Below are 61335 nucleotides of genomic sequence, written 5' to 3'. Positions count from 1 at the left end.
AACTTAGAGAGCTTATATGCTTAGTTTCCTATAGGTTAGCTCCAAAATAACTTATGTTAGCACAAAATGATCAAGTTTACATAATAAGCTTATAGTCTTCTTTTTATTCTTCTTCTTTTCCAAAATGGCATAGGTTAGCTTCCTTTTACCTAAGGTGGCTCTAATATGCTAACTTAGAGCTTATATGCTTAGTTCCCTATAGGTTAGCTCCAAAATTACTTATGTTAGCACAAAATGATCAAGTTTACATAATAAGCTTATAGTCTTCTTCTTATTTTTCTTATTTTTCTTCTTATTCTTCTTCTAGTATTCTTCTAGTGTTCTTCTTCTTCTGGTATTCTTCTAGTCTTCTTCTTCTTCTTCTCTTCTTCTTCTTCTTCTTCTTCTTCTTCTAACTTCTTGTTTATCATTTTGCAGATTTGATTTAATTCACGGAAGCTTGCATGGATAGAGTGCTTCTTTTTCATTTGTGTTTTTATTTTGTATCAGTGTGAAACTTTTGTGAATTGATGGATAACGGTGTTGGATGAACAATGTGAAACTTTTGTAATATGTAACGATGAAACTATGTGTTGGCTATGTATGTATATATGATGAAACTTGTGTGTTGGATATGATTGTTATATGGATGCTTGGTGTATATATATGTGTTGGATATCTCATATGTGAAATAGTGACCTGAGATTAAGAAAAAACGAAAAAAAAATTAAAAAATTGTTACTAATGGCGCACTTCCATGTGGTGCGCCTGGCGCACCTGTGGGATACTAATGGCGCACCTGTGGTGCGCCATTAGTATACTAGATACTAATGACACACCTGTGGTGCGCCATTACTAAAATATACTAGTGGCGTGGTACTAATGGCGCACCTGTAGTGCGCCATTAGTAGCCAAAACAGGTGCGCCATTAGTAGGCCTTTTCCTAGTAGTGCCATGTATTGTCTTGTGAAATGATGTTGCGTAATGTCATATCTAGGAATTTTACTTAGCTTGATTGCAGCATAATAGAGCTAGAAATGAATACATCAAATTAATTAATAATCAAAGGATCTACTCATTCAAAAAATTAATCTTCCCATGAACTTAATAACATCATATTCCACATGTGATATTTTGAAGTGCTTGTGTCTGTAGCCAAAGGTCATCATGCCTTCCACCTAGTTGCCTAGTTTTCTGCCGCCAAGAATCACTTGTTTATAAAAAAAGTGCTTAGAGTGTTTTGTCAAATGACAAGTGCCTAGAGTTGTTCCATGATCAGTCTCCCGAGAGGCAGCCAAAGGAGGAGGGAATGGTGGTTGGAACGCGCGGTGACGGCTAGGATTGGCTACTTGATAGAGGCGTAGAAATGAAAGAGATGGAAATAAATAAATAAGTATTTAATTCTTCCGAAAAATCTACCACCATTAAAGATCCAAGGTAAGTCTTTATCAACTCAACATCAGGTCATACAACCATCTCAAATAAGAAGCCACCGAGTGTTGTGTCACTATGGGCTGAGCTCGCATAGGTTCAGCCAAGATCCCCTACGAATGCCGGAGTGGATGAAGGATGACGCCAATGGAGCCATGCCACCCCATTGATCTCGACGCAGCAACCATGGAATGGAGATTTGGCACTGACAGGCGTGCAACACCGTTTCCTCCCTTATGACTGCCTAAGATAAGGCCCAACACCTAGGGTGACATCAATGGAGCCGCGCCACCGCTCGCATCTCCCCATGGATCTCTCCAAAAAAAAACACGGGATGGCGATGCAGCACTGTCAGGCATCCAGCATTGTCTCCTCCTTGTGGCCGCCAAAGAGAAGGTCCATTACCTGGGGCTACGGTGATGGAGCTGTCCACCGCTCACCCCTCCCATGGATCTCGCAACAGCAAAACTACGGAATGGTGATGCGACGCCAGAGGTGGAGGCGGAGGGGAAGAGCAGCCTGCGGGACATGGCGGCAGTGGAGGAGGTGGTGTCCGCTTGATGCGGGGATAGATGAGAAGCCATGGTGGTGATGGCACGAGTGCCGTTCTTGTTGGTATCGCCGGGTGTAAATTGTTGCTGGGATTGGATAAAAGCTGGAGGGGCATTTGGGAACGAAATCATCTCTCTCTCCGTCAGGAGCAAGTCAAAGAGGACCGAAGGCACGCGAAGAAAAGAGGTCACGCCCTCCATCGCTCCGACCAATCGGTTCCCATCTGGTGACGTGGCAACGGAATCTGCATCCTGATTCGTGCGGGCAATCAGACGGCTGTCGTCGCGTCGCTTCGGAACCATTCCCAGCAACCGTCGGATGCATAACATTTTCGTTAATTAATTTGATACATGTTCCACACAAATGTAGGCAAGTTTTGGTGGGAATTTTTTGACTGACTGAATCTACGAAGTTACTACTGCAGATAAGTTTTGCCTAAAGTCTGTAAAAAAACTAAAATACAATTAGCATGTGCAATTTGGCAGGTTGCCGTACCTAATGCGGCAAGTGTTTCCGTGTGTCCGATCAGGACTTTGTATCCTCGTCCGTTCAAGTTAGTTGGTGTCCGTCTAGGACATGACCCAGCCATGTATATATACACATATAATACATAGGCCTGTAACAAACAAACGAGAGGTTTTTTAGATTAGATCAACAACGACGGGAGCGACGGACGTGGCCAGGTTTGCACATCGATCCCAACTATCAAACTTTCTATCCATCTCGTGACTGAGTAGACAGATTTCCGACGGACTCGTAGGTCCATCATGTCATCGTTCGCCGGTGTATCTATCTTGGAGGACAGCAAGTTGTGCCCTTCCACCACGACCTTCGTCGAGACCCGCTCCCGCTGCGGGTACCACCTGCTTGTGGTCCAAGGTTACTCGCGTACCAAAAAGGAGACACCCACTGGGCAGAGCATCGAGTCTCGTGGTTTCGGGGTGGGAGGCCATCGTTGGTCCATCAAGTATTATCCCAATGGTGAGAACTCGAGTTGCTCGGACTTCGTTTCTCTCTATGTATCCCGCCTTGACGGTGGTGACAGGAAGCATGTGGAAGCCAGGTTCGTTTTTAGTTTTGTCGACCAGGTTGAGAAGCAGAACCCAGTATACATTCGCGAAAGCGAAAGCGAAACACGCAGATCCCTCTTCAATGGTTCTTATTGGGGCTGCGGCACATTTATGAGAAGAGACGCCCTTGAACGATCAATATATCTAGGGGAGGATGATTGTTTCACCATTCGGTGTGACATCATGGTCTGCAACCCCCAGGATGCCAGCGGCCATGGAGCTGAGGTGCTCCTACCTGACATGCACCACCATTTCAACAATCTCCTTGACAACAAGGTGGGCACTGATGTGAAGTTTGAGGTCGACGGCGAGACATTTGATGCACATCGATGTGTGCTTGCAGCCCGATCTAAAGTCTTCATGGCACAACTCTTTGGCCCAATGCAGGAGGGCACGGTTACCCCTGCTGTCATACAGATTGAAGACTTGGAAGCAAAAGTTTTCAAGGCCTTGCTTAGCTTTATCTACACAGACTCATTCCCTATGATGGAGTATGACGACATGGATGAGGATGAAATGTCACAACTTATGGAAGAAGGACAAGAAACGGAAGCAATAGAAGATGGAATGCTGCTGCAATGGCTCCGAGACTTGTTTGTAGCGGCTGACAAATATGACGTCCAACGCCTCAAATGCATTTGTGTGAGGCAGCTGTCCAAACACATGGGTGTGCTCTCGGTGATGTCCACTCTTGCTCTAGCCGAGCAACATCACTGCCAGGAATTGAAGGAGGCGTGCTTGAAGTTTATCCAAGTCCAGTCTTCGATGTGCTTGCAAGCAATAATGACAACTAATGGTTGGGATCATGTATACACGACCTACCCCTTCATTGTGAAGGAGCTCATTGCCAAGCTTGCTTCGAACCAGCGGAAATAACACTCCTATGCTACCCATGTTCCTCAATTAGTTGAGCAATTTCAAAGTGACACTCGTGTGCATGTATGTGACCCCCTTTTCGAAAAAATGTATGTGACCCTCTAGAGAGGTCATAATCCACGTGTCTTGCTTTTGTCACATCAATTATATAATTTTTCTTGTTTGCCAAACCAGAAAAACCCAATAGATGGGCAAATTGTCTCTCCATGGAATATTGTAGTGGTGTGCAAGTTCCCAAGCTAATCAGTTTGTCCTCATGTGGCCACTACAATCTCGACCGGTGTAGTCATGTGGGGTTCTGTTCTATAGCTTTCCCCACTTAGATTTTCTTGTTTTCCCACGGTTTGATTGATTTCCTTATATACACTGGTGGTCCATCACCGACCTCATCTATAGTCTATAGACTCACAGGCCTACAAAATTACATACATCGTGTAGTTGCAAGTATTGGAGTCCATACGTTTTTGGAAACATGTTTTTTCTTTTGTTGAGTAGCATCAACTTGCCGTCCATGTTTTTGGAAGCATGCATGGAAGCTGAGAGTCCCGTTGCGTTTGCGTGCGCCGGTGGTTAGGCCCTGGTCTTCAGATCTGGGAGACCATGGCCGGCCTTTTCATTCGTTGCCTTGTTGGCTAATTATTGCATGCTCTTCCCTTAAGTTTTTGAGATGTCAACTATGGTTTTAGATCAAGCTTTTTCATAGCCTAGTGTGCCATTTATGCATGCACATATTGCGGATTTTAGATCGAGTGTATCATAAGAACGTGCATTCGTTTTGTCAGCCGTGCCTTTGGTTGTATGCTGTGTTTTCCACGTCTACTATATAGCCTCCACATGTTGGATCATCTTCAAACGGGCTCGCGTCAGACATGCCGAATTCTGCACTGCCGCAACCCAGCCTAGTTTCCCGATTCCGCTGGTCCATCATTGCAGATTGTTGCACATCCTTAACTACTTGCCACCTCATGCACTTCCCACCCAACCATGAACTCTCAATCTTTTTCAAGGCCATGGACCAGCTGCTCTGATACACCCGAAAGTTCGGGTCCGACAGCGCCATGCTGAGCTTGGCATCCAGATCCGTCATTCCCCGTATCCCCTATCCTCCCCAAACCCCGCCAGGTGGACAAGGTCGACGGAGCCAGGTCATGCTCGGCGTCCACGTCAGTCGCTCTTGACATCTTCTCCTCCAACGCTCATCCGTCTCACGGGCAATTGGTGAGAATTCATACACAGATCAGCGCATGTTCATTTTTTTCCAGAAGAAATCCCCTCTATTTTTCCTCTCCTTCTCTTCTCAAATATATCTTGCAATATGGACATGTAAGTTTGTGCAAGTTGGGATTTTGTGGCTCCCCCGATTTGGGCCTGCTCCTAACCACCATTTCATATGGTTTGCCTTCCTGTCCGATGGATTTGTCAATGCCGGTGAGGGATAGACATGGTCCGTTGTCCTCAAGCTGCTGCCTCCAGGCCATGAGAGGAGGACGGCAAAGCCCATGCAGGAGTAGATGGGAGACAACTGTGGCAAGGAACAGAACTTAGGTCTGATTGTCTTTTCTTCCTAGCTTAGCGTTCTTCTGCCTAGGCTTAGAGCTCCTCTAAATATAAGCTTGTGCACTGAATCTTCAGTTAATCCACAAGCTTCGAGCTCATCTTAGTATATGCTTGTACATTGGATATAAGTAAAACCCTACACCTTGATCGGATCCCATTTTCTCCTTTTTTCCCAAAAAACAATTATTGCTGTTGAAGATTGCTGTACCTTGACACGTGCAATTGCCTTTAGTGATTTTTGCGCTGTTGTTTATCTCTTGCCCACGTGTTGTTCTTTTTTTCCCTAAGCTATTAGTTGGGGATATAGAGGGATGCATGGCTCGGGGGAGATTGAGGCGGCGGGAAGGTCGATGCTGCGGGTAGCCTTTGGCGGCGAGATGTCATCTATTGGCGACGACCTAAGGTAGAGGGTATGATTGTGCAGTGGTGGCGGTGGCTTTTCCGACCAGGATGACGATCTTTGTTGGCGAGGCAATGGTGGCCGTGATCCCTTCTACACGTAAACTGGCGGCAGCACCGGTCTCCTGCATCCCAACAAGAACGTGTCGATGGTTCACCGTGGCCCTACGCTGCTAGGTGACTATCGCAATAGATCAGAGGGTTTTGGATCTTCAGATTCAGCGGCATTGACGAGCATGTTTTGCCAACCAATTTTGTTGCCACAAGCAAGGTCAATGGATATGTGTACGCTATGGAACTCCTAGAGTGTCTCGAAGTGGGACTACTGTGGTGCTAGTGACCCTCCTCCCTTGCCAATCTTTGTCACATGTGCAACAACGACCTTCGTCTTTTCGACCTTTTGGTGGTGACAGACAGTTGTTGTGGCTTGACTGTCTGCTTGTGCATGTATGATCGTCACTTGTGTGACATCTCACTACAAGATCGTGATGTGCATATAATTATTGGGATCATGGAAACTGATGGCGACAACACATGATGACTTTGATTTTGTGGTGCTTCTCGAGTACCCGGTCTAAATCTCCATGGTGAAACCTCTAGGTCTGACCCTAGTTAGTTATACCTATCAATGGTGGTGTTTTGTGATGTTTTCTTATTGAAGGCATTGCTTGAATTTGCTCAGATTAATATTCAAGGTGAAAATCAAATATCTGACCATCGACGGTTGGATTCGGCTATGGTGACGCTTGAGCGTTATTTCCTTCCTGGAGGCGTTCCTATTGGAGAATCTTTCTCGTTATCCTTGCGATGTCAAGACATGGTTGGTGTAAATGGTTGTTCTTGTAGTTTGTCGATTGCTATTTTGATCGCTTTGGCGTTTTCCTTTTTTTTTCCTTTGCTTACGCATAGCTTTGATTATGTATGATTTTGCTCTTTGCCACCATATATAATTTTTTTTTGTGTGTGCACTAGTTTTGCATATCTTGTTTTTCCTCTACTATGCATAGCGTCATTGGCATTTTGCTAATTTGTTTGTAGCACCTTGATGCTTGGTTGTAAAATGGGAAATGCTTCCTATCAACCGGCGGATTATTTGCGCGCATTGACGGTCTCCGCAACCGTTCGATCAGCACTTGATCGTGCAGTGCACAACACCTCCCACACTGCACTAGTATTTTGCAACATTAATCATGTTGCAAAACTGCCAAATGCAACACAGGGAATGTTGCGGAACTGCTAGCACATCTACTTTCTCGTTGCTTCGTCCCGTCCACAACCGCCGCCGAGCCAAATAGATGTGCCTCGTGCCACCGTGCCCCACGACGGCTGGCGAGATTGCCCCACCGTGCGCCTCCTCACCTCCATGCCAGATCTCTGCTGTGGAATGCCTCCCGACCGACCAGATCGAGCGTCACCAACCTCGCCGTCGACGTGGATGACTGTTGGCGAGATCACCCACCGTGCGCCTCCTCGCCTCCATGCTTGATCTCCACCATCGAACGCCTCCCTGTTGACCAGACCGACGGGTCCGACAAGGAGTATCGTCAACCTCGTCATTAGCGCGGACGACCACCGGTGAGATCGCGCCATCGTGCACATATTCTCTTCCATGACGGATCTCTGCCATTGGGTACCTCCCAGCCGACTGGATCGGCGGATCCGGGGAGGAGCGTTGTCAACCTCGTCATCGTCCTCTCAGCAGTATCTGCAACAATGCCAACAACGGCGTTGTTGCTTAATGGTGGTGGTGAACACGATGGTGCTAGTGCACGAGGGGGCGGCGATGTTTCTGCAACATGATATTTGTTGCAAAAAAATTTATAACAAGGGCCTTGTTGTAGGATACAGAAAAGAGACCAAAGATGTTGTTGTAGATTTGCAACAAAGGTTTTGTTGCAGGAATGTTGCATCAAGAGTCTTCTTGCAGAAATACATTTTTTTGCAACAAGAGCCATGTTGCAGAAAAAAAGAAGAACGGACAGCTCGCATCATCGAATAGGATGGCTCGCAAGGTGGCAGGGCCAACACGTAGCATGCCACTTGTCAAATCCACAATTTATGAAAAAAATGCGAACTTTTTTTTGTACGATGGAATCCTAAAGGTTTCCTCGTGTGGGCATATTTAGGACTACTTGTATTATACTACTCGTAAAACCCCACGTACACCTCCCTGCGAGTTAAAACCCTAGCTAGATAGATAACGTTCGATGCTAAAAAAAAAAGATAGATAACGTTCGTTGCCTCTCTTGTCGACGCTCGCTCGATCGATAGCTAGCTAGCGATCCATGGCCGCAGTAATGAGGCCGCAGCTGGAAGCGTGGGCGCGGGAGCTCGGGGTCGACCTCACCGCCGTCGACCTTGACTCCATCACTCTCCCCGCCGGGCGCCGGCGACTTCCCCTGCAGGTATAGCAAATTCTTTCCTTCCTGATCGACCCATATGCATGCATCATCCAACCCACGGCCCCCTTCTATATCTTGCCCAAGTAGGTACATGCAAGCAATTTACCCCATATATAGCTTTGGATTTTGCTAACTCTCTATATATGTGACTACTGGTGGACTACATATAATATGTGCAGCGACGATGATGATGACGAGGTACTGCTACTTGAGAGTGAGGTTGGTCCTCCTCCGGAGCTCGAGACGGGTTTCGCGAACGTGATCATCGTCGACAATCTGCCAATTGTCCCCGTGGAGAAATTCGAGAGGCTGAAGAGTGTCATGCGCGCAATCTATAGCCAAATTGGTGTCATCAAGGAAGGTGGTATCTGGATTCCTATACTCTACACCACCTACGGCTACTGCTTCATGGAGTTCGCTACTCCTCATGTGGGTATTTTCGTTCCTCATTCATCTTTCCTGTGGAAGCTATTAATGATGCTTGCATGTTCTATATATTCACCCAACGTTTACTATGATTTTAGTTTAGAATTCCATTGCTTTGAGTACTAAGGAATTAGCCATACACTTGTTGGACAACTGAAAGAGAATGTTTGATGTACCAGGAAGCCGAGCTTGCGAGGCGAAAAAACAACCTGTACGCTTTGGACAGGTCCCACAGATTTCAAGTAAATATGTTTGACGACTTCGACAAGTACATGGAAGTCCCTGAGGAATGGACGCCTCCTGAAATTAAGCCATACACACCTGGGGTAACATTTTTTTGACATAGCCAGATCAGATATATTTCTGATGCCTTGCCGGCTAAGTAATGTCTCAACAATGAGTTTAATGTATTGCAGCCTAATTTGCAAATGTGGCTAATGGATGAGAAGGCAAGAGACCAGTTTGTCATCCGTGCCGGTACGTCTACTGAGGTGTACTGGAACGATGTTGTGCCTGAACTTGCCTACCAAAAGCAGGTGCTTGGTTTTCTTTTCGGACTTCTTGCATTTTTTCATACAGTTCGATTGATAAAAAGTTAAGCCCGTGGCATGCCACACTTCCATAAGTAGAAATAGTATCATGCACATATTTACCTTGCCCATTATTTTGCTTGCCAGCGCGGGACCGATAGTTTTGTTCAGTGGTCTCCTCTTGGTATATACTTGGCGACGGTGCATAGGCAAGGTGCACAGGTGTGGGGCGGCGATGGCGAGTTCAAACGCCTAATGCGCTTTCCTCATCCACAGGTACTGGTTAACTAAGTTGTGCCACACTACTGTAATTGTTCTATGCAAAAACTCAGTGTTGTGTTCCAGCTGACAGTGGCTTAATTTCTACAGGTTCAACTAATCGATTTCTCCCCAGGTGAGAGATATTTGGTCACATACAGCAACCATGAGCTCAGCAACCTTAGAGACGCACATGCAAACAATTAAGGCTGTCTTAGGTGTATTATTCCCACTGTTCATAAGTTTTCCCATCTGACCAGCATTCATTCTCATATGTGTAGAGGTGGGTTGTCCTAAATTTCTTTGATGTGAGGACTGGGAAAGTGATGCGGAACTTCAATGAAAGATGTTCTCATAAATGTTTCATCGAGTTCACCACCGATGGAAGGACTGGTCTTTCATGGCCAATCTTGAGGTGAAACACACACCGATAACACACTTTTTAACGAGCACACAACTTTTCATTATCTTGTCACATATAGTCAGATGCTTAATGTATATTGTCTTATGTGCATGAAGGTGGAGTGGTGGAGGAGATGATCGATACTTTGCCATGCTTGGAAAGGGTACCATATCTCTTTATGAAACCGAAACGTTCTCCCTTGTTGGCAACACGTCCTTGGAGCTAGAAAATGTGGTAGACTTCAGTTGGTCGCCGACTGATTCCATCTTATGCATTTTTGTTCAAGATCCGGGTAATAGAAATCAGCTTGCAAGGGTAAGTAGAAAGAAATCTCTGCGGTTCACATTATTTAAGATTTTCATAAGGTAGATAGATGGTCAAGTGTAAGCTAAATATATATGTGCTATCTGTTGAAAGGTGAGTCTGGTGCAAATTACCAGCAAAGAGGAGTTGCGGCGCAAGTACCTTTCGAGCGTTAGTGGTTGCAAAATGTATTGGCAAAACAATGGAGAGTATCTTGCCATCCAGGTAGATCGGCACGCAGAAGCGGAGAGGACAACTTGTTGCACTAGTTTCGAGCTGTTCAGGATGAAGGAGAGGGGCATCCTGAGCGAGGTCTTTGAATTGGACAACAAGAATGACAACATAGTCGTCTTTGCGTGGGAGCCAAGAGGCAGCCGGTTTGCTATTATCCACAGCGATGGGTTTAAGCATGACATAAGCTTCTACTCGATGCACTCAGCCGACGATGTTAACCGTGTGTCGAAGCTCACAACAATCAAGGGCAGGCAAGCTGATGCACTGTTCTGGTCTCCTGCAGGGAAGTTTATCGTTCTTGCTGGGCTGAAGGGTTTCAATGGCCAGTTGGAGTTCTACAATGTGGATGATCTTGAGACCATGGCCACAACAGAGCATCCTATGGCGACTGATGTCATGTGGGATCCCATTGGAAGGTGAGTGAGCTAATCACATAATCAAGAGTTTCCTGTTAACATCTTTTTGAAAGAAAAAAACGTTTCTTGAAACTCGTTGTATATGGAATAGCTCAAGTGTATGAATTACTAAAACCTAAACAGTTGAAATATTCAGCCTGAAGTGGAAGCCTAAGCACACACTCTCTCAAATTGTACGAATGGAAATCTTACATTCGGTGCTTAATTAATAGATGCAAGTAAACTGATGGCTTTACGTAAGTATGTTTAGGCTGGTTAAACATGTAATATAATTTAGTGTCGAACAATACACAACTGATTTTTATTTTTTCTTCAGATTCGTTGCAACTGTATCGGTCGGCCATGAGATGGAAAGCGATATTCGAATTTGGTCTTTCACTGGCAAGCAGATTTACAAGCTGTCAAAGAAACAGTTTTCCCAGGTAGGTGGAAGAGCCTCCATCGATGCTTGGTTCATGTTGCTCTGTCATTGCAATGCTCCACCCTTTTATTTGTTGAGTGAATGAATAATGACTGTTGCAGTTCCAATGGCGCCCAAGGCCACCTTCATTTCTTACTCCTGCGAAGAAGGAAATCTCCAACTCAACCTACAGGGAAGGATGAGTTGCTGGTAAGTGGAAGCAACTGATTCAGGACCATACAGGATGTGCGGTGCCGAGAGGGGGAACAAGCTAGTCTATGCATGATGAATCCAAATATGTTGAGCTGGAATGGAGGTCAATGGGGAAACTATTTGCCTTGAACATGAACTGGATCAGGAGCAAAACCCTCTAGTTTATAATTTGTATTTTATTACATGTCTTCATCTTGTACATTCTTCTTATTCGCATTCATAGACAGATAATCCAACCAATGATCTCACCAGTGCCCCATAAAGACACCGCAGTTGACAACTGAATCCTGAATTTCCAGACTAATCAATTCCGTCATGAGTTCGATTCAAAAGGAAATCCATCATGAGAGCTTCTACTTCCACATACGACTTTCTCCATAAAAGATAAAACACATTATCCATGTTTTGCTACTTAACACCCCTGGTATCATTTTTATCAATGACGGTTTACATACATATTAATAATTTTTTGTTTCCCCCCTAAAAATCACACAGAAGAAAAGAAAAAGGAAATGAAAATAGGTGGGCAAATGTCTACTAGTAATTTTCATCGGTCATTCTGACTGAGTGCAGATTGTTTATGAACTAACAAAAAATGATTGTTGTGCTTGAATTGTTTTGCTTAACAAGCAAGCAAGCAAATATCTTTATACACAAATGCTTTATCCATCACTCCTCCACTACTCTTACGTAGCCACCAAGGAAAGGATCCAGTAATAGAAAAGGCAGCTATGTACGGCGAGCAGGCGGCTTTAATCTGCTTCCCTTCCTTCCTTCCTTCCCACTACTAAATGTACTAACTCCCATTCCCCACTCACGGCCGATCGATCGACCGTATATAACTAATGTGACGACATGTCTTTGCCGCATCCTACTCTTTGCCTAGAACGGGTCTCGGCTTAGACCGTCTTTGCCAAGACCCTGCGCTTTGGCTACGCCGAAAGAACTTGCGTAAACAGTTTTTCCAGTAGTGATGCATGCTCCACCCTACAAACGACTCATTTTTTCTCCCATCTTTTTTCCAGCTCCCATCCCATGCATATGCTTTATCCATCCCTCCACTACTCTTACGTAGCCACCAAGGAACGATTCAGCAATAGAAAAGGCAGCAACATACGTCTTTATTCCTTTGTGAAAGCGGCTTTGATCTGATATGCTGCATTTCCTTCACACACTACTACTGCGCCACTCCACTGCTAACTCTCTGATTACTATATATACTAACTCACATTCCCCACTCACAACCACTCGATCATACTTATTTCCTTGGTACTTCCTCCTAGGGCGTGAGGAACAGCAGGAGCTAGCTCCTTCCCGGCGGGATGGCATCCTCCTCCTCAATCATCCAGGTCGTCAGTGAGTCCATCTTGGACAGCGACGTCATCCCCTCCTCGCTCATCGAGATTGCGCCCTTCCTCCGTGTCGCCAACGAGGTTGAGGCGATCAACCCACGCGTCGCATACCTATGTAAGTAGTGTGCTTCATCTTCTTCTCCCCACACATTCATCCACTACTTGTTAGTTACAGATTCCTTCTCACAACTCTAATCCATTGCTACTCCATTCACCTGTGTATGTATTCTATTACCCAGTCTCCCACCACTACTCTACTTTCTTGGGTCTATTGTATTACTTGGTATTCTATTACCCAGTCTCCCACCATTGCTTGTTAGTTTAGATCACTATTAGTGATCTAAATGCTCTTATATTAGTTTACAGAGGGAGTACATGTCTACTGTTTTATATTCTTCCTCAAGTACGAAAAGTAGTAGTGCTGGTGTGGTGGTGGTGGCGATAATAGCAGCAGTAGCAGCAGCAGGAGTAGTAGTGTCACTGTCCATGGATTACTGTTAATTAATTCCGAGTGGCCATAATCCCCTCTCTAGCCGCACTACAGAGTGCTACAATACCTGTTTTGTCGTCTCACCAACACAATTTACTGAGTATGCTGCTTGCGTGCATGCTAGGTCGATTCCATGGCGGATTCGAGAAGGCGCATCGCCTCGACCCGCTCTCCAACGGCCGTGGTGTCCGGCAGTTCAAGATCGCGCTCCTGCAGAGGCTCGAAAGGGTACGTGCAGCATAATTGATTATATTCCATTCCCGCTCCTTTCCGCGCTGCGATCTACTACTTATTATAGCTTCAAAATCATAGGCGTATGCAATAGTATGTTTCTAATGCAGCAGTGAAACTAGTTGCACGACATCCAACATATATAAACCGTATTAAGAGCTTCACTTTCCTTGCAATGCATGTGTTTCCTTCCTCGGGAAAACGATACCACCTTGAAGGGGAGGGTTGAGCAGAGCGATGCTGTCGAAATAAAGAATTTCTACCAGCAATACTACAAGATGTACATCCAGGCGCTCCAGAATGCTGCAGATAAAGCTGAACGGTGAGAGAAAGTGACCCATCTCTCTTTTCTAGTGCTAGCTTGTGAGTGCTGTGCTGACTCATTTGTATATGGCTTTTCCATTTGCTCAGTGATCAGCTCACAAAGGCTTACTAGACTACAGCTGTGTTGTTTGAGGTCCTCAAGGCAGTTGATCAGACGGTAAGCTGCCTTTTGTTTCTTTTCTCACACTACTCCTGCATGTTTCCTCAAAAAATAAACCACTGCTATTACTGATCTGATGTTATCTAAAGAAGTGTTGGTTTCACCTCCCTGCTGGCAACTGTTGCACATTTTCAAAACACACAACCACGTCGATCCTGATAGTTCTATCATGAGATGTCCCAAGGTTCACATCCATCCCGAGTTCACCATGAGCTTATCATACATGCTTTGGCGAGATGATGATTAAAGTATGGCTTATATTGCTTTTTCATTGTTACATGCAGATCCATGCCACTTATCACACCCTTCGTGACACCAGGGGTCTACCATGGCCTAAGGACCATGGAAAGAAAGAAGATGCAGATCTTCTTGATTGGCCTCATGCAATGTTTGGGTTTCAGGTTATCACAATTCACAACACGGCGATTCTTTACCCTTTTCTTTCATATCAATCATATTCATGTCTAACATTTGCTTGTGAGCTCTGATACATGCTCTCTTACTTCAACAATAACTCTACAGAAAAATAATGTGTCCAATCAAAGAGAACATCTCATACTCTTGATTGGCAGCATACATATAAGGCAGATCTCCAAACATGAACAACACCCAAAGGTAGTATACCACCTTTTCTAAGATACACATGTGTCATGTGTGTGCACATGGACCCTTGTGTAATGATATCATTTACTCATTTCCTTTTTGGCAATATTTTCAGTTAGATGACCATGTGTTGGATACAACAATGAACAAGCTATTCAAGAACTACAAGAGATGGTGCAAGCACCTTGGCCGCAAAACTAGCTTATGGTATCATGTTCAACCTCGAGTGGTCCACTAATTAATCCCTTGCTCCACTAATTAGTTGATCATTATGTTTCTAGGTTGCCGGCAATTCAACAAGAAGTACAACAGCGGAAGCTTCTCTATATGGGCCTTTATCTGCTCATATGGGGCGAGGCGGCTAACTTGTGGTTTATGCCGGAGTGTCTTTGCTACCTCTATCATCATGTATGGCCAATTCCTTTCTTTGTAAAATTAACACATGATCTATTTACTAAAATGGCGAACTAGGTTTTAAACTCGTAAAGGACTTCAATGTCCTATTTTATTTCCTGATTATAATGAAAATGATGCAAAGGCTACTATGCTATTTGGGTATGTCTGGATAGTTGACAAAATGTACCCTAACTATTTTTTTGATCATCACCAAAAAAATTGGTCTTTGTTTGGATAGCTGTCAATTGTTTGTCATGCCAATCTAACTACAGATATAAGTTCTTCCCAAGGAGATCCTGTAAACACTAATAAAAAAAGTTCTATCGCGGTCCCTATCATTGCTTTGATTCATTTTCTTCTAGTGATGCTCACATAGTAGTTTAGTCCATTGTAAATGAGCGGAAGGTTGAGGTTATTAGTAGAATATATTATGTGCCGAATTTTTTTACGTACCATTTTTTATTGCCCTTTCATACTTTTTCCCATTTTGCAATTGTGGACATGCTAGTTAATAAATGCTTGATTGTCAAGGCTGTTTCTGTTGGTTGGTTGACTGCCATAGTTGGTAAGTCTAGATAGTTGCCAAAATGTACGTACCCTACCATTTTTTGTTGTCATGACAAAAATATGGACTTTGTTTGGAAGACCGCGAATTGTTTGGCATGCCAATAACCTTTTGCACACTCTAGTTCACTTTTCTTGCCAACATTAGTCAACTCATGGGCAAGCAAAATTGTCTATTAAAACAGCAGTTTCTCACGAATCAATCTGTAGCTTACCTACAAAGTACATGAGTATGACATTAGGTAAAGAGTGGCTTCTATAAGTGCATGACTCGCACTGGTTCTTGCAATAGCAATACTGCTGAGGTGAACCTATTTGATAATTTGGTAAAAAAAAGAAGGAAGTTTTCAATAATTTAGCTGCAATTTGCGAGATAAAAAAAGTTCTAACAGGATCCCTATCTTTGCCTGATCCCTTTTCTTCTATTGATGCTCACTTAGCATTTTAGACCACTCTAAATGGGCTGAAAGGTTGAGGTTATTACATTACATTTCTGTGCCCGCAGAGTTTACATATGATTTATGTTGTATTGCCCTTTCATACGTGTTCCCCTTTAGCAAATGTGTAGTTGTGTTCATGGACATGCTAGTTTTTAAATGCTTGGTTGTTAAGGGTTTTTGTTGCCTGATTAACTGCCAGTCTGCCATATCTTTTGTGACGAGATGATTATTGGCAGGTGATGATCGTGTTTTTTTAATCCGTTCCAGATGGCTTTTGAATTGTACGGTGTGTTGGCTGGAAATGTGAGACCATCAACTGGTGAAAATGTTAGACCCTCCTATGGTGGCGAAGAAGAAGCCTTCCTGAAGAAAGTTGTGACTCCAATTTCCAAAATCGGACAGATGGTACATTTCATTATTTCAATGCCCATATTTTAATTTTAAGAACATTCAACTTATATCCTCTATTTTTTATGTAGGATGAAGCTGAAAGGAATGGGGAAACAAAATCAAAACACATGCGTAGGAGAAACTATGATGATCTCAATGCGTACTTTTGGTAAATACTACATAGTAATTTGTTACTTGCAAATTTGTGCCCATACAATTAATTTTACATTGCTATCAGGTCAAGAGGTTGTTTTCGATTAGGATGGCCAATGAGAGTTGATGCTGATTTTTTCAAGAAGAGGAGCAATATGTGTGAGTTGTGCTCTTCTTCCACACCACAAGTGTGTGTGCGTGTGTGCTTCATCTTGGCCACGGTCAGGTCTTGGGCCCAACGATCGCGGAGACGGTGGTGGTGGAGTGGAGGAGGCTCGCCGGAGTTTTTGTGGTTGTCGACATTTAGTGATGGATCAGTGAGTCAACTACGATAGTGCTTGATTGGCAACACGTATTAATCATCATTTGTGTAATAGAGCTTATATAGTCCACGTCTGCAGCACACTTATTGGATGTTTAACTTTTTAATGAATGCATTTTGTGAACTAAGGTTGGACTAACCTTAGTTCAAAATAGCAGCATACCACTCCCTGCGATCCATAATAAGTGTCATAGTTTTGAACTAAGGTTGAACTAACCTTAGTTCAAAATAGCGGCACTTATTTTGGATCAGAGGGAGTAGCATTTTAGGTCAGTCAAGTTTCCCCTTGAAAGAAATATTGGTCAAGTTGCGAGAATATTATAATTCGTTAGTTTGTCCTCCTCATTCTCTAATCCACATTCTCGATCCTTCAACAAATCACTAAAAAGCACAATCGGTTAGGGGGGAAATGCACATTGATGGCCGCTAGATGGAGCCTCATGTCGCCCACCTCCTGCTCTATGAAGACTCAAGAAGAGACTCTCCTTCAAAGAAAGTTTCACATATAGCTGCCTAGTGGGTTACACCATCTTGAAGCGGTTGTGTTTGTGGTTGAGGCGCCTCTAGATCTCCACATGCTCTTCGACGTCACTGCCGCAACTAGAGTCATTGTCGCCCAGTAAATAGAAGATCAAAATGCCAGCTCGCTAGCACAAAGTATGCCATTATTCCTTGGGTGGAAAAACCACCAATAAACCTAGGAACGAAACCCCATAACTTTAAACTAGTTGGCGGGATGCTGCGATGGTTGAGGAGGAAATGATGAATGCATGGCAAACCAAAAAATCAAAGAGGAATGGAATAATTTCTACTCAAAACATGAGTGGTTTTAAGAAACCAAGAAAACTAACATGTTTGATGAACCAGCGGTGGCTGAATTTCAAGTCAGATGGGCTACGGGGTTGGCTGAATGTCTCTTCTGCCCTACTTATGTTCTGTTCCTAATCATGTACTGTCTTTTTAGTTTGTGTACTCGTACCACTACTATACTTTATGATGAAGTTCTACTGAGTCTGTGCTCATTAAAAAATTATACCAAACTTTTACACCTTGATTTAGTTTATTAAAATGTAATATGAAACATTATTTTGTATACTGGTTAGTTTAATTAGTATATGTAATTAAAGAAAATTGTGTTGTATTGTTCTCTTATATACTGTTGAAATATCCATTGTTCAAAAATAGTATAATAATTTTCGACGTGCTTCAAACATTATACAAAAATATGATGTGTATCTCTCTTTTGTATTTGTGCATAACTTAATATTCTTAAATACTTCAACAGGGATCTATGAAACATGCAATAACATAGGGTGATTCTTCGTGGTAATTAATCTTTTCAATGATGTGAGGGCGAGAGTGGAAGTATTGATGGACCTGAGGGTCAACTACCCAGAAGAACACCATGCCGACAGCTATCAGGAAGACCACATAATTTGATTAGGGCCGAGGCTCAAGACGTAGAAATACACATCATTTATATTAAACTTGTGTACTTATTTAAATAGTTGTATAATAGTATAGTTTTAATTGACAGAAAATTCTATTACTTACCTAGCATAGTTATAAATTAACAATGTTGCTAAATATCGCATATAACTTTCTTTGTTTATCAAGCAGTTTTAATGTGTATCACTTAAATTTTGCTTCTCCTACATTTAACTATACGATATAACAAAATTTCTCTTCACATTAATTTTAAATGTTTTATTAACTATATAGTGTAATATGTACTTGCATGTATGTGCGTGTTTTCATATATATTAATGTCATTAAATATCAACCGTGCAAAAATATCCTTAAATATCATGATGCAGATTTGTAAAGCATATAATTAACAAAAATATTAATAGTGTTCTCTAGTGTATTATTAGGCAAGTTCATATAAATTGTATGGTATGCCAAATGTGTCCTCCAAGTTGGGTTCATTAATAAAAATCAAAACATGTGCATGATTTGTATTTTTTTTACTTCAAATAGCACATGTAAGGCCGTCTTGGATGTATTATTCCTGGTGTTCGTAAGTTTTCCTATTTGACCATCATTCATTCTCATATGTGTAGAGGTGGGTTGTCCTAAATGTCTTTGATGTGAGGACTGGTAAAGTGATGTGGAAATTCAACGGAAGATGTTTCAACGAGTTCATCACCAGTGGAAGAACTGATCTTTCGTGGCCAATCTTCAGGTGAAACACACACCGACAATCCGCTTTTTAACGAGCGTCCACCTTCTCATTAAGCTATCATATATTGTAAGATGCTTAATGTATATAGTTTTATGTGTTTGAAGGTGGATCGGTGGAGGAGATGATCATTATTTTGGAGAATTCAGTTTGTCGCCGATTGATTCCATCTTATGCCTTTTTGTTCAGGATTCGGGTAATAGAATCCAGCTTGCTAGTGTAAGTAGAAATCTCTATGGTTCACACTATTTAAGATTTTCATTTGGTAGATGGACTAAGCTAAATATGTGCTATCTGTTGAAAGCTGAGTCTGGTGCAAACTTCAGAAAGTCAAGTTGCGGCGGAAATACCTTTTCATCGATAGCAGTTGCAAAATGTACTGGCAAAACAATGGAGAGTACCTTTGCCATCCAGGTAGATCGGTATGCAGAATTAGAGAACAGAACTTGGACTAGTTTTGAGTTGTTCATGATCAAGGAGAGGGCCATCCCAATCTTTGAATTGGACACCAAGAATGACAATATAATCAGCTTTGTGTGGGAGCGCAGAGGCCACCGGTTTGCTGTTATTCATGGTGACGGGCCTAATCACGATATAAGCATCTATTTGTTGTGCACAGCCCACAATGTTAGCCATGCGTCGAGGCTCACAGCACTCAGGAACAGACATGCAAGTGCAGTGTTCTAGTCTCCTGCGAAAAACTTCATTGTTCTTGTTGGGCTCAAGGGTACCAATGGCTAGTTGGAGTTCTACAATGTTGATGATCTTGAGACCATGGCCATAGAAGAGCAGTTGGAGTTCTACAAATTCGATGATCTTGAGAACATGGCCACAGAAGAGCATTATATGGTGACTGATGTCATGAGGGATCCCACTGGAAGGTGAGTGAGCTAATAACCAATAACTTTTTGTGCCCTCTCTATTTTGGAAAGTTCTAGAAAATCATCAGCTGTTAGCCATGTATTACATAATAGCTTAGCTATATGGGTTATTATTTAAACCTGAAGTGTTGAAATATATATTCATTAGGTGAAACTCTAGACACTTGCGTTCTCAAACTGTATGATGGAATTCTTACACTCAATGCTTATTGGATCCAATCTAAACAGTTGGTTATATATAAGTAGGCTTAGATTGGTTCCCATCTATAATAATTTAGTGGAACTATCCAGAAATGACTTTGGACCGAGCTATTTTGTTCAGATATGTGGCAACTGCATCGGCTGTCCATGGGAGGGAAATCAATCGAATATGGTCTTTCACTGGCAAGCAGATTTACAAGGTGACAAAGAAACAATTTTCCCAGGTAGGTAGAAGAGCCTCCATCAATCCTTGGTTCTTGTTGTTGTGCCATCGCGCTTTATTTGTTGACTCAATGAATGATTGTTGCAGTTCGAATGGCGCCCAAGGCCACCTTCACTGTTTACTCTTGCGAAGGAGGAGGAAATTTCAATGAATGATTGTTGCAGTTCCAATGAATGATTGTTACAGACTTCCAATGTAACCATTAACATTCCAGTTGTTTTCCCTCAGCTGCAAATAAGGCATTTGCAATAACAAACACATTTTCAGATAGGAATTGGAGCCATGTAGTAGGGAACATTTTTTTACGGATTTGGGAAACATAATTAAGCTTTCTTGCTTATTTGATCATTAGTGAATGAATGGTGCATTTCCAACTAATGTGGTATACATAAGAAACTGTCATCCGATCATCTTTTTTAGGGGTAAAGCACCCATTACAATATCCTGCAGTTGGCGAGGCACGTCCCCCAACCTGATCTGATCCGTGCCATGTGTTGCAAGCCATGAACGAGCCTGTTATAGTCCCTACTAATAGTAAGAGCATCTACAACCGGACCTTGCAAATCCGGCCTCTTAAACGCCCACGGACGGTCCTCAAATTAGCCACTTTGCATCCTCCTCTCTCTCATATTTCATCCCCTAAATCCATACGAAGCATGCAAAAGTAATCATACGTACTACCCTAGCTACTCTTTGTCGTCGGAGATGTCCACGACGACGATGTCAGGTGCCTGCTGGACGGGCGTGTAGGAGGTCTCCGGCTCATCCTCCTCCTGCTCAACCTCATCCATGTAGGCGAACATCTCCGCCTCCTCCACGGTTTCTTGTCTCCACAGTCGACTCCGACCGGAGGGAATTGAGGATAGCTGCTGCTCTGCTTGCAAATCCCTGTCGCCAGCATCCCCCACATCCTCCTTCTCCGGCTCATCCTCCTCCTCCTCGTCATCCAACTCCTCCTTCGGATCCACTGCATCCGGAGGTAGCCCCATGGTGATCCGGGCTTCGCGCCTAGCCCGGATCTGCTCAAGGAGCTCGAGTCGACGCTCCGGCGTTAGAAAGGGCTTGCTCCTCACCCGGCAGCGTGGGGGCATGGCTACTAGGCGGACGGGTGGAGTGGAAAGTGGTGGCAGTGACGGACAGGAGGAGGAAAATGTGGCTAGATGATAAGGTTTCGGTGCCGCCGGTCGACTTAAATAGCCAGGCAATGCACTATGCGGCCCGCCGGAGCTGCGCCACGCGGCGCCACCGGTCCGACGAAGGAGACGAGCTTCGGGCCACCGGATTTGAGGGTGTTTCCGGCTGAGAACCCTTTGTCAGTCCGACATGGCAGGTGTGCCCGGACGCCCCCATATCCGCCCTATATATGGGCTGGATATGGGGGGTGCCGGTCAGTCCGGGTGTTTGAGGGCTGTTTGTGGGGCCCGTCTAGGTCAAAAAATCGTGACCGGACAGCAACCGGGCGGCCTGCCCGAGCGTTTGAGACGGGTTTGAGAGGTCCGGTTGTAGTAGATGCTCTAATGGCATGCTAGGAGATAAAGTTCTTTCTTTACTCTGTCCTTTATGTCAGATATAATAGGGTAACCAGAGACTGGGACAAGAGCATGCCTTTTGGAGAATATTTGTACAAGAGCTAGCAAGGCACACACTGACAGATATTAAAGGCAAATTAAGTTACTCGTAATCGGACCAATATAATGTTGTCTGCTAAGGTTTCTTTAGCGACTGACTGGTAAGAGGCACAAGTGTGTGCTGCTCTGAACCTTAAAATGACCTGCACTTTCAGCTGCATATACATGAATGTTTTGGTTTGTTGCCAACTAACGGCAATTCAGGCACGACCAGCGATGTTAATGCGACATGGTTATAATCAGAAGAGAACCAGCAAGTCCGAACATGTAGAGTTATCTTCTGCCCTCGCGCTTGCTTCATCTAGAGTAACAATTCTCTTCTCCGTAATGTTGAACATTGTAGTATGTTGGCGCTTTCATTACTGGAAATCGACGAGATAACAGTTGTCTTCTCGGAATGTCTACTAGTAGTTGTGATTGATCATTTTGACTGACTGCATGCAGCTTGCTTATTTATGAACTAACTAAAAATGTTGTTCCCTAAAAAACCTGAAAATGTGTGTTTGAATTGTTTAACTTAACAAGCAAGCAATGTGCTAAGCAAGGATGAGCACCCAAACAAAGAAAGAAACAACAAATTGATCTTTTTTGCCAGCTCCCATCCCATGCATATCATGTGCTTTATGAATCACTCCTCCACAGATGTGACGATTAGCCATCAAGGAACGATTCAGCAATGGAAAAGGCAGCAACATACGTCTTTATTCCTTTGTGAAAGCGGCTTTGATCTGATATGCTGCATTTCCTTCACACACTACTACTGCGCCACTCCACTGCTAGCTCTCTGATTACTATATATACTAACTCCCATTCCCCACTCACGGCCGATCGATCTACCATATTTATTTTCTTTCTATTACTTCTGGCCTCCTGCGGCTCGATCATATCGCTCCTTCCCAGCGGGATGCATGGCGCCCTCCTCAGCCTCCACCGTCGAGATCACCAGTGAGTCAGTCTTCGATAGTGAGGTCGTCCCCTCCTCAATCGTCGAGATCGCACCCTACCTCCGCGTCGCCAACGAGGTCGAGGCAAGCAACCCACGCGTCGCCTACCTATGTATGTCACCTCTACGCATTTCTCTTCCTTGGCACGTCAATTCATTAATTCGCTGCTTGTTAATTACAGTTACCGATGCAGTAATATGTATAGCAGATTCGTTCTGCACTCTATTACCGGCCACTCACTAGTGAGCATGTACATTCTTTCTATTGCTCACACCTGTATTATATATTCTTCCTCAAGTACAACTAGTGCCATCTTACTGCCAGTGACACTCCATGGCCTGTCTTAATTCTTACTCCCTCTACAAAGAAATATAAGAGCGTTTAGATCACTAAAGTAGTGATCTAAATATAAGAGCGTTTTAGTGATTTAAACGCTCTTATATTTCTTTACAGAGGGAGTAATTCGAAACAACCGGTAGTAATTCCCTAGCTGCGCTTGAGAGTAGAGTAGTGCTTGTTTTGTTTTCTCACCCACACAATTTAATATGTCTCTTGGGTGCTAGGTTGATTCTTCGCCTTCAGGATGGCCAACAACCTCGACCCCACCGCCAGCGGCCGTGATGTCCATGAGTTCAAGACCGCGCTCCTGCAGAAGCTTGAAATGGTACGTGTGTATATAAGCATGATTTTCCAGCCCAACACGACCTCAAGGGCATGCAGCATATCTTGCGGTGCTGCGTTCTACTCCCTCCGTAAGAGAAGCAATTAGTGATCTAAACGATCTTATATTTCTTAGGGGGGAGAACTTATTATAGCTCCAAAATCATAGGTGTATGCAATACAGTAGTATGTTTCTTTCTTTCTTTTTTGCGGGTGGCAACGGTATGTTTCTAATCCAGCAGTGAAACTAATTGCTTTGCTTTCATTGCGATGCACGCGCTTCCTTCCTTAGGAGACCTTGAAGCAGAGTGATACACGCGAAATGTGGAGTTTCTACCAGCACTACTACAAGACGTACATCATGGCACTAGTAAACGCCGGCGATACAGGTGACCGGTGAGAGAGCAACCCATCTTCTTCTCTTTCTAATGCTATTTACTGAGTGCTATGCTGACTCATTTATGTCTTTTTTCCATTTGCTCAGTGCTCAGCTCACAAAGGCGTATCAGACTTCAGCTGTGTTGTTTGGGGTCCTAAAGGACGCCGATAATGTTTCACAGAAGATCCAAGTTGATCACGCGGTAAGCTGCTCTCACACTGCTAGCTCCTTTGTTTCTTTTGTCACACTGCTAGCTCCTGCTTTATATGTTTCCTCACAAACAAAAACACTGTTATTGATTGATGTTGCAGATTCTGGAAACAAGCAACCAAGTCGAGGAAAAGAAAAAGGTGTATCTTCCTGACAGTGCTAATCAGACTATTATGAGATATCCCAAGGTTCCCATCCATCCTGATTTCCTTCCGAGTACTTTGGCAAGTTGTTGAGATGATTACAGTATGGCTTACGCCGCTTTTCATTATTACATGTAGATCCAAGCAGCTTTGCATGCCCTTAGTGACACTAGGGGTCTGCCATGGCCCAAGGACCATGAAAAGAAGGCTGATGCAGATCTTCTTGAATGGCTTCAGGCCATGTTTGGGTTTCAGGTTATCACAACATGGCGACTCGATTCTCAAAAAAAAATTAAAAGATTCGGAAAAAAAAACATGGCGACTCTTTACCATTTGCATTCATATCTCATGCCCACAATTTGGTTGTGAATGCTGATACATTAATGCTCTCTAACTTCAACTATCACTCTGCAGAAAGATAATGTGTCCAATCAGAGAGAACATCTCATACTATTGCTTGCCAACATGCATATAAGGCAGATTTCCAAACCTGAACAACAACCAGAGGTACCGCCTTTTCCAACATACTGACACATAAGGCACATTGACCCGACCCTTATGTAATGATATCAATTTACCCGTTCCCTTTCTGAATTTATTTTCAGTTAGATGACCATGTGTTGGATACAACAATGAAGAAGCTATTCAAGAACTACAAGAGATGGTGCAAGTACCTTGGCCGCAAAACCAGCTTATGGTATGATGATTAACCTTCAGTGGTCCAACGATTGATCCCTTGCTCAACTAATTAGTTGATCATTATGTTTCTAGGCTGCCGACAATTCCACAAGAAGTACAACAGCGTAAGCTTCTCTATATGGGCCTTTATCTTCTCATATGGGGCGAGGCGGCTAACTTGCGGTTTATGCCAGAGTGTCTTTGCTACCTCTTTCATCATGTATGGTCAATTCCTAAACGCTGATCAGGAGAGATACGATCTAATTTGTGTGCTCACTTTTCTTCCAGTGATGCTACCTTAGTATTTTAGACCATTTTTAATGGGCGAAAGCTTGAGGATAGTACACTATATTTCAGATTATTTGCTACGTCTACCATTTTAAATGGGCGAGGCGGCTAACTTGCGGTTTATGCCAGAGTGTCTTTGCTACCTCTATAATCATGTATGGTCAATTCATTTCTTTGTCAAATTAATCACACGATCTATTTACTAAACTGGAGAACTGGGTTTTAAACCCTTAATTAAAGGGGTTCAAGGTCCTAATTATGTTTCCTGATTACGATGAAAATGATGCAAAGGCTACTATGCTAGTATTTGGGTATGTCTGGAGAGTTGACAAAATGTATCCTAACTATTTTTCTGGCCATCATAAAAAAAATGGTCTTTGTTTGGATGGCCGCCAATTGTTTGTCATGCCAACTTAACTCTAGGTATAAGTTCTGCCCGAGGAGATCCCGTAAACACTAACAAAACAAAAAGTTCTAACGCGGTCCCTATCTTTGCTTGATCCTTTTTCTTCCATTGATGCTCACATAGTAGTTTAGACCATTAATTGTAAATCGGCAAAAGATTGAGGTTCGTAGTACATTATATTTCCGTGCCGGAAAGTTTTACATGCCATTTATGTTTTTATTGCCATTTCATACTTGTTTCCATTTAGCAATTGTATAGTTTGTGTTCATGGACATGCTAGTTAATAAATGCTTGATTATCAAGGCTGTTTTTGTTGGTTGATTGACTGCCATAGCTCTTGTGATGAGATGATTATTGGTAAGTGACGGTCGTGCTTTTTTTTATTCCGTTGCAGATGGCTTTTGAATTATACAGTGTGTTGGCTGCAAACGTGAGCCCAGTAACTGGTGAAAATGTTAGGCCATACTATGGTGGCGAAGAGGAAGCCTTCTTGAAGAAAGTCGTGACCCCAATTTCCAGAATCGTAGAAACGGTACATTTCTGTATTTCCATGATGATTTTTTAATTTCAAGAACAATCAACTTATATCCTTTTGATTTTTTACATAGGACAAAACTGAAAGGAGCGGGACAATAAAATCAAAACACTCACATCAGAGAAATTATGATGATCTCAATGTGTTCTTTTGGTAAATACAACATAATTCGTTATATTCGTTACAATTTTGTTGCCCATGCAATTAATTTTACATTGCTTATCAGGTCAAGAGACTGTTTCCAATTAGGATGGCCAATGAGAGCCGATGCTGATTTTTTCAAGAAGAGGAGCAACCTGTGTGAGTTGTGCTCTTCTTCCACACCACAAGTGTGTGTGCGTGTGTGCTTCATCTTGGCCACGGTTAGGTCTTGGGTCCAACGGTCGCGGCGGCGGTGGTGTTGTAGTGGAGTAGGCTTGCCAGAGCTCACGGGTCATTGATAGTTAGTGACGGACTAGTGAGTGAATTGCAGTATTTGCTTGCTTGGCAATAAATGACCATCGCCTATTAATTATTGTTGTGTGTAAAATAGAGCTTGTATAGTCCATGCCCATGTTGTACTTACTGGATGCTTAACCTTTTAATGAATACCCTTTGTGTGAAAATTGTAGAAAAATACCAGCGACGGAGTACAACGTGTTTAAGGTTGGTCAAGTTTCCCCCACAAGAGAATGTGTTAGCCTGTCCGCCACATCCTCTAATCGACATTTTCGATCCTTCAACAACTCATGAAAAGCATTATATATCGGTCAATGCAAAATGCACATCGATGACCTCTAGATGGCGCCTCATGTCACCCACCTCCTGCTCCATCAAGATTCAAGAAAATCGTCTCAGGTTTTACACATATATCTGCCTAGTGGGGTACACCATCTCGAAGTTGTTGAGGTCGTGGTTAAGACTCCTCTCACCCTCTGCGTGCTCTCCGACATTCTGTAGCAGCTAGAGTCATCACTATCCCTTAAAAAAGCTCGAATGATAGCTCGCTGGCACAAAGGGAAAAAATGCCAATATTTCTTGTGCATCATCTGCATCTGCAACCCGGCAACTCGAGAGTATGCTCCTCTCAAGTAGCTTTGTGGCTTCAGGCCCGTGCAGATGTACCCTCACCCCACTACTGGTGGTGAGTACCGACTGCTGTTGTACCGTGAATGGGGAGAAGATCGGCGTACCATCTTCGTTTTCACAATAGGCTCCAGCCAACCGCCGAGGAAAATATGTTGCCCTGATCCTACCGCTCTTCGAGATTGCCTCCAACTGCTACTCCAAGGTAGCATATACTGGTACATAGGCAATGGGATATTGGTATTCGACACCACCGATGAGTCGTTCGGGAAGATCCACATCCCGTTTTCTTATGGCTACGCTCGACTGTTTGAGATGGGTGACATGCTTGCTATCTTGTCTCTTAGTGGTGAAGAGACAGCCTTTGATATCTGGGTTATGCAGGACTACCAAGCCGAGGTCTGGGATTTCAAGTGTCGGGTTGAATTGCCGGTTGCCGAGACCATGCAGCAGTGTCAATGCCTTTTCCATCAACTGATGGTTGTGCCTGGGGACAGTGAGCTGCTCGTGACGGAGGGAGTACTACTTTAAGTAATTTTCTCATGATATTTTCACATCCAATGTGTATTTCTTTTATTGAGGATAAAACCAGATATTGCATGTTCTAATATTACTCTCTCTGTAATATGGACTAGATTGTATGCAACACACAAACATTTCCGCTGGTAATAATATGGCAACCCACACTTGAGCGACAAGGCCACCGCTGTACGCCGCCTCGAGAAAAAATGACCGGCCGGAGTCTGCCACCGGCAAGCGGCAACGGCGGCCACGACTGACTCGCACCACCTCCTCCCAAGCCGGATTGCACCGACCCCCAATCGGTAAATAATAAGCTCTTACTCCCTCCATCCGAAAAAACTTGTCCCAAGCTTCTCTCTCAAATGGATGTATCTAGCACTGAGGGACAAGCTTCAAGCTTTTTCGGACCGAGGGAATATTTTTTTGGTCGGGCTTGAAGAAAAAGGTGTGCCCGATAACCTCGATCGGTGTACTCCAGGATCTGCCACAATCTATCAATCAATAGTTCAAAACAAAGGCAACGCCGCGCGCTGCTGAACCGGAGACAGACAGATTTTCCTTCTAGTCTGCAAATGTTTACTCCAGTTCGTACGCTGCTGATAAGCTTTATTTATTTTTGCCATGTGCAAAGGCAGCAGATATATAAAGCAACAACAGGTAAAGCATACATACGTACGTACGCTGCTGATATATTTATTTTTGCTACTACTATACGTAGGCTAGCTTTAGCTCCCAACTTGTTTATATTAGGAATCAATTGATGTTTGCCTCGACAAGAGGTAAAGGCGTTAACCACGCATGCAAGCAAAGCATCTGATTCATTCATTCATTAGGAATCCAGGCTGCTTTCTTACTTTAGGCAACATGAGGAATAAAGCAACATACATATGATGCCCAAGCCAATAGCAAAAGCCTAGCATACATATCAAGATCAACATCTCCTCTGCACGCACCGCACCTCGTAGGTTACTCTCTTTCGCTATTATCCCCCACAGCCCACAACCAATCCACAACTCACCAATTAATCATGGAGGCGACGGCGCTGAGCGTCGGCAAGTCGGTGCTAAATGGGGCGCTTAGCTACGCCAAATCGGCGGTGGCGGAGGAGTTGGCTCTGCAGCTGGGCGTTGGGCGCGATCAGGCCTTCATCACGGGGGAGCTGGAGATGATGCAGTCTTTTCTCATGTCGGCGCACGACGAGGGAGACGGCGACAACATGGTGGTGAAGACCTGGGTGAAGCAGGTCCGCGACGTGGCCTACATCGTCGAGGACTGCCTCCAGGATTTCGCCGTCCGTGTCAACAGGCAACCATGGTGGCGCACGCTGATCCACCGGCACGAGGTGGCAAATCAGATGAAAGAGCTCAGGGCCAAAGTGGACGATGTCAGCCAGAGGAACATACGCTACCAGCTCATCAAGGGCTCCTCAGATGCTGCTTCTTCTTCCTCCTCCAAGCAGCCAGCAGCTGACAGATCTGCAGCAGCGTCAATGGTTAGCATCCATGGCGCCTCCAAGCAGCACAACCAATCAAACGTGGATCTTACCCAGTTGCTCATGGTCAGCTGCAATAATGATGATCTTGGGCTTGGGGTGATCGCCGTGTGGGGAACAAGTGCTGATCTCGGGCAGACGTCCATCATCAGGGCGGTCTATGAGGATCCAGATGTCACAACAAAATTCACATGTCGAGCTTGGGTCAGGCTGACACATCCTTTTAATCCAAAGGACTTCATCCAGAGCTTAGTGGAGCAGTTTCATCATACTACAACAGCTGCTGTTATGTTGGAAATGGACCAGAAGACGCCGCAGCAGCTGGCTCGGGAGTTTGATGGGTATGTGAACAAGAAGAGGTATCTGATTGTGATCAATGACCTATCCACCATCGAGGAGTTGGATCGGGTCAAAATGTGCTTCCCAAACAACAACATGGGGTGTAGAATCATAGTGTCCACACCGCAAGCTGAAGTTGCGACCTTATGTGCAGGGCAAGAATACAATGCATCAAAGCTCAAGCAATTGTCAGCTCATCAGTATATCTATGCTTTCCACAACATGGTAATATTATTCAACTAAACCTCTCCTCCTATATATGTACATCCATCATTGCTGAATCAATATGTTATGCCTATAGCTAGCTAGTTCATCAGCCAGATAAAATATACTCAAAATATACTCCCTCCGTTCCCACATATTTGTCTTTCTAGGCATTTCAAATGGACACAACATACGGATGTATGTAGACATATTTTAGACTGTAGATTCACTCATTTTGCTCCGTATGTAGTCACTTGTTGAAATCTCTAGAAAGACAAATATTTGAGAATGGAGGGAGTACTTCTTAGTATTAATAGTAGTCGTATTAATTATCAAGTAATTAACAGGAAACTTAATGGATTTATGAAAAATATGTCCTATAAAAGTAGTAATTCATCTTTATACTCCTTTTATCAATAACCAGGAAAAAAATCAATAATACTAGTGGTTTTTGGAATGTGATGTGCATGTCATACATAAACCCCTGTTTTGCAAGTTAATTACTATTTTACAAGCTAATACATGTGTTTGCTTGTGCACAGCGCTCTGAGCATGAAACATTAGACATTATGAATAATACTGACAACTCAACAGTGCCAAATTCTGAGATAATTGAGGATACATCTACAGAAGCTGCTGATGGAAAGAGCCTCACATGGAACAGGAAGATGGAATCTCATATTGTTGGACGAGCTCAAGAAAAAAAAGATATTATTGAACTAATATCTCATCCAACTAGAGAAAGGTTTGAGGTGATATCCATTTGGGGAATGGGTGGTCTTGGGAAAACCACTATAGTGAAAGACATCTATCAAAGCCAAGAACTCATTGGCACGTTTGAGAAGCATGCTTGTGCCACAATTTTGCGTCCTTTCAGTCTTTTAGAGCTTCTCAGGAGCTTATTTATGCAACTTGACACGGAAACTTCTGAAAAGAAGGCTGATGTGGGTTTGCCTGCAAGCAAAACGGAGAGATTACCATCCTCGAAACAGGCTCTCGCCCCTGCAAGCAAAAAGGAGAGATTACCATCAGTGAAAGAGAGATTACTATCAATGACAGTTGATGACTTGATCAATGAGTTGGCAATATTGGTAGACAAAAAAAGATGCCTTATTGTTCTTGATGATGTATCATCTACTGCAGAATGGGATCAGCTAATACAACCAGTAATTTTCCAGGAGATGGGAAATACAAGCCGAATCATAGTCACTACAAGGGAGAAGAGTATTGCTCTACATTGTTCAGAGAAGAAACAAGAAAATATATACAAGCTTGAAGATCTAGCGTACGAGTATGCGCGTGAGCTCTTCACTAAAAAGGTAGTTGCTAAGTATTTTCATGTTCAATTGTTTGATTCAATATGTCTTATTTCCATTTGTGGGGAAGATTTCCTATTTTCCAACCATGGTCCATATTTCCCCGCAAAAATAAATACATTGTTCTTTTATGTTGTGTTTCATCGAGCTGTTGAGGTGACGTAGGGATTACGAAAATAATTCATCTAGGCATATTCTAGTATTATCTTTTTTCTCAAATTTTCTGCCAATCGGTTTCAGTCTGTCCAACAGACATGAATTATTTAAATACAATTTTACTATTTCAATGCAAAAGGAATACATGATGTTTTTCTACAGCAAGTAGAACTTCATTTAAAATACATGAATTCTTCATATATATAGTGGCACATATCTAGAAAATGTATTTCGAACATATAATGACAGAATGTTTCTGTGAACCATCTGAACAATATCTTGAGTTGCACGGCCGTGTTTCTAATATGGAGGAACGTTAAAGATGAATGTCGGAAGGTTTATTATATTTAATTGACATAAAGTATGTTTTGGGAACTATAGGTGGAATTCTTGCAAAGTACTCCCTCCGTCCCATAATATAAGAGCGTTTTTTACACTAGTGTAGTGTCAAAAACGCTCTTATATTATGAGACGGAGAGAGTAGATAATCATTCTAGTTTTATTAGTGTTAAGATAGTAGTTTTCAAGTATTTTTGACAAGCTTTTCTTGTTCCACTTGTATGTTATTTAGTTGTTAGAGTACTAATATACGCATTGTACAAATTTTCAGGTATTTAGGAAGACAATAGATTTGGATAAGCATTATCCAGAGCTAGTCAAACCAGCCGAATTGATCCTGAGGAAGTGTGGCCGACTACCCCTTGCAATAGTCACCGTAGGTGGCTTTTTAGCAAACCAACCAAAGACTTCTCTGGAATGGAGGAAATTTTATGATCATATCAGTGCCGAGATGGAGATGAATCCTGAGCTTACAACCATAAGAAGTGTTCTTATGAAAAGCTATGATGGTCTACCCTTCCACCTCAAGTCATGTTTCTTGTACACATCCATATTTTCTGAAGACCGTAAGCTTGAGCGGAGACGCTTGGTGCTTCGGTGGACTGCAGAGGGGTACTCAAGGGAGGTGCGTGATAAGTCGGCGGGGGAAATATCAGATAGCTACTTCGTAGAACTTATAAGCAGGAGCATGATACTGCCATCTCAAAAATCATTCCATAGTATAAAAGGAATAGATTCCTGCCAAGTCCATGATCTCATTCGTGAGATCAGCATCTCAAAGTCTATGGAAGAAAACCTTGTTTTGAGACTAGAGAAAGGTTGTAAGCTGAATAGGCAGCAGGGTAATGCACGCCATCTTGCTATAAACGGCAATTGGGAAGGAGAGCAGAGTGATTTTGAGATGATGGTGGACATGCCCCGTGTACGGTCAATAACTGTTTTTGGGAAGTGGAGGCCATTCTTCATGTCGGTGAAGATGAGGATGCTACGAGTTCTGGACTTGGAAGACACGACAGGTCTTGTCGATCATCATTTGAAGCATATTGGGAAGCTTCTTCACCTAATATACTTATCTCTGAGAGGATGTGAAGATATTTATCACCTGCCAGATTCAATTGGTAACCTGATGCAACTGCAAACACTTGATATCAGAGGTACCTCCATACTGATACTGACGAGAAGCATCGTCAAGCTTCGGAAGCTGCAATATCTTCGTTGCAGTAATAATAACAAGCTTAAATGGCGTGTTGGACCGATAGACTACTATGATTCACATCCATATTTGAAGACATGCATGGTTTTTTGTACTGGATGTTGCATACCTCGGGAAGTAATACAAACTGATGGCTTCAACCAGCGTGATGTATGCACCTTCACATGCTGCGCGGCAATCCCTTTTCTGATGAAGGGGTATGGCAATGGTGTTGGCGTGAGGGTGCCAAGAGGGATGAGGAGAATGAAGGCCCTGCATACATTACAGGGTGTGGACCTGGTCGCGTCCGGAGGCATTGCTTTTCTGCGGAACATCAAAGGAGGACTCATGGGGCTGCGTAAGCTAGGAGTGGTCCGCCTACAAGCGAGGAATGCTTCAGAGTTTTGTGCTGTCGTTTCCAGTCTCAACCTCCTAGAGTCATTGTCAGTGACTCCAGAGGGTGGACACGATTTGCGTCTGGACGGCATTTCCTCGCCTCCAAGTAACCTCCGGAACCTCAAGCTGAACATGGCAACTTTCCCCATTCAAAGCATGGCCAAATTGCCGGAATGGGTCAAGAAGCTTGAGAACCTTGTAAAGTTGAGAATCGAATTCGTAACATCCAGCCAAGAGGAGCAGGATGGTGCTATAGGAGCCCTGGGGAATCTGCCGAACCTAGCCGTCTTGCGTCTCAATGTGGTTAGTTTCCATGGTGAAGAAGTACATTTCGTGGCGGAGGCATTCCGGAGCCTCGTCGTGCTGGAGCTTTCACGCATAAGGAACATAAGGTTGGTTGAGTTTGAGCAGGGAGCAATGCCCAAACTCCAGCAGCTTCTCCTCCAGTGTCCGGATACCGAGACTAGGTTTCTTGGAGTGGACTCTCTCGGAAGCATCAAGGAAGTAGGGATCACCGAGCATCTTATCACCGAGGAGTTGCGAGCCCAGGTCGCTTTGAATAGAAACAAGCCCATCCTGAATACACTCCCAGGTCGCTTTGAATAGAAACAAGCCAATCCTGAATAAATTATAAGCTCTCTCTCTTCATGGCAGGGCAGGCATCTGTTGTAAACGTATTTGTATTATTATTTTTTCTGTATCTTAATTTGGTCGATACAATATGCATGCGTACCTGTATATTGTCATGGGTATAGGGTAATACTTACTAATACATGCATCCTTCTTATTCTCTTGTTTGCAGTGTGTATTTAAATATACATCGAGGACATTGTTTTTACATGTAACATTTGTGAAACATGTACTCTACTACTTTTCTTCTGAATGTATGTGTCACATGACACGTACGATGTCGATCTTTCGAGCAGCATCAGCAAAAACAACAACGGCTCAACCTGATAACAACCAACAAGGCATCATCTATGCATGCTGATTTGTCTGAATTCTTTGGACAAAGGCAACCACGTGTTGAGACAAATTCCTCCCATTCACGCTCATGTCGCACTCGATCGCCCTCAGGTTTTGGATGCGGAAATGGGTTTTTCACCGCTTCCAGAACGAACATGCAGCAGACAGGATGATGAATTAAACTGACATGAATTCACAACAATGTGTTCATTACCTTGGAATTAAAGACACGACAATCCAACACTTGAAAAAGGGCCTGAAGTACATCCTTGCAATCATCCTTTGTCAGCTTGTTCTGTCTAAGAAGCAACTCTACTCTTGTCCTCATCTCAAAATTCCTGAAATGAGGGCCAAGGACACTGCGGTAAGGCTCCATCAACGACATCATCACAAGCGGCAATCTGGAGAGTAAGCAAATACACCATTGCGTAAAGCTGGAATTTCTGAAAGGAGCAGCTAGCTAGATCGGATCAATTAATTGCAGACCTATCACTTAACAACAATGTGCTCATTTTAAGGCCCATCGCTCACCGCATTGTTTGGGCACAAAAGCCTGATAAATCAAACTGAATTTTAAAATTTGTATATTCGCAGTCAAGACATCTGGTCTATATTCGAATTTGTAGTTAGGGAATGCTAAATACTGCTGGCATTTAACTGAGATTTTTCCGACAAAAATGAAGAAATTTTTTTCACAAAAAACACACCTCTGTATTAGATTTTTTTCCACTGCGCCTTCCAAACGCAATGGAACTATATATATCATGCAGCGAATTGCAATTTCATGACAATATTTGCAAGGCTACTGATGTCCGTAACTATGTACCCAAGTTCTCTGCCATACAATCAGAATCAGGTTGCATAATCAGAAAAAAAAAACAGAAGGAATAGAAATACGACATCACCTATCACATATTGTATTACATTAAAAATTGAAAGAGTGCAGGACATACCAGCTGGATGACATTGAATGAAATGGGTGATCATGTAGAAAAAATCTGCAATAACATCATGGTTCTTTAATACTGCCACAGTAACCAACAACAATTGTTGAACAAAATATTTGCTTTCAAGCCATTGAACTCACCACGCATGTTGCTTGCCCAATCATAGTATTGTTCTCCGACCTGCTATATGCCTAATGCAATATTAGTGAATAATTTTTCAAGAGTAAAAATTGATGATGTTTCCATAACATCTTCGACTCCAACTAACCATTCAATGATAAATCAGCGCTTGCTAAGGTATCTCAAAAGAAATGTCATTTGTCTGATATATGTTCATGTTCAGAGGTTGTTGCGCTATGATGGATGAATATGATACAATTCATTGTAATGTATGTCGATGCTCACGGTTTGATTTACATGGAATAGAAAAGAGTGCCAAAGTTTTGACGAAATGTTGATTCACTTCCATATCATCGAATTTCTTGCATTCTATACGTCCCGCTTTTAGCAAAGGTTATGCCAAAGATTCAGAAGCATATTCAGTCCAAAGGGTCGACAAATATGCCAGAAATGGTGGATACGCCGCCGGCGCTTGCTCCCAGAAAGATCAGAAGCCCCTCGGTCATTAATGTCATGCATGGCCATGATGGGTCACCACATTCGTTGGAGGAAAAAAAATTCCTTGTACTCTCCTAGCTAGAGTGAGTACTAGTGGCGACTTGTTGGAGGTTGCAAAACTAGAGTCTTACAGGAAATATCACGCACAACATCAAATTAAATGAGAACGTGCAGAAGGTTTCTTTGCTTATGGTGTTCCCAAAATAACACAATTTGATTCTGCCACAGAACATTATACAAGAGGGTAATGAGCCGCAGCCCCTTTCGGAATGCTTTGCTGGTTACCTCAAGTGCCCTGCATGCAATGCGTATCATAGTGGGAAAAGGCCATCCCCAAACAGAACACCGTCTCCGACCAGGGCATTGGACCGCCACCTAGATGATCTCCTCTAGGTCTTCGCAACCCCGTATCGGCTAAGGATGTGAAGGAAGAGCACATGCTTGAAGAATCACAAAATCCTAATTATGCTGCAGATGAGGAGACGCCGCCAGCCCATCCCGAGACGCAACCTTGCAAACAATCAACCTTGCACAAAGATGAGCTGCAAAATTCGCACTTTAGGAATAAAAACAAGAGAAAATCCCTGAAAATTTGAGAGATATATGTTTTCATCTCTCAAAAGATATGGGCTGCGCCCGGTCGGTCTTCCACCATCTGGCTATCAGTCTCAAGCACTATTAATTTTCTGTAACCCCCTCTCCATAGCTGCTTGAACACCATCGATATCTCTGCAGGCTAGGGCCTCGATGATGCACGGGTCTGAAATGACCTCGTACTGCTTCGCCTGCGCTGCAACAAAATTACCCAAGTGATCTCGAAGCACAACCCCAGTTCCTGCTGTATGTGTTGCCGCAGCGGCAGCACTGTCAGGGCAAGGATTGTAGAATGAATGGGATAGAGGCAGAGCTAGCCAGGCAGCAAGCCATGGATGAAAATTTAGGCTAGATAGAAGGCAAGGGCTGAGGAGAGAAGGGATGAATGCTCAACCAAAAATCCAAAGAGAAATGGAATAAGTTGTAGTCAAAACATGAGAGGTCGGCCCCTTTTAAGAAACCAAGAAAAGCTAACATGTTTGATGAACTCAGGGGTGGCTCAATGTCTTTTGTGTTCTGCTCGCTTATGATCAGCTGCACAACATGTAAATGCTTAATTATGTTGTGTTCATGATCATGCTGCTCAACATCTACTCAAGTACTTTGATCATGTCTCTTTATTTGTACTGCTGCTACTATACTTTATATGATGATGATGAAGTGCTGCTGAGTTGTGTGCAAATTTCGTTAAATCAGTGATGTGTATGTGTGCTGTCAGTTATGTGTATGTGCTTATTTTAATCCAGTGAAATATGGCACTCAACTGTAGCTAGCTAACTAAACGGTTTTGCATAAATCAGAAATTACGCACTCAACTGTAGCTAGCTAAACGGTTTTGCTTAAATTGGTGAAATTACGCACTCAACTGTAGCTAGCAATGTGAATATCTCAATGAATTCAGCTCTGTTTTCTGTGTGAAACTGTTGTTGTTAAACTTAAATCAAGCCACATTCCAGTCCAGTTTGAGCAATGCAAATTCATTCCATATGTAACCATTGCAGCTCAGCTCAGTTTGAACAATCCATCAAGAACAGAAACTTAAAATACTCCCTCCGTCCCATAATATAAGAGCATTTTTTACACTACACAAATGTAAAAAAAAACGCTCTTACATTATGTTGGGCAGCTGAAAGAACTGCACAGAACTAGCAAAAGTCAGTTCACTTGAACATTACATACCATTTCACTGAATATCACTCTACTGAAACTCACTGCATATATATTGTGGACCGTTTCACCCACAAAAGAGGCACATCACCATTTTAACTTTCGACTACGATTGTTTCGAGTTCTATCCAATAATCAATACCCATGTTGGGCAGCTGAAAGTTCATTACCTGTCAACTCACCTGCCACAGGAAGCCCAAGTTGCCTGTACGCGCTAGACATGTTCCACACATTGCAGAGTTAATATGTTCGATGACTTTGACAAGTACATATATGGAAGTCCCTGACGAATGGACGCATGCTGAAACCAAATCCATACGCCCCTCAAGTGTGTCATCCGCGCCGATACCTCTACCGTGGTGCGCCGGTACCTGAGCTTGTGTACCAGAAGCAGGTGCCCAAATTTTCTTGCTTGCAGTCTGATTGCTGAAAAGTACAGTTCATGGCCTGTCACACTTCTAATACTACAACTAAGTATCATAAACACACTTACCTTGCCCATTTTATTTTGCTTGCCAGCACTGAATGGATAGTTTTGTTCAGCGGTCTCCTTTCGGTACACGCAGGGCGGCGATGGCGAGTTTAAGCGCCTAATGCGCTTTTCTAATCCATGGGTACTGGTTAATTTGTGGTATAATACTCACTGTTCCACATAATCAGGAGTTCTTTGAACACAATATTTCTTGATGTTTACAGTATCAAATTTTAGACATGTATATGGAATAGCTTAAGTATATGAATTACTTCAACCTGAACTGTTGAAATAAACACCCCTGCCCTCAAGTGAAACTCTAAACAGTTGGATGAATGGACAACTAAACAGTTGGCTACATACATAGTTCGTTCCAAGCACATTTAGATTGATTCACATCCAGTTTATCGAGTGGAGCCGAAATGATTTCAGAACCTGGCTTTTTTTCAGACTCGTTGCAACTGCATCGGTCGGCCATGAGATGGGACAGCAATATTCGAATCAGGTGTTTCATTGGCACAAGATGATTTACAAGGTGTCAAAGGAGTACAGAATCTGGTGGAGCTTCAATCGATCCATGCTTCCTGTTGCTCTGTCATTGAAATGCTCGGCCGTTTATCTTGTTGATGACTGAATGAATGATTGTTGCAGTTCCAGTGGCGGCCAAGGTCACCTTCGCTGCTTACTCCTGAGAATGAGAAGGAAATCTCAACCTCCATACAAGGCTGAGTTGCTGGCAAGTGGAAGCAGCTGCAGACCATAAAGGAGAAGAGTATGTGTGATGAATCCAAAGATGTTGAGGTTGAGTGAAAGTCATCGGGAAACTGTTTCCTGGACTAAACACTCAAGTTTATAATTTGTTTTGTTCTTACATGCACTTCACCTTGTACATTCTTCTTATTCGCATTCATGTGCCTTCATCCAACCAAATAAAGACACAACTGAATCCTGAATTTCCAGACTCAATCCCATCAATGAAATGTCTAAGTTTCTACGTCTACATACGGCTTTTTTCTCCATAAAACTGGTGCTCGCTGCCTGGTGAATGGCATCTTTCCGGAGCAATACAATGAAATGAAATGAAATGGTGGCCTCTAAAGGAGAAACAACACAACTAGAGCGCTAACTGATTGCCAGAGAAGTCTCTCCTCCACAAACGGGTTCCTAGCCGATCACATATCGAATCTGACATCCCATTTTCCATCCATGTAACCATTAAGGGTCCAGTTGTTCTCCCTCAGCTGGAAATAAGGCATCTGCAATCACAAACACGTTTTCAGATTTATGAAAACTACAGCCAGATAGAAAACATAAATTTAACCTTTGCTTGGTAATGTTTCGGTCAACAGTGAACGAAAGGAAAACCCAATGTTTTGCACTAAATTGATCCAGGTAATTGTGGTATAAGGTGGGCAGAAGAAATACTCGTCAGATTATACAGTTATATATGAACTAGGACATCAGCAATAATATATGGCGAAAAGAGAAGGGGATGGAACCACATATTTCAACATGAGTTTGTGTCTGGAAAATACTTGTACAAGAACTAACAAGCAACGAGGGGGAGACACTGGCAGATATTAAAGGCACATCAAGTTACTCTCAACTTCTTTGCTTTACGAAAGAGAAACTGGCCAATGTACTGATATTATACAAGAACTAATCTGGCCAGTGGCAGGTACTGGTATGCGGTAATGTTTCTTGAGCGAATGTGACCGGTGAGGAACAAGTGTGTGCTGCTCTGGAGCTTTTCGCTTTCCGAGAGAGAAACTGGCAAGCACTTTCCCATTGAATATGTGACATACAATATTTAGTGCTGGGCTGATATATCTAAGGTTTCTTAAGCTACTGAGTGGTGAGAGTAACAGGTGTGTGCTGCTCTGAACCCTTTTTGCTTCCCGGAAGAGGAACTGGCATGCACTTTCGCACTGCACAGGCATACAATATTTAGTTTAGGTGCCAGGGTTTGTTGCTGCTAAGTGACAGAAATTCAGGCACAAGCGGTGGCGATCTTAACGGGAACAATCGAAAGAGAAGCAGCAGACCATGTCAGAATAATATACGTATTTGCATGAGAATTTAGCATCGTAATTCTGTAGTAGATAAATGCATTATACAGGTATGTGTATATTCGACTGCAATGGGGCATTCAGGCATTGCAGAAAGGGGACGGGTCGGGTTAACCAGCAGTACAAATGTGTGCGCCCTGTGGCGTCGTACCTTTCGGTAGAGCTCGTATCCGGCCTTGATCCTGACGTCCTGGCCCCTTCTGAAGTCGAGTATGGTCCAGGCGAGCTCGACGGCGCCGCTCTTCCTCCTCTGCAGGCAGGCAGGCAGGCAGGAACAGAACAGAGCAACAGTACAAGTTTCAGTCAGGCACAAAATGTAATATGGTCATCATGCTGCAAATTCTTGTGAAATGCAGGCGGGCGGGGGTACCGGCTTGAAGTTCTTGTCTGCGAGGAGGCGTCCCTTGATGTTGAGGCCGAGGAGGCCGTCGTCGGTGAATGAGACGGCCTTCTTGGCCCGGAGGGTGTACCTGAAGATGTTGCCCCTCTCCAGCTGCACCCCCGCCCCGACGTTGGCCGACAGCTGGTTGGGTCATGGAGGAGAGCAGAGGAGAGACGAATCAATCGCATCAATCAAATCAAATCAGTCGTTGGATTGGATTGGATTGGATTGGATTGGAAGAGAAGGAGAGGAAAGAAATACAGGGGAGAGCAGAGTAATAGAGACCTGTGGGAAGAAGTGCCTTGCGAGGATGGCGAGGAGGCTGGGCTTCCGGGTGGCGGTGTCGATCTCCGCGTGAGCCTGATTCATTTCCATTGATTCATTGTTGGTCCGGGGGTCAGGTCACCGGAGGAGGAGTAAAGAAAGAAAGAAAGAAAGAAAGAACCTGGAGGAGCGCGTTGTATGCGAGGGGCAGCTTCTGCTTGGCGTGGATGCGGAGGCCCAGCTGCTGCCCCTGCCCGGAGGTGCTGTCGGCGCCGCGCAGCCGCAGGGAGGTCTCCATCCGGCGGCCGCAGGTGAGGAGTGAGAGATGGATAGGGTTGGTTGGTTGTGGCTGCTGCTGCTGCTGCTGCGGAGAGGACGATGGCGACGACTTTCTTTCCTTGGGCCCAAATCTCTTCTCTCGTAGTAGTAGTATTTTGTTTGAGCCCATTCTAATTCGTCCCTCCGTCCAAAAATACTTGTCATCAAAATAAACAAAAAGGAATGTATCTAGACCTACTCCCTCCGTTCCTAAATATTTATCTTTCTAGACATTTCAAATGGACTATCACATACGGATGTATGTAGACATATTTTACAGTGTATACTCACTCATTTTGCTCCGTATGTAGTCACTTGTTAAAATATCTAGAAAGACAAATATTTAGAAACGGAGGGAGTACTTGACAAAACAGCCGACCAAATTTTTCTCACTATGATTTTCTATTTGCAAACATAAAATAAAATAAATTGAGGCTTTTTAAATATATTATTTTGGAAAACGTGATTCTTTTTTTCTAAAACTTTCATATTTTTAAAGTTTTTGCTACAAAAATTCGTTGTAAAACGAGTTTTTTTAATAAATTTTAAGTACCTATTAGAATTTATAAACGCTAATCATTTTGATTTTTCTTAATATATATGTAAATAAGAACATTTTCAAATCCAAACAATTTTTAAAAGGAAAATACGAAAAAAAACTGAAAAGACCAAAAAAGTACAATTCCCAAAACCAAAACACTATGAACGCGTTTCGCAGGCCGCATATACCTCAGTCAGGCCCACGCGGGAAGAAAATGGCCCATTTGGTTACCCGCATTCACTGCTGGGCCTGCATTCGCCGTGATCGCCTGAGCTCCTATTGCCCGTTCCTTGTTGGTTGTTGTTTTAAGTCTTGGGTTTCGTTTACGACTTATCGTACCATGTTGGTTTTTAAACTTGTAATGCGTGGTTAAGACTTGTGTTTGTCCTTAAATTTGTTCTGTTGCTCTAGTTTAGTTGTTGCTTCTTCATGTGTGTCTCTGGTAACCTCACCACATCGAGGAGGAGGAGGTTAATTGCCACACAACTATCCTGGATGCAACAAAACAACCAGGCTTGTGTTTCCCCTGAAACAAGTCCGCAACCAAACATCAGACCTTCCGTTTCAGCACATGAAGGCTAGAGGGGGTGCAGGCAACTAATCAACATGCAAATGTTGGTTTTTTTGCCTGCATATGCTCAACCAGGCCTAGTTAGGTCAAGTATGCAAAGTGCCTAAAAACGATGCAAGTAACCAAACACATCATATATACACATGTTATCGTTGAATGGGTAGGGCCATTATGATCATTCATTGGCTTCTCTTGGTGTGATTGGGCGGCAATTTGCCGTAACGAGTGACAAATATTGAATCACCACTTTACCCCTCTAAAATTCTCCTCGGTTCAACGTACAATCCAAAATTTTGATTTGGTTCAAAATACAACCCTGAAATCTCAAAATAGTCCACGGTACATGATTTAAACTGGTTTCAACTCCGTTTTTACGCTAAAGCCCGCGCCCAGGCTGCCCATAGACCTCATCTTCCTCTTGCCATCCCCAATAATGGCCCCCCTCTTTCTACCAGCCTACCATCAACGACAGACGCTTCATCATTGAAGCTACCGCTCCGGTCATATGCTCATCGGCAGCTACTGCTGCTTCTCTGCCCTAGCTCTCATTGCACTAGCCGATGGCATCTCCACGACATGTTGGAGATGGTTGCAGATAATTTTAGGGATTAATATATATGAGTGATTGATTGGCTGAAGCTGCCTCCAGGCACTAGTAGAAAAACACCTAATAGTCCCGGTTCGTAAGGGTCTTTAGTCCCGATTCATGAAATTTTCCTTATATAGCAAAGTCTTTAGTCCCGGTTGGTGGCACCAACCGGGACCAATGACCCCTTTAGTCCCGGTTGGTACCACCAACCGGGACCAACGGTCACTTTTCAGCAGCCCAAAGGGCGGGAAGCAGAGGGCTTTGGTCCCGGTTGGTGCCACCAACCGGGACTAAAGGGTGGGCATTGGTCTCGGTTGGAGCCACGAACCGGGACCAATGGTCGTGTGCTGGCACGGTGCGGCACGAAAGTTTAGTCCCACCTCGCTAGCTGAGAGGGGCGCGCAGTGGTTTATAAGCCCCACTGCCGCACCCCTCTCGAGCTCCTCTCCACTGCAGGCTTACGGGCCTACTTACTACCGCGTTGCCTGATGGGCCTACTAGGCCACCTGCGGGCCTGAATCCTGGCCCATGGTGGGTTTCTAGTCGTATTCAGGCCGTGGATGCCCAGTAGGAGGCACTTTTTTCCCTTTACTTATTGTTGCTATTTTTATTTTTCCCCAGATTTTTGTTTTGTTTTCTGCATTATTTATTTTCTTTTGTTTTTTTGCTTTATTTTTTAATTCTTTTTTCTTTTAGTTTTAGAACAATTTTAAACTTTCTGTTAATGCCATTAGTTCTCAAATTTGAAAACACTTTTTTTTTGTTCTTTTGTTTTGTTTCGTGCTTTATTTATTTATTTTGTTTCTACTTACAACAAAATACTTATTCTTGCTATTTTTACTTTTTCCCCAGATTTTTTGTTTTGTTTTCTGCATTATTTATTTTCTTTTGTTTTTTTGCTTTACTTCTTAATTCTTTTTGCTTTCAGTTTTACAAAAATTATAAACTTTCTGTTAGTGCCATTAGTTTTCAAATTTCAATACACTTTTTTGTTTTCTTTTTGCTTTATTTATTTTAAAAAAATCCAGTTTTTTTTGTTTTCTGCATTATTATTTTTTTGTTTTCTGCATTAAAGCATTTCAAATGAACTCTGAAAAAGTTGAAAGTTGAAAGTTGGCATGGTATCACGAGGGCCGAACCATAATGGGCTGCCTTTGGTCCCGGTTCGTCCCACCAACCGGGGCCAATGGTGGTTGGCCAGGACCAAGGCCCATTGGTCCCGGTTCGTCCCACCAACTGGGACCAAAAGGTCCAGACGAACCGGGACCAATGGCCCACGTGGCCCGGTCGGCCTCCGGGGCTCACGAACCAGGTCCAATGCCCCCATTGGTCCCGGTTCTGGATTGAACCGGGACTAATGGGCTGACCCGGTCGGCCTGGACCATTGCCCCCTTTTTAGTCCCACCTCGCCAAGCGAGAGGCACTCGCAGCTGTTTATAAGCCCTGAGTGCAGAGACGATGAAGAAGAGGCTCAATGCTCACATGCACGTTGGTTCGTTTCAAGCCTTGAGAATATGGTAGACTGCACAGAGCTATGTGCAGTGCAGTTTACACTATGTCGAAAGGCTTGAAGCGAATTAACTAGCATTGCGCCTCTTTTTTATTTTTAATGACTTATTACCACACAGAAATAAATAGAAAAAATAAATATAGCAGAAAAGAAAAAACTATATAAAAACTACTCAAAAATAATTAAAAGAAAAAATAGTTGTGATTAACTTTACTAAAATCTTTTTTATTTTTAATAACTTATTACAACTCATAAATAAATAGAAAAAAATAAATATAGCAGAAAAGAAAAAAAACTATATAAAAAACTACTCAGAAATGAGCATACATGCGCTTATAGAGAAAATTAGACCTAAATTCATAATAAATTTCTACTAACTTCAGAGAAATTCAATATGAGTTTAGGTCAAATTTCCTGTATAAGGGCATCTATTTTCACTTTGAGAGCAGCTCAACAAGGCAGAGAGGGAGGGCTTATAAACCGGTGTGAGCCCCCTTCGGTTGGCAAGGTGGGACTAAACTCTGGCCGCAACGAGGACCACCCCTTTAATCCCGGTTCGTGCCACCAACCGGGACTAATGGGCTGCCTTTGGTCCCGGTTCGTCCCACCAACCGGGGCCAATGGTGGTGGGCCAGGACCAAGGCCCATTGGTCCCGGTTCGTCCCACCAACCGGGACCAAAAGGTCCAGAAGAACCGGGACCAATGGTTCACGTGGCCCGGCCGGCCCCCAGGGCTCACGAACCGGGTCCAATGCGCCCATTGGTCCCGGTTCTGGATTGAACCGGGACTAATGGGCTGACCTGGCCTGGACCATTGCCCCCTTTTCTACTAGTGAGGTCCAGGTAGTTTATCGATGATACAATAGTTGTCTTGTGTGATGAGTCACTAGTAGAAAAAGGGACTATTGGCATGAAAATGTGGATGTGTGTGTGCGTGCGTGTGTTTAAAAGCAGCCAAATCGTGAATTTTTGTTCAGAAGGCTTTCGGAGCTTAGGGTTGTAATTTGAAGGAGAAAAATAAAAATTCTTCAAAGGATTTTATTTCCTACAAAATTTCCATAGGAATCCTATGAACAAGAGGAGGACTGAAGGTTGTAATCCAAACCTGGGGACAAAGTGTAGTTTAGGGGCAAAATTGGTCTTGTCTGGGTTAGTGGGTGATGTTTAATTGACAGTGCCATCTGTACTAGTGCATGTTATCTGTAAGCACCTAGGTGGAAAGAATGAGTGAGAAAACGGGTATGCATCCGCCGTTACTATGCATCATCATCATCCCTAATCAGGGAAAGAAAGAAGATTAGATTGAGGGATGGTATCGATGATGAGTAGATTGAGCACCCAAAGGAAAGTCTCAACTTTCTCCTCCTCTTTTCTTCTCAAAGTCTTTTTCGGTTGTGGCCAAGGCCAGCTCAGCAGCTCCATCTCATGGGGAGGGGTGTTTTGGCTCTGGGGTCCAAATGCACCCTAAATTCTGGGCGTTCAGCTTTACTTCATGATTTGTGCCATCATTTACTAACTATCATATATGCAAGTGCAGTGTTAGGAATATAGGGAGACAAAAAGTGCAGATACGTATCGTACTTGCGGATGGCGAGCGGTCGTCGCACGTGGGCACAGGTTTTGGAGCGACGGGTGTTAGCGCCTGGAAAGTTGTACCGATCGAACATGTGTCAAGCCTGAGTACTTGTGGAGAAGGGCTATATAGACCAAACTCTCAAATTGATATAATAGGAGAAAGAGATACGCTCTGAAACTGCAAATAAGAGCACAACTATGTCAGACTACAACAGATTTTTTTTAATCGCATCGATTTATAAGATGGAGAAAATGATTGTTGGTTGCCGTTAATTTGTTTCGGGCTCCGGCGTCTATCGTCATGGATCTTGTCAAATTGCTCTGCCTTCTCCGTAAGTTCTTGAGCAAAATTCCATTAGCTACTACTCCTAGTGTATCATCGTGGATCCGTCAAATTCTTTCTATTCAACAAAATCCTATCACAGGCATCTTCACAGCAAAATACAAAATCTTCTCCGGGGCGACGGAGACACCACCAGGAAACATCACCCAGGAAAGAAACAAACAAACAAAAGATGAAACATAGAGGAGATGACCCTGGGGTGAGGAAGAGCCTAGGTAGCAGCCACGCCCAGCACCAGCACTAGTCATGACGCCTCCATCCCCCCCGTATACTTTACCACAAGAGGATTCGACCCGACGGCGTATTCAGTCCCAAAATCCAAAGCAGAGCCGAGTACTACTGTGGTATGTAGTGGGGCATTCCGAAGATTCCCTCCCTCATGGCGGATGCGGAGGCGGAACCAGAATCGGTAGCCGGAGGGGGAGGGGGAGGGGCAAACTTCATCCGGCAAATAGTTTTGGGGCTTATTAAAAAATTATACCAAACTTTTACACTTTGATTTAGTTTATTAAAATGTAACATAAAACATTATTTTTGTATATTTGTTAATTTAATTAGTATATGTAATCAAAGGAAATTGTGTTGTGTCGTTCTCTTATCTACGGTTGAAATATTCATGGTTCAAACATGGTATAATAATTTTTGACGTGCTTCAAACATTATACAGGAAATGATGTATATCTCTATTTCGTGTTTGTGCATAATTTAATATCCTTAAATACTTCAACTGGGATATGTGAAACATGCGATGTAAAATAGATGCCAGTACAAGTTTGCAATGTGTGATCTAGATACAAGCAAACCGAAAATTCTAGAGTTCATGATATGTTTATGAGGATCTTTTCATCAACAAGTTTTTTTCTCATACTATTTATTGCATGCTTCTGCTTATCATCTATGATCATATTGTGCATGATCACACAAGCAGTCATCATCTCTCACAATTTCTTGGTGCTCCAAGTTCTAGCAGGATATCGAACGACCATTGAGATTGCAGAACACCAAAGGCATGCTCGACATCCTTCCTAGCAGTCTCTTGTTCTTGGACAAATCTCTTCCTCTTCTCTCCGACAGGGTTGGAGATTGTCTTCACAATAGTGGTCCACTGAGGATAGATACGTCAGCTAGGTAGTATCCTTTGTTGTATTTGTGGTTGTTAATGTTAACATTCACCGATGGGCAGTTGCCTTCGGTAAGCCTTGCAAACACCAGCAAGCGTTGAAGCACGTTGATATCATTGAGCGATCCGGCCAGCCGAAGAAAGAGTGTCAAATCCAGAGATCATGTGAGACCACGGCCTCAAGTATGATAGTGTAAGCCTTCACAAGCCCCCTATGATAGTGCAAGTATGATTTCAGTTTTTTTTAATTGTAAATGTCTATTAAAATTCTAGACATTTTTTATAACTTTATAAACAGTAACATTTTTTGTTATTTTTGAAAAAAATATAAATATGGATTTAAAAAAAATTAAAACAATTTTTAAAAATAAAATATGAAAATAAAAAATAAAAAGACAAAACCAGCAAAAAAAAGGGTTCCGAAAATGGGAACTCTATTTACACGTGCTACCGCTGAATGGGTATAGGCCCATTATGATCATTGGCTGGCTTCCCTTTGTGCGATTCGGCGTCAGTTTGCCGCAATGAGTGACAAATATGGAATCGCCACTTTACCCCTCTACAATTATCCCCTATTTAGGCTACAACCCAAAAACTTTGATTTGGTTCAAAATACAACCCCTAAACTCTAAAAACAGTCCATTGTACACGATTTAAACTGGTTTCAACTCCGGTTTTACAATGAAGCCCGCGATTAATGGCCCTCCTCGTCCTGCCAGCCTACCGTGGACGACGACTGCTTCATCATTGAAGCTACTATGCTCCGGCCATATGCTCACCGGTGGCTGCTACTACTACGCTCGCCTAGCTCTCACTATGCTCATCGACGGCTGCTGCTGCTTCGCTGGCCTAGCTCTCACTACGCTCACCGGCGGCTGCAACTGCTTTGCTGGCCTAGCTCTCATACGCTCGCCGTGGCATCTCCACTGCATGTTGGAGATGGTTGAAGATATATTTTGCGGCTTAGTATGAGTGATCGATTAGCCAAAGCTGCATCCAGGTCCAGGTAGTGGGCTCGTGAAGCAATGGCAATCTTGTGTGATAAGTTGGCATGAAAATGTGGATCCGTGTGTGTATTTAAAAGCAGCCAAACCGTAAAAAAAGTTGTGTTTGAAACGGTTTTCGGAGATTAGGGTTGTAATTTGAACGAACGAACTCAAAGTTCTTCAGAAGATTTTTTTTCCTACAAAATTATTATAAAAATCCTATGAACCAAAGGAGCCCCGAAGGTTGTAACCGGAACCTCGGGACAAATTGTATTTTAGGGGCAAAATTGGTCTTGTCTCAGTTAGAGGGTAGATGCTTAACTAACAGTATCCATGTAACACCTAGCTGGAATGAATGAGTGAGAAGATGGGCATGCATCCGCCGTGACCATGCATCATCATCAGCCCTAATCAAAGAAAGACGATTACATTGAGAGATGGAATCGATGATGACGAGAAGATTAAGCACCGAAAGGAAAGGCTCAACTTTCTCCTCCCCTTTTCCTCTGAAAGTCATTTTCAGCTGTGGCCAGCTCAGCACTCCGTCTCATACAAGTATCTATCAACTTTATTATGTTTGTTAGTACTACAAAAGCTGTCATCTAGCCGCTTTGTTTCACTGGTAGCAACGAATCGACCTTATTCCCTTTCGCATGCTACTATGTTTGGATTATGTTTTTTTTGCCGGGAATACTATTATGTTTTTATATTATTTCTATTACTAAATGCATACGTGCAATGCATGTTAATATTAGAGAGAAATCCGGCGGGTGCTTTTCAGGAGCTTTATTCGATTTGTATGCCTATAAAGTCAAAAGGCGATTGCACAACATTCCATTCCATTTTATTATGTTGGCTGCGGCAGTGCGACATGGTAAAGTTTACCGGGCATCCAAAAAAACGCTTAGTGAGATAGGGGCGAGGCGTGCGACTGAGACCCTGTTCGAAAGCACGGTATGCAAGCAATCCGGCGGGTGCTTTTCAGGATCCGAAACCCCACGCGCCCGGGAGGGACCCCGTCTGGGCGCACGGCGACTATGGGCTGCCCTAGGTCGGTTCGCCCGCCCCTAGAGCCTCGAGGATTGCTGCCCTTCAACGAAAAACGAACGAAGAACAAGAGAAAAAAGAACAAGGAAGAGATGTAAAACTAGGGTAAAAAGTAGATTGATTGTTCGATTGTGTGTTGTTCAATCGGCTATCACCCCTTAGGTATATAAGAGGCGGATGGACTTCCCGTACAAGAAAAGGACTCCAAATCACATCCAAATCTTTCCAAAATTAACCGAACTCGGATATAGGTAAGTCTGGAACATCAGTTTGATTTTTAGGTCCCACAAGCCACAAACGACATTGGATGAAGATGAGCCCAAAAGCAAATTTGACCGTTTTGACGAGACGAACAACTTTTGTGCTGAACGTTTTTCGATTCAAGGTCATCTTCAGGGCTGAATCGCTTGCACAAAGCAGACTGTTACTCGCGCTACCCATCAGACACAGTGTCTGATGGGGCGCGCCACTTTTGCCCCGTGACATGGCTGCACTCAGGTGGCTGTAACTTTTACATACAATCTCTATATCAAAATCGACCGTTTTGATAAGATGAAGACAATTCATGTAGAATGTTTTGTCATTTGAGGCCTCCCTTGAGGCGAAATTGGCCGAACAGTGCTCTGGATACAAAATCTCAGTATTTCAAACACATCTTTGGCCTTCGAGATGAGTTCGGATGACGATGGCCCAAACTTCAAAGATGTTCATGTCGACAAGACGGAACTTTCTCATGTAGATCACTTCTCCTATTGAGACCATCTTAATTTCATTTCATTTCATGCCAAAATCTGGTGTCAACAGACCCTCGCCGCCGCCCAATCTTCTTCCCCCTTTGCCACCGCCAGGGTGCGTCTTGGGCAACAGCGACAAGGAGGTTGTTGATCGTGGTGGCCCCTTGCTGTTGTAGGCGTTGGTAACTTGTTGCGGGTCGGCGATGAAGATGAGTGATCAATGTGTGAACTTCGGTAGGCGATGCTCGACGACTGCGTTGGCGATATAGAGTGGCGATCTTCAACGATGGCCCAATATGCCTGCGTCATCGAAGAGAGGGTGTCGGTGCATGGCCCTCGCAGCAACGAGCTCAACATCATACCCGGATTTGGGATGGAACGACATACATGATTTTTTTTTGAGGTTTTCCTTTAGGGGCGACGATGTGCTAGTGTAGGAACATTGTCCTCCCCGCACTACACCTGTTTCATTGGTGTGCTTATCGCCGATAGAGGGCCCGTCAAGCTGTGTCTTCGGTGGGTCTTCCGAGATGTAGTTGATTTTGGTTTCAGGTGTATCCGTATGGATTCGATCGGCTTTCATGGTTTTTGGTGTTTCTATACGCCTCTCTGGTGTTTATCATTTGGGGCGGTGGTTTGCTATGCTGACGTCCAGTGGTATTGCGTCGGCGCCTTCCCCATAAGTTGTTGCCTACACAAGCCTCTGCGTTTAAGAAGGTGTGGTCCGCTGGGGCGTAGGCCTAGGTGCGGCACCGAGCCATGCTCACATGGTGCATGTCGCCTATGGATGTGAAGGAAGAAGGGCCCCAAGATTTTCAATGCATTTTTTCTTCTTCTTCTAGAAGGGTCTGTTTGTAAGGACATGTGATACCTAATATACGACCTTATGGCCCCTTTAAGAAACATTTTATTAGTTACTATTTAATTAATCTTCTCCTTGGCATCAGCAAAGAAAGGACCTTTAGTAGAATTTAGACAAATATAATTTTAGCAATGAGAAAAGGAAATTCAAAAGGCAGCAGCTGTATTTGGATGGGTTGGACTAGTGCGTCTCCCCCCTTTTCTTCTCCTCTCCGCCAACAATCTTCTTCATCTAAGAAAAAGAGGTGAAAAGAATCCAAATTTATCTATCGATCAGCTCTCGCTCGCTCGGCCGTCGCTCTCCCACCTCCCTCTGCTTTCCCCCAAACCCCCACTGCCTCTGCTTTTGCTCTTCACTGCTGCTACACCATTAATCCCTTCCCCCAAATCCATGGATTACTTGATCTAGGGTTTGCTTCCCTCCCCCCTCCGCCTGCCTCCGGTTACCGGCCCAGCCAAGCCAAGCAACAACTGCCCCCAAGCAGAGCCAAGGGTGAAAAAGCAAGCAACCCGGCGGGTGGCTCCATCCTCCTCCCCATTTTCACTCCACCGCCCCACCAAACCCCTCTCCGAGCATGTTGAGCGAGGGAGGCACCTTGCTAGCGAAATTTCCATCCTTTCCTTCTCTCCCCTCCCAAAACATTGAAATTCCTCAGAGAAGACACATGTTTTGATGAAGATTTAGGTTGTCCCCCTCACAAAAAAAGAAAAGAAAAATAAACCCTAGACTGTCTCCGCATGTTTTTTATGAGTCTCTACATCAGAGGCAAAAATTTGTCCACCCCCCCTATGTTTGAATCCTGGCTCCGTCCCTGACTGAGAGGATGTGGACATCTGGCAAGTGGGGATCAGATCCATAATTCAGCAAGAGATAGTGATGCGCTTCCAATGAGACGATCTGCGAGATAAACCCTAAGTTAGATCCAGGTTCCTTGTGTTGTGAGGATCGAAGACCTAGAAAAATTCCAACAGATATAGGAGAATGCAAAAAAGATGTGAGTTCACCCACTCATCAGATTTTTGAGGTGACCGTCGGTGGAGCGGCAGAGTAGTAGATCTTTGAGCCGGACGTCGGTGAAGCAGGAGAGCAACAGATGTTGGAGCCGGACGTTGGTGAAGAAGCAGGGCAGTAGTTGTTGGAGCCGGTCGTCGGTGAAGCGGCAGGGTAGCAGATGTTGGAGCCAGACGTCGGTGAAGCAGCAGGGTAGCAGATCTTGGCTTTCTCCCTAGCAGCAGGGTAGCAGATCCATAATCAGAGAAAGAAATAAGATTGCATTGAGGGATGTAATCGATAATGAGTTGATTGAGCACCCAACGGAAAGCCTTGGCTTTCTCCTCCTCTTTTCCTCTCAAAGTCTTTTTCGGTTGTGGCCAAGACCAGCTCAGCAGCTCCGCCTCATGGGAAGGGGTGTTTTGGCTCTGGGTCCAAATGCACCCTAAATCTTGGACGTCCAGCTTCACTTTGTGACATGTGCTAGCATTTACTAACTCTCATGTACGCAAGTGCAGTGCCGACATCTATCGTCATGGATGCCGTCAAATTGCTTTGCCTTCTCTTTCAATTCTTTCTCCGTCTGTTCTTAAGCAATTGATGTGTGTATGAACGAGAGAGTTGTTACGACCCTGCTTCCCTTAGGTACTACTCCTAGTGTATTTAAATGCTTCGCCAATCCACATTTATACCAAACTTCATCTGCCAAATAGTTTTGGGGCTCATTAAAATTTTATACTAAACTTTTACACCTTGATTTAGTTTATTAAAATGTAACATAAAACATTATTTTTGTATATTGGTTAGTTTAATTAGTATATGTAATCAAAGGAAATTGTGTTGTATCGTTCTCTTATATACGGTTGAAATATCCATTGTTCAAAAATAGTATAATAATTTTCGATGTGCTTCAAACATTATACAAAAATATGATGTGTATCTCTCTTTTGTATTTGTGCATAACTTAATATCCTTAAATACTTTAACTGGGATCTATGAAACATGCGACGTAAAATAGATCCTAGTACAAGTTTCTAGTGTATGATCTAGATACAAGCAAATAGAAATTCTAGAGTTTATGACATGTTTATGAGGATCTTGTCATCTACAAGTTTTTTTTTCCATACTATTTATGCTTCCATAAGTCTGCCAACCGGTTGGTAGCATGACCCTAAAACCCAAAAAACACTCTTGTAGTAGCAAACTCAAAGAGAAAACCACGCGTTAGTTTAGTGTGTCTTATTTTAATTCATATATAAACCGTTCAGATCTAGTTATCTTTGGTAAGATGGCTCATGTTGTCACATTTGGCGATATACCGTGCTTTCATGGCCATTGGTTAGGCTGCCACCGGTGCCTGATGTCGTTGGGTTGGTTGTACGGGAACCCCGTGAGGGATCGGACTCTAGGTTCGGGACGTGGCTATCCCATTGATGTGGTGTGTTTTTTGGGTGGGAGATAGCGTTTTCGGTGATAACAAGAGAACCTCTGGCGATATCGTCCATCTCAAAGCTCCACGCCTCAAGGCTACAACCCAAAAACTTTGATTTGATTCAAAATACAACCCACTTTACCCTTCTAAAATTATCCCTGGTTCAGACTACAACCCAAAAACTTTGATATGGTTCAAAATACAACCCCTAAACTCTAAAAACAGTCCACTGTACACGATTTAAACTGGTTTCAACTCCGGTTTTACAATGAAGCCCGCACCTAGGCCGCCCACAGACCTTCTCTTCCTCTTGCCATCCCCATTAATGGCCCTCCTCTTCCTGCGAGCCTACCGTGGACGACGACCGCTTCATCATTGAAGCTACTGCTCCGGCCATATGCTCACCGGTGGCTGCTACTGCTACGCTCGCCTAGCTCTCAATATGCTCACAGGTGGCTGCTGCTGCTTGGCTGGCCTAGCTCTCACTACGCTCACTGGCGGCTGCTTCTGCTTGGCCGGCCTAGCTCTCACTACGCTCACCGGCGGCTGCAGCTACTTTGCTGGCCTAGCTCTCAATACACTCGTTGTGGCATCTCCACTGCATGTTGGAGATGGTTGAAGATATATTTTACGACTTAGTATGAGTGATTGATTGGCCAAAGCTGCCTCCAGGTCCAGGTAGTGAGCCCGTGAAACAATGGCTATCTTGTGTGATGAGTTGGCATGAAAACGTGGATGTGTGTGTTTAAAAGCAGCCTAAACGTGAAAAAATTGTGTTTGGAACGGTTTTCAGAGCTTAGGGTTGTAATTTGAAGGAATGAAGTCAAAGTTCTTGAAAAGATTTTTTTCCCTACAAAATTCTTATAAAAACCCTATGAACCAAAGGAGCCCCGAAGGTTGTAACCCGGACCTGGGGACAAAGTGTAGTTTAGGGGCAAAATTGGTCATGTCTCGGTTAGTGGGTAGATTAACTAACAGTATCCATTTAACACCTAGGTTGAATGAATGAGCGAGAAGACGGGCATGCATCCGCCGTGACCATGCATCATCATCATCCCTAATCAAAGAAAGACGATTAGATTGAGATATGGAATCGATGACGAGAAGATTAAGCACCGAAAGGAAAGGCTCAACTTTCTCCTCCTCTTTTCCTCTCAAAGTCATTTTCAGCTGTGGCCAGCTCAGCACTCCGTCTCATACAAGTATCTATCAACTTTATTATGTTTGTTAGTACTACAAAAGTTGTCATCTAGCCACTTTGTTTCACTGCTGCAACGAATTGACCTTATGTTCGGATTATGTTCTTTTGCGGGGAATTCTATTACTCCCTCCATTCCAAAATACTTTGTACTATAACTTATTTTGGAACGGAGGCAATATGTTTTTATATTGTTATTACTACTAAATGTGCACGTGCAATGCATAATATTAGGAGGAGATTAATTGTACTCTTATATGAGGTAGGATAACGATTATGTATTAGTTATGTGATTAGCACATATGTTTTAATATTTGGTATGATATTAACTGCACGGCAAACATTCTGAATACTCACCATTATAGCAATATATAGGTCGTTGGATTGACATGGTTTGATGCCGAGATTAATTGTATGCTTGTCCTCGAACGATTGTCAACAAGCAATTGAACCTTTTCGAATTCGTGAAGTTTTCAATTTGTTAACATTTTTCAAATTTGTATTTTTTTGAATTCATGAATCATTTTTGAATGCATGATTTTATTTTTGATTTTTTTAATTCTTATTTTTTTCGAACTAGTGAATTCTTGACCTTTGACGAGCAGGGGACGGGGCTGAGCAGAGCAGAGGTTTTGCGAGCCGCTGTAGGGTGCCTCCCGCAGCGCGCTCGGGGTAGGCAGAGCCGCGTCGGCGGTGGACGGTCGGCCAGGACAAGGGCGGTGCTGGGAGTTCAGACTCATGAGAAAATTCTTCTAGGATGTTTTTTTTTTTGGAATCTTCTAGGATTTTGTTTTAGCAACAGGAAAAAGAAGTCGGCCGATTGTAAGCGAAAAACAAGGATTGCATTTTGAACAAACAAAATCAAAGTTGAAGGTTGCAATATAGAAGAAAAAATAGGGGACAAAAACCAGGAGCTAAATTGGTGTTGGTCTCATTTAGTGGCCTAGTGGGTGGGTGCTTAAGTGACGGTGTCCATATGTGTTTATGTTTAGCAGACAGGCATAAACAAGAGACATGGTAGCAACAATTAGTGAGAAAACACACATAGGAATCGACGATGATGCTGAGTAGATTGAGCACCGAAAGTAAAGTAAAGCAAGACACAAAAGGAAGGGCCCAACGCACGACTTCCCCCCCTCGTCTTTTCCTCTCAAATTCTTTTCTTTTGGGGTGTGGTCTCATGCTGATGCTGCTTTACGCCACCATTACATGTACTAGTATCAATCATCGTTGGTAGTTTAGCGTACTATTATGATTGTATAATTGTAATGTACTAGTGTGGAGAATCGAGCTTTATTTGATTTGTATGCCTATAAAGTCAAAAGGCGTCCCCACAACATTCCATTCCACTCCATTCCATTATGCTGGCTGCACATGGTAAAGTTTGCCGGGCATCCGAAAAACGCTCAGTGAGAGAGGGTCGAGGCATGAGATTAAGACCCGAGCCGCCACCCAGTCTTCTTCCCCCTTCGCCACCGCTAGGGTGTGTCTTCGGCAACGGCGGCAAGGAGGTAGTTGATCATGGTGCCCACTGGCGGAGCTATGTATTAGCAAAATTGGCCATGGCCCGCCCGACCTATAGGAAATGTAGCGGAGACTGACAGTAAATTTGGCCACGAGAATAAAAAGAACGGGCTTTACTTTTCTGTAAGGGTGTGTTTGTAAGGACATGCGATAGTTAATGTACTGACTTGCTGGGACCCCTTTAAGAATGTTTTTGTTAGTTTTTTTGTCAATCAAATGATCTTCTCCTTGTGAAGAAAGAAAGAAAGAAAGAAAGAAAGAAAGAAAGAAAGGATCTTTAGCAGAATTTGTTACTACTACTAGACAGTAGCAATGAGAAAAAGGAAATTGAAAAAGCAGAAGCTGAATATTTTTTGGATGGGATGGGGATGGGGATGGGTTGGACTCCGGCGTCTCCCCCCTTTCTTCTCCACTCCGCCAACAGTGTCTTGTCCATCTATCTAAGAAAAAGCAGCGAAAAGAATCCAAATTTATCTATCGATCAGCCGTCGCTCTCCCCCACCTCCCTCTGCTCTGCTCTGCTTTGCTTTCCCCCACTGCCTCTGCTTTTGCTCTTCACTGCTGCTACACCTCACCATTAATCCCTTCCCCCACCCCAAATCCAATTCCATGGATCGGCCGATCTAGGGTTTGCTTCACCCTCCGGGTCCGGCCCAAGCAGAGCCAAGCCAAGCAACAACTGGCCCCAAGCCAAAGGTGAAAAAGCAAGCAACCGGCGGCTACTCCCTCCCCATTTTCACTCCACCGCCCCACCAAACCCCTACTCCGAGCGACCTAGCTAGCGAAAGCTCCTTCCTTTTCCTTCCTTCCTCCAGGCCGTCCGGCGGGCGGGATGGCCTCCTCCTCCGGGAGGCGGCCGGGCGCGGGTCCAGGCGGCGGGGAGCACTCCTCCTCGGGCGCGGCGGCGACCCCGGCGTCTGGCGGCAGGAGGATCCTGCGGACGCAGACGGCGGGGAACCTGGGCGAGTCCATATTCGACAGTGAGGTGGTGCCCTCGTCGCTGGTCGAGATCGCCCCCATCCTCCGTGTCGCCAACGAGGTGGAGGCCAGCAACCCCAGGGTCGCCTACCTATGTAAGCAACCACATTCATCCATCCTTCCTCTGCTTGTTAATTACTGTTACCAAAGCAGGCACCAAAGCAGAGCAGAGCAGATCCTCTTCTTCTCTCTTTGTTAATTATTTACTACTCACTGCTCATGTATTCTATTATGACCAAGTCTGTTGCCTGCGTATTATATATTCTTCATGCTGGAGTACAAGGCTAGTCACTCTGTTAATTTATTCCAAGTGTCCATAATTCCCTTTCTAGCAGCTCTCTTGTCTCACCCATAACAACAATTTTACTACTATGTCTCTTGCCTGCTAGCTAGGCCGCTTCTACTACTAGTCCACTTTGTTACTTGTGTGTATTCTATTACCTTGTACTACCTGTATTACTGAAAGTACTAATGCCTTGTTGCCACTGACAGTCTATCAAGTTTATTAACTCCAACTCAAGTCGGCATAATTCCCTACCTAGTATGTCTCCTGGGTATTAGCTAGGTCCCTTTTACTACTACACCTAGTTACTTGTGTGTATCCTATTACTTACTAGTTAGTAGTACATGTGTACTAGTACTCTATTATATTCTTCTTCCTCAACTACTACAACACTAATACTAGTAGTGGTGCCTTGTTGCCAGTGACAGTCTATCGAGGTCATTAACTCCAACTCAAGTGCCCATAATTCTCCAGATGCTGTATGGACTGCTAACTGTTTTCTTATCTCAGCCACACAATTGACTCTGTCTGTTGCCTGCTAGGTCGATTCTACGCCTTCGAGAAGGCCCATCGCCTCGACCCCACCTCCAGCGGCCGCGGTGTCCGCCAGTTCAAGACCGCGCTCCTCCAGAGGCTCGAAAGGGTACGTACACCACATTTAAACTTGCAGCATATTTGATTACATTCCGTTTCTGCTCCTTCCTGCGCCGTCTTCTATTTATAGCTTCCAAATCATACCATATTAAGTGCACACAGAGGCTACCACTAGTCATTTGTTTTACCTCAGCAGCAAAATTAATTGTACGACATCCAACGTATATATGCCATATTAAGTGCTTGACTCCCTTGCCATGTACGCGCTTCCTCCCTCAGGAAAACGACCCCACGTTGAAGGGAAGGGTTAAGCAGAGCGATGCCCGCGAAATGCAGAGTTTCTACCAGCACTACTACAAGAAGTACATCCAGGCGCTCCAGAATGCCGCCGATAAAGCTGACCGGTCAGAGCAACCAACCCATCCTCTTTTCTAATATAATGCTGCTGGCTCACTCATCTATGGCTTGCCTGATGCCTGCTCTGCTTTTCTGTTTGCTCAGTGCCCAGCTGACAAAGGCGTATCAGACTGCGGCTGTCCTGTTCGAGGTCCTAAAGGCCGTCAATGTCTCACAGAAAATCGAAGTCGATCAGGCGGTAAGCTCTAGTACAAGACATTTGCAGCCTTCTCTCTTCTTTTGTTTGTTTGACACAATGAACCTGTTAATGTTTCCTCACAGGAAAAAAAAACCACCGCTACTGTTTTTATCGAGGAAAAAAGAAGTTGGTTTCACCTCCCTGCTGTGATTGTTGATTGTTGCAGATTTTGGAGACGCACAACCAAGTCGAGGAGAAGAAGAAGCTCTATCTTCCTTACAATATCCTCCCGCTCGACCCTGACAGTGCTGCTAATCAGGCTATTATGCGATATCCTGAGGTTCCCATCTATCCTGAATTCCTGATTACCATCCCGAATTTACTACGAGCTTATCATACTCTGGCGACATGTCGAGATGATTACACTAGGGCTTATGCGCTGCTTCCCGTTCTTACATGTAGATCCAAGCCTCTTTTCACGCTCTTCGTAACACCAGGGGTCTGCCATGGCCCAAGGACCATGAAAAGAAGGATGACGCGGATCTTCTTGAGTGGCTTCAGGCACTGTTTGGGTTTCAGGTTATGACAACATGGCTACTGCCTACCTTCTGTTTTCATATATTATTTCTCGCGAGACTTTTGCTTTCATGTCAAACATATTTGTACCGGTGATGATTTCATTTGTGAGCTCTGATACATCAATGCTCTCTAACTCCAACAACCACTCTGCAGAAAGATAACGTGTCCAATCAACGAGAACATCTCATACTCTTGCTTGCCAACGTGCATATAAGGGAGATGTCCAAACCTGACCAACAATCAAAGGTACTGCATTTCCCGACATGCATTCATGTGAGGTGTGCGCACATACATGGATCCCTGAGTAGTAATGCCATTTACTTGTTTCTTTTCTGGTGAAACTTTCAGTTAGACGACCATGCGCTAGATATAGTAATGAAGAAGCTCTTCAAGAACTACAAAAGATGGTGCAAATACCTTGGCCGCAAAAGCAGCTTATGGTATGATGTTCAATCTTCACTGGAAAATTTGGAAGTTAACCATGATTATTTCATTTAATTAATTCAAGCCTGCAATCATAAGCTCTTCATAGTCGCTTGGTCCACTAATTAATTGATCGTTATGTTTCTAGGCTGCCGACAATTCAACAAGAAGTACAACAGCGGAAGCTTCTCTATATGGGCCTTTATCTGCTCATATGGGGAGAGGCAGCTAACTTGCGATTTATGCCAGAGTGTCTTTGCTACATCTACCATCATGTATGGTCAATTCCTTTCTTCATCAAATTAAACACATGATCTACTTACTGAGCTGGCAAACTGGGTCTTGAACTCTTAGTTCAAAGTCGTAATGTGATTTTCTGGTCGCAACAAAAACAACGCAAATGATACTATGCTATTCGGGTATGTCTGGATAGTTGCCAAAAATGTACCCTACCAGTTTTTATGTAGGTGACCGAAAGTTTCAATTGTTTGGTATGCCAATGACCTTTCGTACACTAGTACATTTTTCTTGCCAACATTAGCCAACTCATGGGCAGGCAAAACCATGGCAAATGTTTTGGTAGGGCAAGCTTGGGCTGAAACCAAACACCCTTTTATCTTTTCTGACTTGATCCTTCTCAAATCTAGTGGCATCTTCTGAGGAGTCATGAGTCACATTCTGTTCACTTCTGTTGTCTAGAAAGTATATGTTGGGCATGAGTTACCTTAGGCATGAGGACTTACCTGCACAAGTGATTGATTGGCTTGGGGCATTGCTGTATTTTTAGGCCATAGCTCTTGTGATGAGATGATTCTTGGCAAGTGATGGTCGTGTTTTGTTGTTGTTCCACCGCAGATGGCTTTTGAATTGTATGGCATGTTGGCTGGAAATGTGAGCCCAACAACTGGTGAAAATGTTAAACCAGCCTATGGTGGTGCCGAAGAAGCCTTCCTGAAGAAAGTTGTGACCCCAATTTACAAAATCATAGAGATGGTATATTTCTTTATTTCCATTCTCATGTTTTAATTCCAAGCACAACTAACTTATGTCCTTTGGTTTTTTTACACAGGAAGCTGATAGGAGCAAGACCATGAAATCAAAACACTCACATTGGAGGAATTATGATGATCTCAATGAGTACTTTTGGTAAGTACAACATAATATGTTATCTTCCTTGTAATTCCCCGAGCCAGTTTTGGAGGACACCCATGCAATTAATTTACTTTCTTACAGGTCAAGAGATTGTTTTCGGTTAGGATGGCCTATGAGGGCTGATGCTGATTTTTTCAAGACTCCACATTTTGTTCTCAATACCCGTGATCAGACGAATGGAGTAAGTCCATTTTGCTTGCTTATGTGTTCGTAGTGTTCAGGCTAGTGTGGAGGAAAACAAACTTAAGTTAAGGTGGTTTATGTATTTGCCTGGCAACAAAGCCAAATAAACTTTGCAGTTTAAGTCTTCTTCATACAGTCTCTTTTGGTATTGATATTTGTTGTTCTGCTACAGGAGCACAGACCAGCTGGTAATGACCATTGGATGGGAAAAGTCAACTTTGTTGAAATACGGTCATTTTGGCACATCTTCCGTAGCTTTGACAGGATGTGGAGCTTCTTAATTTTATCCTTACAGGTTAATTGCGATTTCCCACCTTCGTGTTGCTCTTCTTATTTCGACTACACTTTTTGGATGTTTTCTGTTTACTTGAGATGAACCTTTTTATGTTGGTTTTCTCGTTCACTCAGGCCATGGTCATAGTTGCTTGGAATGGTGGCACGCCAGGTGACATCTTTGATGCAGGAGTGTTCAAACAAGTTTTGAGCATATTTATAACTGCTGCAGTAATGAAAATGGGCCAAGGTATGTTGACAAC

At 43.5% G+C, this 61335-nt stretch overlaps 5 protein-coding genes and 1 pseudogene across 5 annotated transcripts in view; 5 read left to right on the top strand and 1 right to left on the bottom strand.

The window, feature by feature from the left end:
• The first annotated feature begins 2729 nt into the window (after positions 1 to 2729).
• LOC119322606 (BTB/POZ and MATH domain-containing protein 3-like) lies at positions 2730 to 3908 on the top strand. The gene has a single exon (XM_037596091.1). It carries the CDS (start codon positions 2730 to 2732, stop codon positions 3906 to 3908), a length of 1179 nt encoding a protein of 392 aa, XP_037451988.1.
• A 4241-nt stretch (positions 3909 to 8149) lies between these two features.
• Positions 8150 to 20516, top strand: LOC119321686 (annotated as a pseudogene).
• A 2324-nt stretch (positions 20517 to 22840) lies between these two features.
• Positions 22841 to 26831, top strand: LOC119325866 (callose synthase 3-like). The gene is made up of 12 exons (XM_037599585.1): positions 22841 to 23045; positions 23497 to 23597; positions 23886 to 23989; positions 24078 to 24174; positions 24284 to 24370; positions 24464 to 24580; positions 24740 to 24832; positions 24931 to 25022; positions 25097 to 25223; positions 26092 to 26229; positions 26306 to 26385; positions 26459 to 26831. Exons 2-12 carry the CDS (start codon positions 23517 to 23519, stop codon positions 26670 to 26672), a joined length of 1230 nt encoding a protein of 409 aa, XP_037455482.1. The 5' UTR covers positions 22841 to 23045; positions 23497 to 23516; the 3' UTR covers positions 26673 to 26831.
• Positions 26832 to 28772: 1941 nt separating this feature from the next.
• LOC119325865 (disease resistance protein PIK6-NP-like) lies at positions 28773 to 34040 on the top strand. Its single transcript, XM_037599584.1, has 3 exons — positions 28773 to 29875; positions 30397 to 31173; positions 31937 to 34040. Exons 1-3 carry the CDS (start codon positions 28847 to 28849, stop codon positions 33857 to 33859), a joined length of 3729 nt encoding a protein of 1242 aa, XP_037455481.1. The 5' UTR covers positions 28773 to 28846; the 3' UTR covers positions 33860 to 34040.
• A 4470-nt stretch (positions 34041 to 38510) lies between these two features.
• LOC119325867 (outer envelope pore protein 21, chloroplastic-like) lies at positions 38511 to 41075 on the bottom strand. Its single transcript, XM_037599586.1, has 5 exons — positions 40914 to 41075; positions 40754 to 40828; positions 40457 to 40609; positions 40238 to 40336; positions 38511 to 39273 (listed from the first exon to the last, which is right to left on the bottom strand). Exons 1-5 carry the CDS (start codon positions 41028 to 41030, stop codon positions 39190 to 39192), a joined length of 528 nt encoding a protein of 175 aa, XP_037455483.1. The 5' UTR covers positions 41031 to 41075; the 3' UTR covers positions 38511 to 39189.
• A 15469-nt stretch (positions 41076 to 56544) lies between these two features.
• LOC119325864 (callose synthase 3-like) overlaps positions 56545 to 61335 on the top strand; it is a 13427-nt gene continuing 8636 nt past the window's right edge. Inside the window, exons 1-14 of the mRNA XM_037599583.1 lie at positions 56545 to 57145; positions 57876 to 57976; positions 58207 to 58331; positions 58429 to 58522; positions 58689 to 58802; positions 58925 to 59041; positions 59195 to 59287; positions 59390 to 59481; positions 59613 to 59739; positions 60320 to 60457; positions 60534 to 60610; positions 60698 to 60797; positions 60972 to 61094; positions 61208 to 61322. Of these exons, the coding sequence (XP_037455480.1) occupies positions 56905 to 57145; positions 57876 to 57976; positions 58207 to 58331; positions 58429 to 58522; positions 58689 to 58802; positions 58925 to 59041; positions 59195 to 59287; positions 59390 to 59481; positions 59613 to 59739; positions 60320 to 60457; positions 60534 to 60610; positions 60698 to 60797; positions 60972 to 61094; positions 61208 to 61322 (1657 nt within the window). The 5' untranslated portion in view covers positions 56545 to 56904. The remainder of the gene's footprint in view (positions 57146 to 57875; positions 57977 to 58206; positions 58332 to 58428; positions 58523 to 58688; positions 58803 to 58924; positions 59042 to 59194; positions 59288 to 59389; positions 59482 to 59612; positions 59740 to 60319; positions 60458 to 60533; positions 60611 to 60697; positions 60798 to 60971; positions 61095 to 61207; positions 61323 to 61335) is intronic.

The sequence above is a fragment of the Triticum dicoccoides genome, chromosome 6B (assembly GCF_002162155.2).
Source record: "Triticum dicoccoides isolate Atlit2015 ecotype Zavitan chromosome 6B, WEW_v2.0, whole genome shotgun sequence".
NCBI lineage: Eukaryota > Viridiplantae > Streptophyta > Magnoliopsida > Poales > Poaceae > Triticum > Triticum dicoccoides.
The sequence above is the reverse complement of the archived record's forward strand: the minus strand, read 5'-3'. Positions and strand labels throughout refer to the sequence as shown.

What these genes read in the sequence shown, in the direction of transcription:
- LOC119322606 (XM_037596091.1), top strand. Translation starts at nt 2,730, where the DNA reads ATGTCATCGTTCGCCGGTGTATCTATCTTGGAGGACAGCAAGTTGTGC.
- LOC119325866 (XM_037599585.1), top strand. Translation starts at nt 23,517, where the DNA reads ATGGCCAACAACCTCGACCCCACCGCCAGCGGCCGTGATGTCCATGAG. An exon ending in TCCTGCAGAAGCTTGAAATG is followed by an intron (nt 23,598 to 23,885) that starts GTACGTGTGTAT and finishes TTCCTTCCTTAG; the next exon opens with GAGACCTTGAAGCAGAGTGA. An exon ending in CTATTATGAGATATCCCAAG is followed by an intron (nt 24,371 to 24,463) that starts GTTCCCATCCAT and finishes TATTACATGTAG; the next exon opens with ATCCAAGCAGCTTTGCATGC.
- LOC119325865 (XM_037599584.1), top strand. Translation starts at nt 28,847, where the DNA reads ATGGAGGCGACGGCGCTGAGCGTCGGCAAGTCGGTGCTAAATGGGGCG. An exon ending in TCTATGCTTTCCACAACATG is followed by an intron (nt 29,876 to 30,396) that starts GTAATATTATTC and finishes GCTTGTGCACAG; the next exon opens with CGCTCTGAGCATGAAACATT. An exon ending in GTGAGCTCTTCACTAAAAAG is followed by an intron (nt 31,174 to 31,936) that starts GTAGTTGCTAAG and finishes ACAAATTTTCAG; the next exon opens with GTATTTAGGAAGACAATAGA.
- LOC119325867 (XM_037599586.1), bottom strand. Translation starts at nt 41,030, where the DNA reads ATGGAGACCTCCCTGCGGCTGCGCGGCGCCGACAGCACCTCCGGGCAG. An exon ending in CATACAACGCGCTCCTCCAG is followed by an intron (nt 40,829 to 40,913) that starts GTTCTTTCTTTC and finishes GAAATGAATCAG; the next exon opens with GCTCACGCGGAGATCGACAC. An exon ending in CAAGGCACTTCTTCCCACAG is followed by an intron (nt 40,610 to 40,753) that starts GTCTCTATTACT and finishes TGACCCAACCAG; the next exon opens with CTGTCGGCCAACGTCGGGGC.